At 43.5% G+C, this 71,123-nt stretch overlaps 2 protein-coding genes across 2 annotated transcripts; one reads left to right on the forward strand and one right to left on the reverse strand.

Moving 5' to 3' along the window:
• The first annotated feature begins 24,471 nt into the window (after positions 1-24,471).
• Positions 24,472-35,190, forward strand: TMPRSS2 (transmembrane serine protease 2). Its single transcript, XM_062514977.1, has 13 exons — positions 24,472-24,486; positions 25,306-25,504; positions 25,780-25,863; positions 27,065-27,184; positions 28,463-28,592; positions 28,973-29,083; positions 29,905-29,948; positions 30,577-30,751; positions 32,297-32,472; positions 33,407-33,502; positions 34,071-34,213; positions 34,838-34,990; positions 35,179-35,190. The coding sequence occupies exons 1-13, from the start codon at positions 24,472-24,474 to the stop codon at positions 35,188-35,190; spliced, it is 1,458 nt and encodes a 485-aa protein (XP_062370961.1).
• A 3,390-nt stretch (positions 35,191-38,580) lies between these two features.
• Positions 38,581-52,753, reverse strand: LOC134058121 (interferon-induced GTP-binding protein Mx-like). The gene is made up of 13 exons (XM_062515213.1): positions 52,526-52,753; positions 50,886-51,078; positions 49,938-50,075; positions 48,493-48,647; positions 47,210-47,348; positions 46,531-46,729; positions 45,715-45,793; positions 44,657-44,779; positions 43,790-43,931; positions 42,757-42,915; positions 42,191-42,267; positions 40,650-40,859; positions 38,581-38,814 (listed from the first exon to the last, which is right to left on the reverse strand). Exons 1-13 carry the CDS (start codon positions 52,751-52,753, stop codon positions 38,581-38,583), a joined length of 2,076 nt encoding a protein of 691 aa, XP_062371197.1.
• Between the last annotated feature and the right edge of the window lie 18,370 nt (positions 52,754-71,123).

Below are 71,123 nucleotides of genomic sequence, written 5' to 3' on the forward strand. Positions count from 1 at the left end.
GCTAAAAGAAGAAGGATCTGCTTAGGTCCTAAAAATATAATAAATAAAGGAAACATGGAGAAAGGGATTTGCTATTCTCCCTGAAACTCAGATTAGGTTTTCCTCCTATTACCTTCCACAGATATGTCCTTGCACCAAACTCTACAAAGAGCTCCTGTCCATACCTTTGGTACTCTATTCTCTTGTCTTCAAATTCATGCTCACTTGAATCCTTCAGTTCTTGGGTTGTTCTGTGCAGGGCCAGGAGTTGGACTGGATGAACCTTGTGGGTCCCTTCCAACTCAGAATATTTTGTGATTCTGTGAAAGGCAGGTCACTGAGTATTGCCCATGGGAGGGTCAGTCAGCCCTGGCTGCTCAGAGCTTGTACAACTGAGTTTTCAGAATCTCCACCCCAAAACCTCCCTGGGTCCAAGTCTGAGCAGACTCATGCTGATATTTCCTTTTTCTGATACCTACTCAGAGATTCCAATGTTTCAGCCTGTGTCCATTGCCTCTTGTCCTGTCACCCTGCCCTTCTGAGAAGAGCCTGGCTCCATCCTCTGCAGCCTCCTGTGAGTCAGGCAGCAGTAAATTCCCTTCTGCTGGAAATTTAAATCCTCTTCTGAAGTTTGAACAGTCCCAACTCACCCTGTATGTTCCTGTATAGCCCGTGCTCCAGCCCATTGACCGTTTTGGCAACCCTGTGCTGGACTTTCTCCTAAAAGTACATATCTTGACCTGGGAGCCCCAAACTGGACACATGGCCTCATTAGTGCTGCGCCATTTGCCATGGTCCTTCTAAACAGCAGCCCAGTCCATCAACTGCTTCCAGAGTGGGAATTTTATTGCTCTCTGTCCTTCTATCTTGGTCATTAATAAAGGCTTGAACCACTCCTGGTCCAGGTATTGATCCCCCAGGCACGCTGCTGGTAACTGGTCACCATTGGACTTTGGATCACTGATGGATTACAAACAATGCTCTGAGCCCAGCAGTGCAGCCAGTTTTCCACCCAGCTTATCATCCATTTATCCAGTCCATATCTCACTAGTTTGGCAATAAAGATATCAAAGGCAACACTGTGAAAGGCCTGGCTGGAGTTCAGGAATATGATATCCACTTCTCTCCCTTCGTACACAGAGCTTGTCATGCCATCACTGAAAGTGTTTGGGCTGAAAGGGCACAATTATCCCTGGGTACATCCATCTTAGCTCTTCCAAATCAACTGCTTGTCCTTCCTGTGACTGGGAATGGCTTCTTGAGAGGATTTGTTGTGTGACATCCCCAGGCACTGAGATGGGGCTGGCCATTCTCTAGCTCCCCAGGTTCTCCTTGTTCTCTCTCCAGGTTCTCTTCCTCAAGCTGGGTGTTTTATTTGGCTTTTCCCCATCACTGGGAACCTCACTTTGATGACTGACAGAGAATGGCCTTGCAGTGACAGAGGCCACTTCCCCAGCTCCACAGACGCCTCCCATGGGTTTGTCTGTAGCTAATTAGCCCAAGCACTCATTAACTCTCTTCTCTGGGTGTGGTTTTGCTCCCACAGGCTCTGCTAAGACATTCAGACTCCTGAAGGGCCAGAGAACCAACCTGAGCAGTGATAAACCAGGCAAAAAATGGCACCTCAGCCTGCTTTTTATTAGGCACGGGTTCCCCAGCCCTTGGCCAGCATCTTCCTTAGCCTTCATTACACTGCAAAATGTACTTAAAAGAAGAGCTTTTGTCCCTCACATCCTTTGCTAAATTCACCTCCATCTGAGCTTTGGTTTTGCCAACCATATCCCTGCAAGCTCTGCAATGCCTTGGGGCACCAACCAGGCAGCCTGTCCTTGTTTTCACCTTCTGTTTACTCACTGCTTTTTCTGGTATCTCTTTGAATTAAGATCACCATACTAAAAATTAGAGTTTTAGACTATTTCACACCAGCACTCCACTGCAAAATCACCCAGTCAATAGACCCTTTTCATCCCAAGTTCCAGTAGAAGTAAAGTTTTCTGATTTTTTTTCTCCCATTCCATTTCTGATTACCTCCCATCTTAATTTAATTCTATTATTTTTAGATGATGTCTTCATTTTCTCTAAGCCTCCTAATATCACCTCTACCCTCAATATTTTGCTCCAAATAAATCCTTGTATAATTAATTGCATTGCCTTTAATTGGTTACCCCTGGGGTTCATTTCATCTGGCTTCCAACAATATGAATTTACTACGTTTAACTGCATACATCAGTATTAAAAACCATGAATTTTTAAAAGCTTGTCGTGCTATCCAGTCTGATAAGCCTTTACCAGCTGCTTCCTTTGAATAATTACTAAGTAGTTATTATTCTTCAGCATAGTTACTTGTGTAACCTTTGCATTTTGGCCTGATAATTTTAGAGTTTCTGAACATGTTGCTGAATGCAGGTTTTGGGGGAAGCAGGAAGATAAAGTTTGATCTCCTCTTCCCAAAATCTCACTTCAGTGTTCTCTCACACACACCCATAAAATAAAGCAAAATCTCTCTTTCCACTATGGCCTACAGTTATTATTCTGACACTTGTGATTCATTCAGTTTACTCATGCAACAGCATGCACATGCATTTGAGATGTAAATGTATTAATCTTATAAAAACTATTGCTTGATAATTTAAGGACTTATGGCCAAACAAAGGATCTACAACAATAGGAGTGGTAATAAGCACTGTACCTTATGCATACGGCTTCATTTTCAAAGAACCATAAATACTGTATGTAGCAACGAAAGAAAAACTGAATAATGAATGAGAAAGTTCACACCTCTTGCTGTCATTTTGATAATTAATTTTTATTTTCTATCAGGAGTTAGGTGGAGGCAAACCCACATTCTTTCATCCTTTCTGTTTTCTTTCTGGTATTAAATATATTATGTATATTTATGCAGAAAAGCTCTTTCACTAAATTATATAGAGCAATTAGAATAGCAAAAGCTTCTACACTAAACCCATACATTTTTTTTCCTTCAGAAATCTGGATCTATGCATCTACTTCAGTATCTATCTAGGATTCAAAGGTGCAAGTATTTTGTCTTCTCCACAGCCCTGTTTCATATTTAGTAAAACAACTGACTTAACTTTTTTCTAAATAGCTTTCCTGTTTGAGTTTTTAAAACCTTTTGCACCTTAAATCTTAGGTACAATCTTAGTACTGGTAAGTCAAACAAACAAGAAATAAATTTTGGTAAGAAGAAATGGAGAAAATCCCACAGAGTTTATTTCAATATTTAGGAACGAACTAAACTATATCAAAAAGTGTACATTTCCCAATTATCTTATTGGGTTTTGAATTAAATTTTACTTTCTGAAATCCCTTTTCTGAGAGCTGAATCAATCTTAAGGATTTTGACCAGAAAACAAAGGGGAGAAGGGAAAAGATACATGAAGCTGAAGTTCTTTACTTTGTAAATGATGTGCCACCTTCCAGCACTTAAGACACTTTCCTGAGAGTACTTAAATCTTATAAGTAGCCTGAATTCTTTCATTATGGCTTTAATTAATCTATGTCTGCCCCAGCTCATTAGTCACAGAATCATCAAGGCTGGGAGACACCAGTGAGATTTTCCAGTCCCACTGCCAGCCCAGAGAGGTCTGGAAAAGTTTGGGAAGTGGGACCACAAGAACTTCATGAGGTTCTGTTGCAGTAATAAACAGATGGGACTCCATTTCTTCATGCAGAAAAAAGCCAATCTTTATTGTTACCGCCCAATTTTATAGTTTTCAACACCTCGTGTATAACTCCAGTTGGTTCACAACTTTCTTGCTGTTAGTAAATGGCATTTTACTTGTCCATCAAATCTTTCTGTTCCTGGATAATTTACGCATTTTGTTCACTGATTCCCATGGGACAGATTTCTTGTTTTTTACAGGTGCAAACACTTCTCTTGCCAGAACAGTTTGTTGTGCTAACTGCTTTTATTCTTTACAATTTTACACCTGGGAAGTTACAAGCTAATTGTTAGCTTAGCTAGAGTATCAGAGCCTAAAGCATGTTTTATAAGGCCTTTCTTTTATAATATCTTTACCTGTGTGCAACAAGGCCAAGTGCTGCACCTGGGATGGGGCATTTGGGAATCATGGAATCACAGGATCCTCGAGGTTGGAAGGCACTTTCAAGACCATCCAGTCCCACCACCAACCCCCTAATCACCCCTAAAACAGGTCCCAAAGTGCCACATCCTCATGCACATTTCAGCAGTGATTCTCTGTGCCTTTAACAGGGATTTTGTTCCAGCACTTTGGATTTTTGCCAACGTTCAGCATCGGAATTCAAAGCCCACCAGTTCCCGGTGCAGCACTGATCCCAAGCTCCACATCACCTGTGCCAGTAAGATCCCACCTCCCAGTTCCAGCCAGAGGAATGTCTGGGACCTTATCTATGCAGTGACAAAAGTTCCCCAGGCTGGAGCAGAGGTCTCTGCAGGTCCCTGCATCCCCCAGCAGGCACAGAAGGGCTGTCCCAGTGGAGCCCCTCGAGGGCAGCACCCCAGCAAGGAGCCAGTGTTGGCCCCCAGATATTTCAGTTCTCAAAACCAACAACCCAGGCCACACTGGAGGTATTAACTGTACTCCACCTGTGCTGCAATCCAGGGCAAAAATGCTCCTTTGCAATCCTAAACTTGTGCTTTTAGGCAAGATGTTCCACCAGATTAACTGCAGGAGGAAAGGGTCAGTTACAAACTATGCATGCTTGTCCTCACTGAGCTATGCAAGGTCAGCTTTTGCTGATAAGGATGAAGATACTCTGTATTCTTTTAAAAATGGGGTACTTTGTGAAGAAATAATCTGGATTTCGAAGGAACTGGCTGCTGCCACTTATTTTGCAATGCATTCGTTGCTGTCGTTTCAGCACAGTCTAAGAGAAGCCGAGTGCTCCCTGCAGTTATACAGCTGATCATATGAATAATCCCTAGGATTTAATATTAAAATGTTGTTATATAATGACAAAAATGGGCTTGGCAGAAGTTCACAACAAAATGCAAGTGAAGAGGGTTCTGAAACCCTCTCTCCTACGGACATCACACTCAAAGAGGAAATTCCTCTTTTGTTCATAGGTGGGGTTTTTTATGGAATTCCGTTTTTAAAGGGGCTGGAATGGAGCAATGATCTTCTAAATTTAAGGTCAGGAAAACATGTCAGGAAGAGAAAGAGGTGGGTCAAAAGAGGAGGAAACTGGACAGTTCTGTGCTGGTTCTGTTGGAAAAGCAAAAGCTGGATGTGGGTCACACAGAAACGAGGGAGGTGTTCAGGTCAGCACACAGCTCATGTCCACATCCAGGCAGCTCCTGCCAGCACCTCTCAACCTCTGTTAACATGACCAAAACAGCTCCATTCTAAGGGATGAATGACACTGAAAACCCCAAAGAACCAAAGTGATGCAGGCACCAGTTGTACCATGTTGTCCTGGCATCTCACACCTCGGACAAAATTGTCTGAGGAAAACCTATACAAGAGGGTGTCCTGCAACCTTACGTTTAGCAGAATGCACAAAAGAGCTCACACTGGCTTTACACTCACTTACACATATAAAAAACAAAAAAACCCACCAAAAACCAAGCAAAAAGCCCCAACCAAAACCAAGAAAGAAATCTCTCACAGGACACAAAATAACTGCTTTTCTGTTTGCTTCTCACATAGCTTTACTGAAACAAGTTTTTCAAGTAGTCTTGAGGCAGCCTGTTTTATGCAATACACCATTAAATGTTTTTTGTCTTGTTTTTTTCTCAGTTGCTGCACTGCCAGTGTGAAAAGCATGTTGCAACTGCCTGCTCCTTTGATGCTGAAAGAGCCAGGCTGCCTCCCCAGGAGGGTCTGTCCATCAGTCAGTCTCTGGAAAATGTGGAAGATTTTTTTGTAGCCACGTCCTTATGTCTTCCATCTCTCAAACCATCCTGTGGCAGCCTGTTCTCTAATTTCACTCTTGTGTATTGTTTTGAGGTCCTAATTTCACTGTTGTATGTTGTTTTGAGGTCAGATGCTCTGTGACAAAACTATACAGAGGGCACATTTGATGCAGGAAGTGTCAGAGTCAGCAGGGCTCTTGCCTGAAAAAAAAAAAGAATTCCCTCCAAAATCCTGAAAGCTGTATTTTTTTTTGCAATGGTATCCTCCATGGAGTCTGTCACTGCAGCTGGGAAAGGCAGCACGACATGAGATGGACCATCCATGAATGTCCATGGGGAAAAAAGAGGAATTTACCTGCCTCTTTATCCTGAGGAACTGGGCTTTAAACCAGTTTAAAACTCCTTGGGGAAAAAAAAAAACAAAAAACAAAAAACAAAGAAACAAAGAAAACAAGGCTGTGTTTGAGTGTTCCCTCCAGGAGATCTCAGATTTAGCTGTGGGTCTCTACACACTGAACAGCACCTGTGAAGAGAAGAACATCAGACAATCTCTTAATTAAAACAAGGATCATGATATACCTGAGTGTTCCCAGGCATTTCAGTAACTTCTTAAGTCAGTAAATGTCAAACTGGCACAAAGCATTGACATTTCTGAAGAACATGGAAAAGCAAGCCCAAGGATGAAGGAGGATGCCAGCTCCACTCTTGTTCTCAGACTGAACACAGCTCTTAATTTCTGGACATACTTCTTAAAAAGCTTCAGGGGCTTTACAGTCTGTGCCTCAGAGCTTTCCTGGGTGCAGCCATAAAAACATCAGGGAAGGTTTCACACAAGTACAGTGAGTGCTCTGTGTGCACCAGGAAGGAGAACCAGCTCTTTCTTGATTTGCCATGGATTTATAGTCCTGAATAGCTCGTCTGTTTTCTTTCTCCAGGCAAGGTTTCAATAGGACACATCAGATATTTGGCAGGGTTCCTTAATGCTCAGTCTTGGGAGGAACGGGTTAAGAAGTAGAAGACTGGAGGAGGGCTGTAACTCAGCCCAAGTGACCTTGCAGCTGGAATAACCCTTGATAAGCCTGTGCAAACAGCAGGGCCAGAGATTTCCCTGGCATGGGCATGAGTTTAACAACATCCGTGCTCTGTGTCTCCTCCTGTGTGCCTCTACTTCAGGGATCCCCTGGTTAGAGAGCTAATGGAAATCAATTTATTATTTGTGTTTTAGTCATGAATTCGTGGTTATTTGTGGTTGTTCTGGCTGCCTGCCTGTGCTGACTCACACACACACACTCTTGAGCTGACATAAGCCTGCCTGGACCATGCCAGCGTAGGGGAAAGCTCTTGATTTCAGGTTTAACATCCACCTGACTCTGAGCTCTTCCATAGCACTCCCATTGGCTAAACCAGGCTTTTTACACATCTGCCAGGCCTACCCACCAGCCTTTAAACATACCTGAATCCCCTTTGGTGCAGACTTCTATTACAGTCTGGTTTTGTTAATGACAAACACTCCTGGGGGAGGGAATCCCATGGAAGCCTGTGCCACTTCCTAGCATGATTTACAGCAGTAGTGCCATTGCTATACACTGTGCCCCTCAAACTCCTTTCAGCACATATTTTATAGTTCAATCCAAACACCCTACAGACCCAGAATTTGTGGGTGGCAGCCAATCACCCTGGGTGGCTCAGCCAGGAGGCTTTTGTGTGCTCTAAGTGGAACCCAGGAGGGAAAAATCAAGCTTCTGATCCATAACCCCACTAGACAATAGTCTCAATGGAAGGTAATTTGCAACTGCTCTGCTCCCAGGGGACAGAAACAGTGGCCAGGGAACACTATGTGCTGTGAGGACTGGAGTGTTATGCATAACTAAAAGTGCCTTTTGAGCCCTGGCTGAAACATTGCTCCTTCCAGGAACTTCAAGGGATGCCCACATTTAGGAGGCAGCTCTAGCCAGCCTGGAGAGTGTAACTTAAAAAAAAAAAAAAAATCGATGTTCTTGTGGACACTTGACCAGAGAGAGAGGAAAAAAAAAAAAAAAAAAAAGAGAACTTCAAAAACATCAGAGTGACATCAGGGTGCCTCAATGTATTTTCTTTTTGTCCCTAAAGACCTATGCCTTGCACAGCTGCTCCTTTGCTCTGCAGTTTCATGCTTTCTAACTGAGCCATTCCCTTCTTTATGTATCACAGCAATCCTTTTTCTGAAAGCCACACTAAAAAATTGCCTTCTTGCAGGTTTTAAACCAGTCTGTGTCCAAGCAAGTGTCAAAGCTCCTGCTGCTAAGTAAGGCTCAATCTTTCAGGCACCTCTGAGAGGGCTGCAGGTTTCCTTTTTAGCCTTTTATTATGTTCACTTTCCTTTTTTTCAGCCAATGGGATATCTCTCTGAAGAAGACAGCAGTGTTATAGGTGTAACCCCACTGCTTTCACTTTTTAGTTTTAGCTTTGGGTGCATTTTGTGTCCAACAGCATCCACAAGAACTGACACATAATTTCAGGGGTTTCACAGGACCGCTCACCTTCTGCATGGGGTCACTGGATGTCCCCAGGGCAAGAGGATTGTTCCTGTCTCACAAGACAAGCCGGCTAAACTCAGCTGGCTGAAATAATTTCTGCTCCCTTGCTTTCCTCCAGCAGAAGGGAGCACCTGAAGAAGCTGATAAGGGATTATTGCTGCCCCTCCAGGGAGCTCTCTGAGGATGGGAGTGATAAATCCATGCAGGAACACCGGCATTAGGCTTCCCTGTTCACATGCAAATAGGTGAAATCCCACCACAGTCAAAACCTGCTGTTCCTGCCCCATTCAGAGCCTGACAAACAGCCTGATCTCCCACCTAGGTTAAGAGTCAAGGCTGCAGCTTTTGTCCCCCGTCACGCGGCAATACAATTTTTGGATTAGTGCTGATTGGTTGCATTAGAATTACATAAAATTTGCCTGCCCTGGGTGCACGGGATGCAGGAGACCCAGTGGCCTCCTTTAGCTCCTTTCACTACATGACTTGCTCTGAGTGTTTGAAGGTCAAGCACTCTGTGCTGATGAAATGACTCACGGGCATCTGGGCTAATTTGTCACCTTCAGCACATCTAAGACAGAAATTCCAATTCTTCTCAGACTGGGATCTAGCAAGTACAGACACTCTCCGGAATTGTTAGCTCCAAGTCTGCCTTTCTGGGATGCAAAAATCTAGCTATTTTGTGAATTCTTTGCCTTAAGGTCTTCTGACCCTTCCCAACACTTAAAGGGTAACTTCCTCTCTGTGTCGCAGCTCTGATCTCTGCAAGGATACCCTGAAAATCGTATTTTTCTTGTGGAATCCCACAGTCCTTATTTTCAGTGTAGCTCACTATTAAAAGGCTATGTATTGACTAGGTTTTTCCAACAAATCTGACTGGTACCAAGATACACGAACTTGATAGGATGACTTTAAATAAGAGGGTTATTTTGTATTTAAAAGCTGTAGGAAAAAGTACATTAAAACCCACCCAAATGCTGCCAACATCTATGAAATGCACTGTGGTGAAGTGTCCACCTTGGCCATCCTTCTGCTCTTTGAGGGATTATCCAACCCACACCCTGGGAATGATAATTTTCCAAGGTCTGGACTTTGTGTGTTTACCAGCTGACTCTCCCAGCTTGGGCACTGGCACTCCTGATAAACCAGTCTCCCTTGGGAATGAGCCTGGAGAGCTCAGGAAGGGCGGGGGACACAAGCACCGAGCTCCTGCATCACTCCTGAGCAGGAATCAGAAGTTATAAAGTTATAAACTCTGAACAATAATAATCTGAACCAGAAGTTACAAACTCTCTCTGCCATTTCAGCCAGCTAAAGAAGAGGTGAACGCCTTGATTTTGTACAATACGCACCTTGCAGCTGTGTTCAAAAGTGTGGAAATCTTCTTTATCTAGCTGGAGTAGTTCAGTAGAACTAAATTCACAGGGAACAGGGGCAGAGTCTTGAAGATACAACAAGGGTAGATAAAAATAAAACACGGTAAAGATTTAATTACTGTATAGTTAATATTAACAGTTGCCACGTGTACATAGGCATGACCAGAAATTACAAAGCCAGAGCCATAAATAAATGGATAAAAGAAAGGAAAAATTAAAAAAGAAATCATAATGTGCCTTCCTCAAAATCAGATGGGGGAGGACGATCTTGAAGTAGACTTTAAAAAATAACACAGGGAATGGAAATACAACTGGCCCACAACAAAATATAACTTGTTATGTATTAGGCAGCATATATCAGCAAAAAAAAAAAAAAAAAAAAAAGTTCAAAATAAAATCCCTGACTACAGACACATGTTCATAAAATTAACTATCAGTTGGTCAGCTTCCAACTTCAGTTACCTGACTTCCATTTATGCCTTCCATTCTTCATTTTTTCCTTCAAAAACCTGCCCACACAGACAGCAAGACAATCAATATTTTGCAGTGTCCAACCTGACCAATTAGTAATAGTGGTAAAATGTTCAGATCTAAAGCACAGGCTTTGCCAGCTTTGGGTATTTGTGGAAATCCTCATTCCTTAAGGCCATTTTCCACAGTACCCATGCAATGTTGTCAAGTGGTTTTTATTGCACCTGCACTTTGAGCAGTTTCATGTACAGCAGCAGGGCAGATGCCAGCCCTGGCTGAGATTTATGAGATTGTTGTTGTTTTACACCCAGAAATATTTAAGAAAAAAGGCCCATCACCACCAGAAACTAGTATCAGCCAGTTTGTACTCCTTTCCTAGGATGGGTTCAAATTACCTTCTGAAAATTACTCACCTGGTGCTTGTACAGAAGTCTGATGACCAATGTCCAACCAATCCCAGAGAAAACAAACACTTCCAGCTAACTGCTTTTAGCTTCATAGGAAGCTTTGCTATTTTTCAGTTTGGTTGAGTTTTGATAACCAAAGAGATCTATGAACTAAAAATCTGATAATCAATTTGGTTGACCTAGCACAGGAATTTCCTCTTGGAAAATTTACTTGCCTAATTATAAAGTGTTGGCAATTAGGTAAGGGTTGAATTAAAGCATCAATCTTTCACCTCTTAGAGGAAAACTGTAATGCCACAGCTCTTGTTGTTGACCAGGATCTGTTTCCTTGTGCCACCTTCTCTAAAGATAAGTATTTTGGCTTTATTTGTGCCTTCAAACACAAGGCTTCTTTCCACAGGCAGCAGGCAAGCAAACAGATTCTTGCTTAATGAATTCAAGCAACCACTGAACCAGAATAAAGAGAGTCAGACCTAAATTAGGACTGATGAAGTAAGACATATTTTAGTCATTAACAAGGAAAATGCTGCAAGAGTGATGAGAATGCGATATCCTACTACAAGTTAATTATTTTTATACCAAGACATGGAAGAGTGCTAGCTGTGATTCAGAAATAATCCCAGAAATCATAATTTTTCCTCCAATTGAAATTATATTCATAGTGCAAATAGGGTTTCACTGAGCCATGCCAGTTAAAATTAAAAAGAAAGGTAAAGTAACATAATTGAACATATTGGAATGAAAGTGCAAAATCCTGCCTTAGTCACAAACAGAGTTGTCTTGTCAGAAGTTATGGACAGCACATTGGGCTGCTTCCATGGAAAGCACAGCTCCCTGAAAACTGCAAACAGCACTTTCTCATCATCACTATTACAGAAATTTGGTCCTAAGTGAGTTACTGGCTGGCTGAAGAATATAAACAGATGAAACTCAGCAGCATTTTTCCTCCCTTATTACCTGCCTGATCCAAGGAACTGGATTAGTGCTTTGTTGGTGACCAATCAGTGATTTACAGTTTTCTGACTTCATCTGCTCCGTTTATCAAGGAATTAAAACAATGTACAATGGTTGATGAAAATCAAGTACTTTTATACCTGATGCAGGAACAAGCCATTAAAGCTTGTCCAGCTGCAGGTAAACATAAAGAGGACACTTCATTGTTACCCTTTTATAACAGCTTAATCAACAAGTCTCCAAGCACTTTCACAAATATTTGGTTAAATGTGAATATAGCCATTCTCCTCCTGACATTGAATACCATTAATTCCCTTGTGCAGAGCAGGGAATGCAGGCAGATGGAAACAAATAAGTTATACAGCAAATCTAAAGCTGAACTAGTATGGAAAGTGGAAAAAAAAAAGCGCCCCTTCTCTTTATTATTCAGACAAACAAAAGGCAATTCTTTTCAGATGGGATTTATGTCTGGTTATCTCATGCAGGTATTCAGAAAATTCAGCTGTTCAAAAGGTCTTGTTAATTTTTTTAACCTCTCTAGGATAGAATTATTACCAATTAAATGAAAAACACTGGTCTTCATGGAGCTATAGAAAATAAGCTATGATTTTTTAAATATGAGATGGCATGGTCAACAGTCAACATTTTAAAAACTTATTATGATTAAATGATCAGTTGAGAAAATCTGGCTCCATTAAGTCAATGTTAATTTTGTCCAAGATTAGATCCAAAACATATTTTTTGGTTTCTAATTCAGAAAAAAAAAACAACTTAAGATTTATTGTGCTTTGTTTCTTTTAATTTTAATCCATAATTTTGTGTATGCATCAGGAAGACTAAATGTATTTTATTCTAATTTGTACTGAAACATGGTTCTTTGACTGGTTGTTTGAAGTCAATCACATAAGAACCGAGTAGTTTTTCTTTTGCAAATAAAAAAAATTAAATGATAAGTTAAAATCCATTTTTGTAATTTATTTTTATGAGAACAGTGAGATCATTCTGCACTGAAACTCAAATTTACTGATGCATTGTAGTTGCTCCAGGCTGGCATATAAGTAACTAAAACCCAGCTTAATTGGCTGAGCAGTTTGGATTTATTGCTGCTTTGTGCTACAAGTGCAAGACAAAGCTGAAGTATCAGATCAATGGAAAAAAAAGTCCCAAGTGTCAGGAAAAAAATAATACAATAAATGAAAGTTGTCATTCCACTTCTGTGTCACAAGTGTAGGATTATTTTAATGTGTATAGGTGGTCAAATTTGTAGGTTAAATTCTCTTCTGATATGGGAAAATGCAGTTGTATTTATATGATACACCCAGAAAAATTCAAGAAAGAGCAAGTATTTGAATTTTTATTCTCTCTTGTTATACAGTAACATTGAAACGACATGCACCTCAGCTATAGTGAAGGTCAATTATTATTCCTGTCTTCCCTCTGAGAGACAGCAAAAATTTAATTTTGAAACTCTGAAACTTTGCCTCTATACCAGAAAACTGAATTGGGAGGAAAAAGGGGAAAAAAAAAAAAGTAAATTGAGAACTAAAAAGAGTCTGGGCAATTTAATGGGTTTCCATCTGTGTGGGGCTTCAAACTCTTAAAATATTTTCTGAAAGGCTGGGAGAGAAGTGAGAATGTTCACAAGGACACACCTTTCTAATCTGCAGGCCCATGAGACCCTCTCCAGCTTCCCAGATAACAGGCTAATTGGTTAGAAGGAATTGTGTTTTTTCAGCATATTTAGTTAATGCCCTAACAAAGGACCACCTTCTGCTTAGCTCAACAGCTGGAATTAAAAAAAAGAAAAGAAAAAAGAAAGAAAAAAAAGCCACAAAAAATTATTATATTTGAAGCTGCCTGCCCATTTATCTTGATTTTCAACTATACCTGCAGCAGGTAATTTATGTATTCATGGTAATAGCAGTCAGATGCAAATGTACTTCCAAAGTCAACATACATTCAGTTTAAGCTTAGTTATTAAATTACTAATTATGTTTCCAGGTTTGCTGTAGTTTTATGGGTGAGTGGGTACCTGTAGTTTCTGTCAACCACAGAGATCTTTCAAGGTACCAAGAGAAGAAAAAAATCAGAGAGGACACCACCATTTGAACATTGGTGGTTTCTCCCCGCCCAGCTGTGAGGTTTAGCACGGAAATTCCCTGGAGATGGCTCTAATAGTAGTTCTGTTGGAATGGTGAAAGGAAATTTTGTGCTGTAATCCCAAAGTCAAGGGCAAGCTCACCCTGAGTGTTTGGAGTAAGTACTCGGATGTTTGGATTTAGGGAGACTTTATCTCCCATTGCCCTGGGGTTTTGATTAGACGCCTGAAACACAGGCAGAAATCGGAATACAAGGGAGCATATGCCAAGTTGGGCATTAACTGAGTGGGAAATGAACTGTGTTGACATAGTGCCCTCAGAAACAAAGAGAGCTGTGACAAATTATCTCATTGTGGTCTTGGGAAACAGAGGGACAGGTACCAATCTTTCCACTCTCGTGACCAGTGAGACATCACGGAGATGAGTCTGGAGGTTTAGGTTGGATTTTAGGGAAAGGTTCTTCCCCCAGAGGGTGCTGGGCTCTGCCCAGCTCCCCAGAGAATGGGCACAGCCCGGAGGCTGCCAGAGCTCCGGGAGTGTTTGGACAGCACTGCCAGGGACAGGATGGGATTTTTGGGGTGTATGGGCAGGGTCAGGAGCTGGACTCGATGATCCTGATGAGTCTCTTCCAACTCAGAATATTCTATGATTCTATAAACAGGTGGGCAGAATGTAGACTATATATAGTTTTACCTTACAGAACTGGGCTGAGGAGGTGCATAGGAAGCCAAGGGTACCCCGGGGAAGGGTGCACAATGTAAGTGCTGCCAGACACCTGAAAAGAGCAGTTTATTCATCAGTTTATTTATTTATTCAGATGCTTAGCACCAGTCTGTGGAAAGGTTAGCTTGCATTCCCGTGAAGAGCCAAAAGAACACATCCTAACACCATTTCGCTGCAGAAATATGGAGGAGGAAGTGATTTGCTAAACATTTAACTCACTAATAACTGTTATTATCAATACCATTGAACCTATTCATATTCAAGTGCGATAAAGGTGTTTGGAGCAATTGCTGGGTCATGCTGAAGGTCTCCACACCCTGAATTCTGGGCAATAACCTCTGGGCTGCCCACATCCCTCTCCAGCAGACACTGCCTGCCCCTCCCAAATCATGCAGCCACTCGGAAAAAAAGAGAGAGCCCTGCCCTGATCTCTCCTTTAGAGGTTGTTTATAATCCATTAATAAAATGAGTACTCCCAAAGCCAGCTCTGCACGACTTAAAGCGCAATTTCATGCTCAGGGAGCTCTTTTGGATGAGAGAGCAGGGCCAGAGCTCAGCCCTCGACCAGGGAGGACAAGCTGAACAGACCAGGCAGCTTCTGCTGCCAAGAGGAGGCAATGACCCCCTCCCCAGCACTGCGAGCTCTCCTGCTCCTCTGACCTTTGGCAGCAAGCTGAGTTAACCTCGGGGAATATTAACCCAGGCTGGGGAAAAAAAAAATAAAAAGAAAAAAAAGAAAAAAAAAGAAAAAAAGCTTTTACTACTCCAGAGCTCTGCAAGGCCCTTTAGATACCAGCCAGGAGGGAGGGAATAGCTGGGGGAAAGAGGGTGGGAATGCGCTGTTCTGTTCGCTGACCAGCTCAGCCCTCTCCGAGAAGAAAAGGTGTTAACAGGGGTAATCAGCGAGCTCCTGGCGAGCGCTCAGATCTTCGAGGCTGTAACTAAGCACAGCTCCATTCCTTTGAACCGAGCTGCCCTGGACCTCCCCCCCAAGCAGGTCTGGTGTTCTTTCCCAGCGCACAAACCGACACCAGGTCCTCCCAAAGGCTTTAAACTCCCCCAGCAGAGCAGCACAGAGTATTTTTTACCTCTTGCCCAGTTCTTCTTGTGACACCTGAATTGATGTCATACCTTAAAAGTGGCTTCATACAGACTGTCGGGAACCAACCAATATATTTTTCAAATCTCTCTCCTTATCCGTAGCCATCATGCAAGGCATTTGCACAAATTCAACGTGAGCTCCAGGATATTTTAAACTCAAAAAGAAATACAGTTTTGAGTTGTAAGTTATTAGGTTATGTCTTAAGAGAGGAACAAGACACCATCAGTACAGGAGCACATAACCTCCAAATGGCTTTCAAAGAAAAAAATACGTGATTTTCCAAAGAAAATAAGAGTATAACCTCTCTTGTAGAACTGAACAGATCTTGAGGGACTTTTTTTATTCTTTTTGTGGCCATGATGCCAAGTAACAATTTGCAGGGTTATTTCCACTTTGGTAAGGAAACTTAACAAGGAAATGTTATGACCAGGCACCCTGGTTCAAACCTAAAATATCCCTAAGGTCTGAAGGCCATCTATTGCTGTAAATTAAAGACATGTCACACAGGTGGGCATGTTACAGAACCACAGAAGGTGACACTGCAGTGGTCTGGTTGTGTCTGGGATGACTTTACCTTTTGCTTCAGATGAAATTTGAGATCAAATTCCTGCAACTGAATCCATACTGGAAAATAACTGAATCTCACGGACTCCTTTTAGGAGCTCAGGAGCAGAAGTAGCCCGCAAAATAACACAGCTTAAAAACAAAAGAAGAAGTTTAAAGAAGTTTTAGACAATAGTCCTTCTGTTTTTGTACCAAGGGGTCTGCAGATTCATAGTTCTGTCTGAACAAATACATGGACCTGGAAAAATACTGAAGGTACGATCTTGGCGTGCTTGATATAATTCCTTGATATGCATTAGGAAATATAAACAAACCCCAGACACTTGCATGCCAAACTTGTGTACCTTTCCTTATCTGCAAGTCCCCATACAGAGATGTTAAACGTACCACGCAGCAATACTGCAGCTAAATCAGAGCTTTTATTAACAGTGAGTGGAATTTCTTCATTTGAGAACTTACTTTTCCAGTAAGTACTATTCTCATTTGGGATGTGAGTGGATATTTTTTTTTCTCCTGTGGCGTTCAGCTTTGGCTGAGAAAAGCCCTCCCTTGCTGTCGGTCTGCCTTACAGGTGGCACAACTCATCACAGCATTGTAAGTAACACGATCACTGAAACGGCAGTAATTTTCCAGAGTGCCCCGTTATTAAATGACCCTAAAAATAAACCAACAACAACAAAAAAAAACCCAAAAAATTTTACTAGCAATCTTTATCAGGTGCTGACCTACCCTGTTCAGGGAAGTGTTGCGAGTCCTCATTTGCCTGCAACCCCCTGACACAGGGGCCAAAAGGGACCCATGGAAGAGTTCAAAAAGCAGGACACGGCTACAGCACGCTGGGCTGGAGCAGCGAAAGCCAAACCCGGGGTTTTTACACGGGGAGGGGGTGGACAGCCACCGGCTCCCCCTTCGCCTCCGTCCGGCTCCTTGGCTTCTGCAACACCCGCGGGAGGGAAGGGGAGGGAAGGGAAGTTTTGGGAAGGGCCGGCCGTGTCCCTCCGGGCCCGGGGGGCTGCGGTGCTCGGGGCTGGTCCCGCCCGCCGCGGGAGGAAGGGGCCGGGCGGTGCATCCACCTGCGGGCACCTGTCCCCGTCCCTGCCCTTGTCCCCGTCCCTGTCCTTGTCCCCGTGCCTGCCCTTGTCCCCGTCCCTGGCTCCTCCCCGGCCGCTCCGCCTGCTCCCGGCTCCCTCGGCCGCCTTCCATCCCCTCCCGAGCCCAGCCGCTCCCGCAGCCCCAGGTAAGCGCTGCTCTCCCCGCCCGCGGCCCCTTCGCCTCGGGAGCCGCCTGGGGCCGGGCAGGGAGGGAATCGCCACCCGAGCTGCGCCCGCTGGATTCGGCTTTTAACTAAGGAACTTCGGCTGGGCACTGGGGGGGGGGGGGGGGGGAGACGAGGAGCGACCGCGGCGGTCTCTGGGAACCTCCGTCCTGCGGGGGAGGAGGCGCTGGATGATGGAAAACCGAGAGGGGACACCGCTCGTTCCCCCCTGCTTCCCCCGGAGTCCCCTGCCCGCAGTCGCCTTGTCCAGAGGGAGATGCAGCGCCGTAAAGTTGCGCTTTTCCCGCGGGCCGGGATGTAAGGGAAGCCGGGAACCAAACGGAGGAAGTGGATGGGGAAACTGGGATAACCGAGAGCCAAAAGCACACGGAGGAAGGAAGGAAGGTGGATGGGTGCTGTGCATTCAGTGATAACGCGGTCCGACAAGGTGCGGAGGGCTCAGCCAGCGCCAGCCCGCACCGCTCCAGGTGGAGCTTGTCCATCTCTTCCATGGTAATGAAGGGTAAAATATTGGGCAACTTCCCCAAGGTCACCGAGCGAGCAGAGAGAGTAAACCAGAACAGCGTTTAGTTCTGGGGCCTCTTCGGTGTGTGTTCATGCATTGGGTTTTAGCAAAAGCGCTGATTTCGGGTGAAAGCTGATTTTTGGAAAAGTAACTTTTAAAAGAGCGGTACCGTTTAAACTTCCGAGCCAAAGCTTTGCGTGCTGAAGTCAATCTCGTCCACACCTCCTCGCAGATGGCTTTATATTCGTTGCTTACCTGGACTTCTCAACCTCAACTTCCTGGGTGGTTGGGTGTCTATGAATTTAAGGGAGCATTGTCACACTGGGCCTTTGTCTTCGGTGGCTCTGTTTGTTCTGTGTTAAGTGACGCTAATGCCTCCAGTGCTATAGAAAGAGCCAAAGGAAGCAGCTTGGATCATTTGCATCATCTAGGACAATATTAGGTAGGGAAAGAGGGGGATGTTGTTTGTAGCACAGATCAATGAACTGGGAAAATGGCAAGTTGTGGCTTTAACCTACAGGTGTAGATGTAAAGCCAAAAGACAGAGGAGCTAAGATAAATGTTGATGTCAAAGTAGGACTTCATCTGCCTTTTTGTCTTCCTTTCATTCTTAAACTGTTAATAGGAAAGTCAACCTAGAGCAAATCTGTCACAGTATCCTAGCCTGAAACTGGAAATAAGTTGGAACTAAGTTCCTAGATGTTGATGGAAAAACAAAGCAACACATTATTCTGGGATGCTGGTCAAAATATTTGTCTTGGAGTTGCCAGTCCTGTAGATATAGGCTTTTGCTCCTGTGTCAGTCCAGGGCTGGTCCACACTGAGTAGCTGCAGTGCCACGGTTTCTGGCAATACGAGCTTCCCCATGGAGTGAATTCAAACCTCCTGCCAGCAAGATTTTCTTTTCACTCTTACCTGCCATAGACCTCTTAGAAGTGGTTTGCAGCTCCTCAGGATCTGTAGGTCACAGGTTGAAAGTCACTGATCTGGACAGGTATCTAAACAAGTCTGGTTTGTTAACATGGCTGGGTTTTATTTTTCTGCAGTGTGGGTACCTAGTGCCACCTTATTCATGTCATGTTAATTTGCAGCTCAAATATGGTGAACAAGTGTTCTTGAGAAGTTTATTTCCTTGCCAGTGACTTTCAGTGACGTAGACAGACACTGGAATTTAGCCAGAAGGTAATAATCAAATATGAATAAGATTAGCAAACGTGCTTCTGTCATAAAGTTATTTACTTATGCCTTGGAAGAAGAGTAGGGGCAGAGCCTGGGATGTTGTGTAGGGGAGGTAAGAATCCAAAGCCAAGCTGGCTGTTGCTGCATCCTCCAGCTCCTCCTATGATCTGGACATGGGCGCTGTGGTTTGCAGTTGTTGCCTGAAAAATGGGTCTATCTCCTACCATGCCAGAGCCTCTGGGTCTTCTGGGCTCTTGGTCCTTTCTGTTTCAGAAATGGCTGTTTCTGTAGGGTCTTGTGCCAGTCACCATCCACTCAATGGAATGAGAATAAAGAAAAGAGCATTTCAGCCTCCTTCCTCACCCCACTGTTCCTAACAAAGCATACGGTGTACTTGTGACGAGGCTGAGTTTGAAGTCAATGTCTATTTTCAGACAGATAATAACAATAATCATCATTATAGACAATTATTTGTATTATGAGTATGGCATCCTATAACTTTTAAAAATGTGACTGCTACACTCAGAGATTTTTAATGCCTCCTTTTTTTAATTTTTTAAGAATTATTTTTTATTGCATGTGGAAGTAGAATTAATCTTGGTTTCCTGGCCTGGGCAATACTGCCGTGGACTTCATTAAGCCAATGCTGATAGTGCTCATCAAGAGGCACTGTTTTTTAACACCTCTTGATAAGTAGTTGTACAGAATAATGGCATTTTAGGAGCTAATCTAGAATAGCTTCAAAACTATTTCTTAGTGAGAAGGATGAAGTTTTATTTTTGGCAACCTTTCAAGTAAATATTTGCATAGTCTCACAAAGTTCTCTGAAATACTTGTGATGTTAATGCTCAAGCACATTGAGTAGAGCTCACCTCTGTTGAGAGGGTTTATTGAAAGGCCAGGACACTGTAGGACCCTGATTTTGATGACTTTGAGACATTCAGTCAATTTGTCTTTGATCTCTGCCAGAGGAAAATGAAATAAATTAAAATCACTTTTTGAAATCATCACAATAAAAATACTCAGTGCCTGTCCCCGAAGAAGTGTCAAGGAAATATTGAAATTAATGTTGAAGTTAATGAAATGGGATGAAAAATCTTATTTAGCTCCTTTCTTTTTTCATTCATAACTGGATTTTTTTTTTCAACCCTTCTATACTTTATTTGCAAGTCATTATAATTTTTAGTACTGATTGTTAAACAGGAATCTTGACCATGTTTATTCCCTCTTCAGTGACAAGGCAGGAACTGTCCTGTGAAATTACTCTGTGAAAAGATCATGAAAATAAATCTGGAATTACCTCTTTGCTTGTGTTCTCTCTCTCTATTTTTTTTTTTTTATTTTATTGCCCCACTAACCTTTCCTCCACGCCCTCATATCATGGTTACTTTGTATTCACGGTTGTGTTGCTGAATCTTCTAGGTGGTCATAAAATGGTTGGAAATGAAAAAAAAAATGAAATCGTATTTCCTTTCTAGCGTCATCAATGCCATAATGTGTTGGCTTACCCTTTAAGGTTGAGCTTTGCACTGAAATTACTCCTTTGCTATCTCAGTGAGTTCTGTTGGTTTGCTCGTTTGCTTGATACAGGGAAATTTTTAGAAGTCATGCAATGTGCTAGGTTCATATAGAATGTTTGGATGCTTTTATGCTTCCTCCTTTTAGAAGATGAACTTGGGCTTCATTCATTTGTTTTTTGACTGTTCTGTTCTCTTACATCTTTCTTGTTTACATGTGGTTGCTTTTATGTAGGTCTAACTGTGAAGAGCTAGTCTTCTTTTTCTGTTCCGGGGTTTCTTTTTCAGCTGTTGACAACTATCACAGAGCTTAGCACACAGCTGATATTTCTGTTTCAGGAAGTAGCACAAATCAGTTATTGGAGCAATATGTAAATGCAGGAAGCAAGCTGTTGCCAATATAACTCTGGCTGCTTTGGCCAGTTGAATTCCCAGTGTTGAATTAGGATATCTGGAGGTAGTTATTCCATCCTATTGACTTGGGCATGGAAACAGCCTATAGGGATCTCTGTGGAAAAGCTTGTGGAAACCAATTGGTAATTATAACATGGTGTGTGCTGAGGAAGTCCTGTTATTTCTTGCATGGAGAGCTGAGATAAAAAGCAGCAAGTCTGATTACAAAATCCTGCTTATACCTTTAGGGCTTCTCTGCCTTTCATTCTTTCCCTTGCCTTTTTTGGGATGTTGGCTCCTGGCCAGCAAAGAACACAGGAGGTGTGAGGGAGCCATGAGCTGATACTGCTGTAATGAGGCAAAAGCAAGGTCTCATTTTTGCCCAGAATTCACCAAAATTCATTGAGGTGTTTAGGAGCAGGTGGTGGTGAGGACCATGTACAGCTGAGCTGCACAACTGTGCTTGGTGTTTCCTGTCCAGGGCACAGAGGGACTGGCTCTGTGGTAGGGAGGAGGACAAGCCTTTGGAGGGTTGAGAGTCTGGAAAGTCCATTTTTGATTAAACAGGACATTGTCAAATGAAGCACAGACCAACTCTGCTGCAACTTTTACTTAAAGACCTGATTTGCTGAAATCTGTAGAAAAACTAAAAAAAAAAAAAATCAAAAAAACCCAAAAAACCCAAAAAGCTGTTGGATTGAATTTATTTTTAATTGATCTAATATTTTTAATTTTTGTATTGTTGCTTGTCTGTGTTACTTTCTTTTTTTATTTTTGACAAATTTACTGGAAATAGTGAAGCATCTCTTTAATCTTAATGAGCCATGACATAACACTCCTAAGGCATATATAAGAAGCTCAGATATTTCAAGTAACAGCTGCCAGTTACAAAAACACATTTTATTTTATTCATCAGTGAACTGTGTCAGTGGTGGCTTTTTACACTTTGTCTCTCCTGTCATTAGAAACAGTGGCTTTAATCCTGTACTTCGAGTTATGAAGGGAAAACACACTCAGTTTTGGACCTACTGTGTTGCTGCAGGTCTAAATGCTGGTTCTGCTCTATCCATACTGGAGTTTTGGAAATGTAGGGGCTTGACTCCATAGGACTGATGGGTCCCTTTCATTATTTGTGTGTACTTTCTGCAGAGCTGGAAGGTGTTAGCAAGCCAACCCTCCAGCCTCTGGTACACTGTGGAACTTTGAGGCCTGCTCTGGTGGGGAGCTCCATCCCAGTTCCCTTGCCTGGGATCTCCAGCTCCTTTTAAAGGACTCCTGAAATTTGTTTTTTTCAGATGCAGCCAGTAAAGTGCTATAATAACTCAGCAGACATCAGGAGGAATGAGGGCAGTGAGAGGGAAGGACAGTTGTACATTCCCACTGAACTCTTCTGCATCATCAGAGTGGGTTTATGACACTTTTAAATGGTCTATTTAAATTTGTCTGATGTGTGAGGTGAATTAGAGGCCAAAGTATTGGACTGAGATACAGCAGACCAGTCCCTTCCAGCTCTCTAGTTGTTGGGATGGGGAATGTTTGACAGGTCAGTTTGGTTCTCCATGACCCAGCATCTTTATCTGAGAAGTTGTTGCAGTTCCCTTGATGTGTTTGTAAAACAATTTGAAGTGTGGGAGTGATGTGTTCTTAGGAAAACCAGATTATATCATTATTGGATGCTACAGATTGATTTTTTTTTTTTTTTACCTTGAACATTTGCAAAAGTAACAGGAATTCAGTGATTGTGGTTTTATGCAGTTTTAAAATACTGTAAAATGTGTATAAGTAATACCATGGAAGTTTGTATTTACCTATGAGTTCCGGCATTTTATAACAGGGAAACTGTTATTAATCAGAATCTGGATAGGAAATAGATTAGCTGGAACTAAATTGGGAGTGATGGTGGAAAACCAGCATAACAAGAGAGAGATTTTTTTTCCTCAGTTCAGTTGAAAAAACAAACAAACAAACAAAACCAATAAACCAAAACCACTCCCAGAAACTCCCCAAAAAAGAGTGAGGAACACTCTTCCCTGTTAATTTGCAAAGCCTTTCAAATGGTACTGTAAATAAAGGAATTTGGGTTTTTTTTTTTTTTTTTGGTCATAGTCCCTGCTGGCTTACCTCAGAATCACCACTTCTCTCTGGTATCACTAAACTTCCTAACGTTATTCCTTCTCCTTTTCAGAGAACAGGGAGCAGAAGTAATCTCCTGTCATTTATTTGTTTCTAAGTCTGGGCAGAGCTTCACATCCCGACTGCTGTGAAGAGCTGGGCAAGGATGGATGGGACATAAAGCAAAGCAGAAGTCCTGGAGCCTTAGTCACCAGTCTGATGGACTTTCAGTAAGTAGGAGTAAGACTCGTTTCTCACCTGTCTGCCACACAAATAAGTTCAGTGGTGCATTATTTACACCTGTTTGCCAGCACTGATAAGCAAATACCAGCCTTGAAGTGTCACAAAGAATTGGTGTGCTTGAGGGGCCGAGCAGCTGTTGAAATCTGCTTCAGTGACATTTGCAGGTCAGTTTAGGGCAAGATGATGCCTTGATAGAGGCTCTAAAAAATAACCTGTTACTTTGGGCTGAATTATGTTGTGTCTTTGCACAGCTGTAATGTGCAGGGCTTTGCTCAGCAAGGTAGAGAAAGATATTTCTCAGTGCAGGACTGAGGAATTTTCTAGGCTTTTTTTTCCTTGTAGAGCAAGATGAGAGGACTCAGAAGATAGCAGTGTTTATTAGAATGATTGCTTGTGGAGGTGTACAACTGCCCATTTTAGATAATTTTTCGTATTTCTTGTGTGTGTGGCAATCAGTGGTTTTGCTCAACGTTAACGTTTAACTTTAAAATAAACTGCTGGATGCTCGAAACGTTCGATGCAGAACCTCTCTTTTACCCTGTTTGCAAAACTTCCATATTGTGGCACAATTCCCCCACCATGCTTCTCTCCCTGTTTTTGATGTGGTGACTACAACACACAGCCAAGAAAACAACTGCTTAGAACACGCAAGAGTAAAAAAAATGCGGCTGCAAGTTGTGCTGTTATCATGAATTGGTTGAATTTGTATTTCTTGATGCTTTGCTGGTTTCTGTGAGGTAAACCTCAGTGTGACACGTGAGTAAGTGCTGAGAGAGGCAGGAGGACCTGAACGTGGCACTGGCACCGTGTGGGTCGCTGCCAGGATATTCTGACTCTTGTTGTGCCAGCGAGAGCGAGCACTGACTTGACCTTCTCAGTTTGTGCTGCCCTCGTGCTAATGAATAGTTGCCACTGTATAATCCTCAGGCTTGTATTGAGAGGCTGCTGAGATCTGATTTCATGCTGCACCTTGATTTGTACCCTCTCTTCAAATACTTCCGCTTGTTGTTTTGTTTTTTTTTTTTTTTTTAATTTGTTTTATTCACCCCTCTGCAAATCTGGCCTTTTTCCAAAGGGAAAAGTGGCAAGAAAGCTGGACAAAGCCTCCAGTTTTGATTATTTCCCTTTTTGGTTTTTTTGTATAGGTTCACACTTTGCTCCCCAACCCTTGAATTGTTTCTGTACTGTTGACAAAGTAAAAATGACCTCTACTCTAGTAAGTAAACAAAATATTCACAATATTCCTCTCTGATTTTTTTTCTTTTAATACGGTTTTATTTCTTTACATGTAACAGCCCATTGAGTAACATCCTGATTAACAAGTCTTTAAAAACATGGACTATTTGTTGTGTTCCCTTTTTTAGCAAAAACAAGAAAAGATGCTGTGAGGCAGATGTAAGATTCTCGAATTAACCAACATTTCCAGTGCTCAGGCACTTTTAGGGGAGATTTATTCTTCTGAGCAAATGCTTTTGATTTATTTAAGCTTGTTTTGGTGGGATAGGTTAGAATGGCTTCTAACTAGTTCTTCCAGGATAAATACTCCACGACCTGTTGCAGGCCAGTTTGTGTCAGAAATAGCTTAGGTGTACCTGGTGTTGTCACAGCACTAAACGGGCAGTAAGCATTTACCCTGGACCTGGACAAAGGCTGTTAATTGTCAGCATTTCTTTCTGTGATGGTGCTGCCCACAGCTGTCCTTGCTGTTTATTTCTATCCTGTCACACCTCCCAGGGCAAGCGTTTGTGCAAAAACAGCTTGGGAAGGCTGGGCTCAAGAATCCTTCTTAGGCTGGGCTATGGATCAGGCAATTGCTCTTGTCAGAGGTTTTCCAGCCTCACTCTGTGCTATTTTTACTGCTCAAAGCGCGAGGTTTTAGGCATGTTCTGTGAATCTCTCAGTCTGTGTGACCTGCAGTCACTAGTAAGTGCTCTGCGTGCGGGGTGTATTTTACGGAGCGTGATGGAATTCTGTCCTGGTGGCAGCCTTGTTTCCCACCTTCTCCTGTTTCCCTCCTCCCCACGCCACCCCTCAGGGTCCACCACCGCCGTACTACGAGAACAGGGGCTTCCAGCCAGAGCCCCTCTACGCTGCCAGGCAGGCAGCAGGTGCTACTGCTTACCCTCAGCTCTTCTCCACAAACCCTCCCTCCGTGCCAAGCTACGTGCCCAGGGTTGCCACCCACCAGTCCAGCGGGCCAGCAGCTCCCCCGCCCAGGAGAACGTGTGCAGCCAGTAAGTTCTGGGGGGATTTCTCCCGGTTTTGGACCAGAGATCTGTCAAAAGTAAAATAACAAAGCAAAGGGAACTCCCCTTGCAAGTTGTGCGTTGAGGAAGTGGCAGCTTGCTGTGGTGCTGGCGTAGCTGGGTGCTGTGGGAGGAAGGATGGTGGGATGGAGAGTAGCCTGGCTAAAAATGAATGATTTTAATATCAAATAAATAGTGCTGGTGGGTGGAAATTATTCCGCTTGTGAACCTAATTTCTCTTTTCCTCCTTGCTTTCATTTCAGGTCTAAGGAAAACCGCAATAATAATATTATCTATATTAATAGTAATTTGTTGTGCGATTGCTGCTTTCTTCATCTGGTATTTTGGTAAGCTTTTTTTTTTTTTTTTCTAATTGTTTCCTTACAGAAAATATGTGTTAAGCTTTTCAGGTTAGAAATACCCATTCTCATTTTATGCTTTATGCTGAATTAAGGACAGAAATGTCTTTGTTCCTTTTTTCCTAAGAGATGAACTAATGTTGCGTCTTAATGGCTCAGTTTTGTTTGTGGGTTGAGGTGGTTTTTTTATTATATACTTGTTCCGTTTGGTTTTTTTCTTTTTTTTCCCTTTCTTTTTACTGCTGGTGTTACTTTCCAAATTTGAGCTTCACTTAATTTCAGGTGAAGGGAGGGGATTGCAGTTAAGTGTGTAAACTTTAACTGCAAGAGTGCAAAGAGTCAAGATGTGTTTTGTTTTGCTAGAATGGGATCTCTTGGAGCAGAAGTAATTTAAATCCATTTTTTTGTTTCTGTGGGGTTTTTGTGTAAGTGTTGCATGAGCCCAGCCTGTCTCAGCACTCTAAGCTGTACCTTGGATGTTTGCCTTGGAAATCATCTCCAGCTGAGGTGACTGAGCTCTGAAGCTGGGCTGGACTAATTCTGTTCCTCTGAGGTGAAGTTTGTCTTTTGCTGTCTTAATGTCCCTTTCAATGAAAGCTGCTTTGCTAAAAAAAAAAGCAGGAAACTAAAAATTTGCTGTTTTAAGGAGCCTCTTCTTTCTGTTCTGCTCAGGAAAAGAGGAAGAGAGATCTAGTGGAAGATGTCCCTGCTCGTTGCACTGGGGTTGGACTAAAATGATGTTTAAAGACCCCTTGCAAACTATTCTATGATTTTAAGGCAGCTCATTTAGAACTATTAGGATGACACTGTGTTCTTAGGGGTGTTTTTTTGAATCATTTTGGTTTAAGCAGGGTGAGTGTAATCTTGTTTAAATGAGGCAATCATTCTCTTCCTCCTTCTCTACCTGCTAACGCTTTGCCAGTGCAAAGCTGACTCCTTTCTGACAACTTAATGGTGCCTGATTATTCAGGGGAGGCCAGTGGCCAAAAATCCAATCAGCTGCATCAGAGACTCAATCTGACAAGCAATGCAAAGGACTGAGCAATCCATCTTCTGCTGTGGCAGGCTGGGTTCCCTCCCACCTCCAGGTTCAAGAGCCTCTTCCAGTGTTTTGCTCCATCAAAATGGGAAACTCCTTGGGCGCTGGGCTGACGAGCAGCCTCGTGGCTGTGCTTCTCTCTCCCTGCAGTAGAGAATCACTGTCTCAGCTCCCTGATGGAGTGTGGATCCTCAGGGGTGTGCATGTCCCCTTCCCAGTGGTGCGATGGAGTGAGCGACTGCCCCAACGGGGAGGACGAGACCCGCTGTGGTGAGTGGGCTGGGGGGAGAAACCTGCATCAGCTGCAGGAGCCTGGGAGCAGATTGCCTTGGCCAGAGCTTGCCTAAGTTGCAACAAAGCTGTTTTAGCCTAAGGTCTATCTTTAAAATGGTTTTAGGATGTGTGTTATATGTGGATACTCGGTTTGTTTCCAGCCCGATTGAAAAGCTGAAGTAAAATGCTTGGCTCAGGGGTTTGAGCTGTCTTGACTTTGAGTCGGTTTTTTATTTAAACATCACCTTTTAATTTGAGTGGGGTTTGTGCAGAACTGAATCTAGCTTTGCCTCTGGATGGAACAGCCAGTGGTGACTTCTCAGTAAGCTTCAGGTGATCACATAAACCTCTTGGCCTTCAACGTCTTTTTCCATGCATTTTGCATTCCTCGTTCTCCCCTTAGTTCTTCAACTACTTCATAACTCATTTGTTTAAGAAAGCCTGGTGAAATCATTGCTTTGAACTGAAAAGATGCCAAGGGAAGCTTTAGTGCAGAGCTGAAGGTAGAAACACTGATTTGTCCTTTCCAGAGGTTTGGCATCTTGTGTCATGCCAGTGCCACACTGGAAAACTCCAGCTGTGCTTTAAATTCCCTCTGTAAACTTTTATTCAGCGCATTCTTATGCAGGGTTAGCATTTGCTGGCAGCTCTTCTACTCCATTTGGTTGAATAATGGGTTCTTGGAGAAGCCAGTTTCAATCCATTCTTTTGCTTGAACTATTTTTTATTAAATTCTTGTGCAAGCAAATGCAGAATGGGATGTGGAATGTCAGATCTAAATGCTCCTGGTTACATTCTTGTTCTACTAAACACTTCTCTGAAGAAATTTGGTGCATTAACAGATAATATATTTTAAATATATTTTATTTATACATAGTATGTGATACATTTAGAAATATATTGTTGCATAGAGAAAAGATCAGAAAATTTTCATTATTGCAGTCTTTCTCAGTGGTCAAATATAAAAGAGAATGTTGAGCATAAAAGTGGAAATGAAAGGATGAACCTTATCTTGTACATTTGATTGTAAAACTGGTAGTTCTTCTAAATTGCCTTACATGAAAAGAAGTAAGTAATTGACATATTTCTGTCTAGTGGATATTTACTCAGAATTTGAGTAGAAGGGAGCATTAAATTAACATCAGTTATACATGAAGTGGATATTATGGGTAACTACTTCCAAGCAGAGAAAGCAGTAATAATAGCATGTGGTGTTCTTAGTTTCTTTTTTCTTTCTTTTTTCTTTTCCTTTTTCCCTTTCTCCTTTTCTGGCAGTTAGACTTTTTGGACCAAATTTTATCCTGGAAGTTTATTCACCTGTCAGCAAATCCTGGTATCCTGTTTGCCAAGACGACTGGAATGATGATTATGGGAAGACTGCCTGCAAAGACATGGGCTACAGTGTGTAAGTCCAGCCTCTGTCAGCTCAGACACAAAAAGGTTCAAATTTCCCCCTTGACATTTTTAATGAGTCTGAGATTTTGCTGTGCAAATGTACTGGCAAAGGCATCTCTTCATCTTGCCCTGTTACACGAGGTGCATGCACATCAGATAAAAATATTATTTTATCCTAGTGACTGGTGGGAAGTGGAACTTGACAGATGTTTAAAGAATCTGAGACTCTGGCCAGGCTGCACCACCGGTGTTCCACCTTCATGTAAAGACAAAAATAAGTATTTCTAGTGTTGTCATCTCAGAAGCTTCAGCTTGGCACAGCTCATTGTTATAACTTGTTTGAAAACTGGAACCACTACTGGGTTTCATAGTGGGCTTTCTGTTCTGCAGAGATACGTATTTCTACAGTCGTGGGTTAGCACCTGAAGCCAGCTTTAAGAGCTACATGAAGCTGAACACAAGTGCTGGGAATATAGACTTGTACAAAAAGCTGTACAACAGGTATCTTTGTTTAATAAAAGCCTCTCTCCTATCATCCAGGGTCTCTCCAGATGCTGTGAGAGGTGTAGCTTCTGCCTGCAGCATAATGCAAGCACATGTTTCAGTGGGGATTGTTGGATAGAAAGAGACTTTGTTTTTATTGCAGCAACTGTTCTTCCCACTTTTTAAGAGCGCAGATGTCATTTTTCCATCCTCCCTGTCCTCTTCTAAAAGAAAAAGTGTCCCATCCTCTGTGCTATCTAGAAGGTTGCCATGTCAAAGGTATTTTTTTAAGGCTCTCTGACCAGCAGCAGGAGTTTGTGTATGGTGACAAGAGCTACCAGCTACAGCACATTCACAGCAGCTGGCACAGCCTTTTTTTCAGTCACATGAACGCACAGCATGCAAAAATGGATCTTCACTGTGGGAAGCTTAATTTTTATTATCTTTAAGCAACTTTGAAGTGTCCAGTTTCAAAACCTGTAGACTGCTGTGCCTGCAAACTTCCTGCAGCTTCTTGTGTAGTTCTTCTGCAAAAACTTGGTAAATCAGCTCGACTTTCACTCAAGCTGCTCTTCATCTTGCCTCTCAATAGGCTTAGAAACCTTTTGTGCTTATGACTGTAGTCTCCCACAGGACACTTTTGGTGAATGCAAGGCATGGGGGAGGCCAGATGGTTGCTGGAGAAAGTGAAGAAAGGAGGGAACCTTCCACTGGAAGATGAGGCTGAAGGCAGGGCGTGTAGCTGGAATGGGTAGAAAACAGATGGAGGGTGGGCTTTGCCTGTCATTTCTTTCACTGGGTGCCTAAGATACTGTTTGGTTTTTTTATGTCTCCTGCAGCGATTCCTGTGCCTCAGGAAATGTGGTTTCTCTGCGCTGCATAGGTAACTCACTGGCTTTTTCAAACTTCTGCTTCATCATGCTTTGAAATGCTCTGGCTGGCAAGTCCTTTTGGACCCGTGGCATTAATTGCTGTTTTTGCATTCATGCAAATGATTCAACTCTGGTTCCCAAATAATGCAGTTTTAGGAGCAAGGTGGGAGAGGAGACAAGGAAGACAGTGGATCCCCAGTCTTTGCTGCCACTGGTTCTTTTAAATGACTTGTGGTGAAGCTCCATATCTGTTCCCCTGCAGCTGTGTTGGGATGTCTGTGGCACATTTGCTCTCAACATTCAGCAATTGGGTGGGCAGTGCCTTTTTGATGGTGATTCCTGTCCTGAGGAGTCTCCTGGCTGTTGGCTGCTTTGTTGCATAATCGACAGAGATTGCTGAAAGGTGTAAAGAGCTTATGGTGAACCAAGGGCAGCAGCTGCCAGGTGGGGTTTGCAATTTAATGGGGGTCTGGGCAATGGCAGAGTTGGGATTTGGTGCCAGGGCAGGGGTTTGAGCTGTGGTGTGTCCAACAGGTCAAACCTGGTGTGTGCACCACTCTGCCAGGGGAGCCTGAGGGAGGCAGAATCCATCTCCCAGCTCCCTCTTGGATTAACCTCTGTGTGTTACTGACCTTGCAGAGTGTGGCCTGTCCAGCAAGAGCGTGAGCATCATGAACAGGATCGTGGGTGGCAGTGGGGCTGTGCTGGGACAGTGGCCATGGCAGGTCAGCCTGCACGTGCAGGGCACCCACGTCTGCGGGGGCTCCATCATCACCCACCACTGGATTGTGACAGCAGCACACTGTGTAGAAGGGTGAGTCCCTCCCTCCATGGCTGTTTGCCTTTCTTCAAGCTGAAATTTATTCAATTCCCCCCATTTTCTCCTTTAAAACTGAATTCCTCCCCGCTGGCTGGCATGCAGGTGCTCGGTGCAGTATTTTGTCAGTCTGGTAAATTTGCAGTATGAAGGGAAGATTGGTTCTGGAGGAGGCTGGCTGCAGCTTATCTGTGCTTTCTACAGGAGGCCTTATTTTATGTTTTGTCTTATTTACAAAACGAAAGAGGTGATGCTGAGCACAGATACCCACCCAATTTAAGATGTAAACTCAAGGCACCAAATTTAATGCCAGCCAGTACAATGTTTTCATGAAGATGTTGAATTACACCGTGAGAAAACCCAAAGGAAACTCCCCTCCCCCCAAATTCTCAAATATCACACTGCTGTAGATATGATCAGTTTAAAGTTGCCTGTGCCATTTATTTCTTCATATCTTCTTGCCACAGGGTAGTAAAGTCCAAGTCAGTATTAAATACAGATTTATATCTATCCAAGGAGCACTTTATGTAGCCATCAACAAGAAAAATAGCTGGTGCTTTGTACATTTTTAACCTATAAAAGAGAGTTGAGGGTTTTGTGGTACCCTCAGAAAGGGCAGAATTTGTTTAAAAGGTGGCTGCTTCTGCTGGAGGGAAAACCCACAAAGCAAAAACATTTTTAATGGTTGGTTGGCTGGATTGCAGTTAGAGGCTAAGGCAAGGAAGAATATTTGTCCTTAACCTTGAGAAAGAAATGCAAGTGTTGATTTCTACCTGGAGATCTTATCCCTCCTTTGTTGTCTGGATTTGAGCTCTGTAGTGCACGAAATCTTTGGGAATGGCAATCAAGCTGCAGCTGGCACAAACCTGGTTTTCAGCCTGACCTGGTTTTTTTTTTGGAGGTGGGGTGACTTGCAGGCACTACTGCCTTGGCCAAGCTTCTCTTGGAGGGAGTTTTAACACTTGAGGCAAGTTATCTATTAAGCTTTTGTAAACTGTGCTGGAGCACAAGAGGCTGCTTAAATAACATCTAGCAAGCATGCTTAACATTAAATAGAGCCCACCAAAACCCAAAACCAGCCTAAAAAAAAAAAAAAACAAAAAAAAAAAACCAAAAAAACCCTGGCATTTTCAAGATAGTGAAATTCTTTCACTAGATCATGCTTTTACTAATTCTGGCTTCTGCTGATACCACTGACATGTGAGACTTCAGAAATACCTGCCTGATCACTCAGTCATGGAAATCAAAAGGCTTCAGTGTTGACTTAATTTGTTGTGCTGAGTGATTAAGGGGATGGACAGTGATACTTAACCCATTGCAAAGATTTTTTTGATATATTTTTGAAACTAGAGCCAAGCTTTCCTCGAGTTACACATCTGGCAATTTGTTTGTCTTATTCTTCAGAGATGGTAGTCAAAATGCATGTGCATTTTTGGTCACACAAACATTTGACTCCAGCTTCTGAAGACAGTTTTTTGAAGGTTCTAATCCCTGTCTTTTCACCACAGAAGAAAACCTTCAGACCTTTTCTCTGTTCTGTAGGCGACTTTCTGACCCACACAGCTGGAGGGTTTATGCTGGGATTCTGAACCAGGATGAGATGCTCTTTAGAAGTGGATACAGAGTGCGGCAGATAATTTCCCATCCAGAATATGACACAGACTCTAAAGACAATGATGTTGCCCTTATGAAGCTAGAGACACCACTGAGTTTTACTGGTAGGTATTCTGCTCTTCTTAAGGGAAAAATCCAGTGGCAGTGAGCACACTTTTTAAAACGTCTGAATATCATCAAGCCATCCTTATAGATAAATATTGGAAAAACACGAAATTACCCATAGAGACAGAGAGCACAGCCTCTGATTTCCTAAACAGGATTTATTTAAATCTATTACCCAGATAGGGGCTTTGGGCTCATCTCAGTAATTTGCTTTTACCTCAGAATGCTGCATGTGCAGACAGCTACAGGTGCAGTGGTGGAGCAGCTGATTAAATCCCAACTCAAGTCAGGTCAAATAATGGCAAAAAAACCCTTCAGAACTCACCATTACAAGAAGTTCCTTTCATGAAAGCAGATGTAGGTTGTTTGCAAGCAACACAAAATAGAGAACAAGCCATTATTTAAACTTGAAGTGCTTTTTGTGCACAGGTGCTTTGTGTTCCAGTGCACCAGTTTAAAGCTACCAGGAGTAATCTGAAAGGGATTCTCTGCTGCTGAGAACAGGGAGATTGTCTGTTTTCCAGGTTTTTGTGCTCCACACTTCTTGTATATATCAGTACTGAATCCTGCTTGTCTTGTGATTATTTTCAGCAGAATTTTGCAACGAGAATGTAGAGCTGTAGTTTTCAGAATTTTTTCTTCATCTTCTACTGCTCAGAAGAGCTGGGGTTAATTGTTCTGTTTAACCTGATGAGTTAAGGTAGAACCATTAACTTCTTGCTCCTCACTTTGAGGTGAAGATTAGGTAGATTTGAGGTGAAGACCAGGTACCCCTCAGGAAAAGGGGAGCTGATAAACTTTCTGCTGCTTCCTGCATGGTCTGCCTGCAAGGAATGCAAAGTACAGAGGGAATGCATTGTGTGTAATGGATGGTGGCAGTTGAAATTTATTCTGAATTCTGTCTGAACATCTGTTGTTCTGATTGTTTTGCAGAAACTGTGAGGCCAGTTTGTCTGCCCAATCCAGGAATGATGTTCCAGCCTAACCAGCAGTGCTGGATATCAGGATGGGGAGCAGAGTACCAAGGAGGTAAAAAGTGCTTCTGGAATATTTTGGTCTTTTACATAAACAAGTCCTCTTCATCCTATGAGTATTGTTGCTTGGGCTGGTGGGGAAGTTTGAATTCGATCTGTTCATGCACTACTTTTTCACCCATTTTACAGCCCCCAATATTTACCCAGGGCATTCAAAGCAAGCTGTGATGTGTTGCATTCAGCAGACGGCAGAGGACCCTCAGATCAGTTCTGGGGCCCAGAAATACCAGCCAGGAGAAAATTCTGTGTCCCTGCTGGCAGGGCCACCTCTCCTGCAGCAAGGGTTGATGTATGCCAAATGTGTCCTGAAGTAGAATGATGCAAGTAAATTTGCAAGACTGGAAAAAGGAAAGGGAGGAAAGTTTTGGGTTTTTTTGTATAAGAAAGGTACTGGGGGAGGTCCTCTTGACCTCTTGTAGACTTCTCACATCTTAAATTTCCATCCTGCTCCTTCTAGGAACTTTATTTCATCTTGGCTGCAGGGATTTTTTTTTGTAATAGCAAAGTAATGTGATGCTTATTCTGATTTTGTCTTTGCACGTTTGCGCATATTTCAATTCTAGGTAAAACATCAAATAACTTGAATTACGTTGCGGTGCCCTTAATAGAACGTTCGAGGTGTAATGCTGTTTATATCTACAATGGCATGATTCTGCCTACAATGATCTGTGCTGGAGACCTAGCAGGGGGAGTTGATTCCTGTCAGGTAATTAATCCTAAGTAATAGTTAATAATGATCTGATTACTTTTGTGGCCTTGCAAGTAGGCTTTTTGTTTTCTTTCCCTCTCCCCCTTCTTTCTTCTCTCTCTCTCTATTGCAAATTAATCCTATGCCCCCCAAAAATTAAAGGTTTGCATTATGTCTGATTTGGCTTCTGGCTCCTTTGGTGGTGCATCCCTTTAAAGAGAAGAGTTTTTGTTTCATCATCTGAATGGCTGCCAGTGCTGGGTTCTCCCTAAATTCCCAGGAAGGGTGAGGTTCCTTTTTAATGCTGCAAGGATGATTTGTTACCTGGTACTTGAAAGTGATCAAATGCTCCTCATAACCACAGCATTATTATCATTATTGTATTCTTAATCACATCATTGTGCTTGTGAACAAGAAAGTCAATAATGCTAATCTTACTTAGAGGGATCTGGGCAAAAATTGTTTTCATTCCAGCTGGAAGCAGACATCATTTAGCACCAAAATTGCCATGTTATCTTGTTTTAGTGGTTCCCTAAATGGCAGGTAGGTTTATATTGAAACTAAAGCTGTGTTCCTGGAGTGAAATGGGTTGTGTTTTTCCTGGTGGCTGTGTCACTAACAGGATGTTTGTGTCCCATGCAGGGTGACAGTGGAGGTCCTCTGGTGACTCTCCACCACTCTGTGTGGTGGCTGGTTGGAGATACCAGTTGGGGCACTGGCTGTGCCACTCCCAACAAACCTGGAGTGTATGGGAATATGACTGTGTTTACAGACTGGATTCATAGAAATATGCAGGTAAAATATTCAGAGTTTTTTTCATATGTTTTAAGCCCTCACATCCTCAAATGTGGTTTTACTTAAAATAAGTTAATAAATAAATGTGACTTGCATTATAACTAAGATGCTTGTTTGGGAAGCATCCAAGTTATTGTTAAGACAGAACCTGAACATTGTTTTTCTCTTTTGTTTTGTCTTTTAAACAGGCAAACAGATGACAATGCTCTCCTTGCTAATCGATGTTCCTGAAGACAAGAATAAATGAAGCCATGGGGGCCTGGGATATTTATTCACTTTGCAGTTGATTTTATTTTTTCACTTTGATTTTTCTTTTTAAAAGTAATATGAAGGATTGCATACTTGGTTCTGTGCTGGCTACAGTGATGGATCTTAATCAGTGAAGGATTATCATAATGAGCACCTTCCTTCTCCTTGTGGTGCCTGGCAGAGTCATTCTGTCAACTGCTTGCTGAAGTGTCTCTCTTTTGTTGAGTAACTTTTGCTTGATGATCAGGCTTATAATGACAATTTAAATCACAATTTAATTTCAGATTTTCATAGCAGGATGCTGAGACAGTTGTTTTAGTAGTTTTTAAATGAAATGTTAAGTAATATGAACGTTGAATCTCCAAGCTGCTGGTTGGCAATTTAAAAAAGAAATTAATGTTTTTTTTAATATAGAATTACGAAATAGTTTGGGTTGGAAGGGACCTTAAGGATCATCCAGTTCCAACCCCGCTGCCATGGGCAGGGACACCTTCCACTATCCCAGGTTGCTCAAAGCCTTATCCAGCCTGGCATTAAACACTTCCAGGGCTGGAGCATCCCCAACTTCCCTGGGCAACCTGTTCCAGTGCCTCACCACCCTTACAGGGAAGAATTTTCTTCCTAAAATCTAATGTAAATGTGCCCTCTTTCAGTCTGATGTCACTACCCCTTGACCTCTCACTCCATGTCCTTGTCCAAAGTCCCTCTCCAGCTCTCTTGTAGGCTCATTAGGGGCTGGAAAAGGTGCTGAGGTCTCCCTAGAGTCTTCTCCAGACTGAACAACCCCAGCTCTCTCAGCCTGTCTCCATAGCAGAGGTGCCCCAGCCCTTGGAACACCTTTGTGGCCTCCTCTGGACTTGCTCCAACAGGATCTCCATGTTGGAGATCCCAGACTGGATACTCAGGAGAGTAGAGAGTGAGGGATATACATGAAGGGAATTTTTCATGCACTACAGTATAGGCACAGAAAATAAAGAAATTCACCGTCTATTCAGGTAGTTAAAGATCCTCAGGATCTCCAAGTCAGATTGTTGCAGTCTGGCTGCCTCAGACCTTACAAAAAGTGCTGTTCTGCCTTAAGCTGCTCTGAACCCAAAGTGGGCACTTTGTCGATGTGGGATCTGGACAGGGATGCCCTGGACAGAGATGCCCCAGAGCTGCAGCAGGAAGAGTCCCAGTGCTGAGGTCCCTGGCTGAGCACACTGAAGGTGACTCTTGACCTCTCCCTGCTGTGAAAGACAAAGGGTAAAGGTTTCCAGCCAGGCTGTGCTGCAGACACACACGGAGACTGGATGTTTGGTACAAGGAAACTCAAAGCTGATGAACTACCTCATTTGTTAAATTTGGCTTCTGATTCCTTAGAGCTCTCCTTTATGTATTTGCCTGTATGTTTTTAGCAAAATATAATTTGTATCTGAGTGCCACCTGAATGAGGATTTCTAAAATAATTTATAATCGTGGTTGAGGATCAAAAAGCCATATCAAGTCACTTTGTTAAGAAGGATAAATCTTTATTGAATGAAATGACTCCACTAGTCTTGTTTTCTCTTTTGGTACTGAAATGCAATTGTCTTATGTGTAAACACCACACCAAATAAATTTGGTTTGTTTTTCTTTTATTTATTTATTTATTTTTTTACAAATAATTTTCCTTAGTTGTGCTTTATATCTCTTTACTTGGCTTTTTTTGTTGTTTGTTTCATTTTGCTTTTTGGAAGCAGTTGCTGGATTCAGTGTATGAAGTGCTTTGAGTGTCTGATTAAAAAAACCAAAACCAACAACAAGCAAACAAAAAAAAAAACAACTCAAGAGGGTGAGCCAAGAGATTATTTATTAATTTCAATATTTCAGGCCCTTAAACAAACCCAGGGAATGAGAGCAGAATGTCCAGGAATGCTGAGTATCTTTGGTGGTTGGGGCTGATGAAATCGCTCTGACTTAACTGAATTAAATAAGGAAGTTTAGCCTGCAGGCACTGGCTTGAGGCAGTCACACCCTATTTTGTCATTCCAACTCTTGCTGCCTGGAGCAATGTGTCCTCCCTCTCTTGGTGTGAGATGGGTGTTTCCAGTAGCACCTTGGGGGATCGAGAATACTGTGAAATAACCAATGAGTTTAAAGTACTTTCAATACAGAAAATAAAAAATTAGGTTGTTACAGGTAGGAGGCACACTTTCTTCTGACCTGCAGCACTGCAAGTCAATAATAGCAAAATAATGTACTGGAAGAAAGAGGAAACTGGCCGCAGCATTCAAGGTTAAGGAATGTGAATGCTGGGGGGAATGCTGTACCCAAAGTCAGGCGCCAGCTGCAGTTCCATGCCACAGGGACAAACACTTTGTTGTATCTAGCCTGAGGAGAAGGCTTCTCTTGTAAGAAACTTGGAAATTACTACATCACACACTGGTATAAGCTGGATGCATATATTACTTTTGGTGCTTTTGGTATTAAACCAAATCTTCCGTGTGAAAGGTGTCATGAACACAGTGTGTGATATATTTTGCAACACCTTTCAAGAAATGAAAGAGCTTTTAGAAAGGTTCTCCTTGCTCTGGGGAGGGAAAGCAGAAAGGCAGCAAAACACATGATGAGACACCCTTGTACTGTTTAACATCCTGGGAGGTTTCCTTCCTTTTGGACATCCAAATCCTGCCCTCTAGTGAGTTGCCCATCAGTCCCAAAATTTCAGATGCTGCTGCAGCCATCTGAGAGGAAGAGCCTCTTGGCCTTCTGCAAATCAGACAGCTGGGAAAGGTGACTGAACAGAGTCCACCAGTCACATAAAAGAATGTTTCTTTTTTTCTGCTTGTGTATGTTCCATGCCTGCTTGTTCCATGCATCTCTTCCTCCTGTGCTGAGACTTAGTGTCAGTCTCAAGTGTCTTTTAGGTGACAGCAGGAAAGAGAACAACCCCAGCAAGCCAAAAACACAAAGGGAAGTAGGAGATGATGAATGTCATGCACTAAGCTTCGTTAAAGAAAGGTAGATAATTTGATTTCTACAGTTTGTGAATTATACAGCTTCTACCATCAAGAAGAGAACAAAAAACTTCAACAAAACATATAATCCTTAGTGTTAGCTTTTTAATGTCTATTCCCATGGTTGCACAGAATTCATAAAGTAAATGTTTAAAAATGGGATAATGTTTATTTAATCACAATTCCCCCAGTGGAGCTCTTTATGCAAAGGCAGCTGTTTGCATATAACTGATTATGGAAAATAAAAACTGAACACTAGAAATTAGCATTAAAGGTCTGACATTACATTTTTATGGGATTATATGAAATTCTTCAGCAGTGCTACAAGATGAGGAGAAAAAAAACTTACAAAAAACAAAGAAATTACAACAAGCTGAAGTCTCTCAGGTACTGGCAGGCTTTGGTGAGACGATCAACTCTTTGGCTAAGGTAATTCCTGGTTTTAGCAGCTTCAGTGTCCTCCTCAAGGAGAAAGTTTAACTTCTCTTTATCTTGTAAAAGTTGCAGCATAGAGGTCTGCACGTTTTCTCCAAAGTCACGAAGGACAGAAGACAGGATGATCAGAGGTATCTGATTGGAGAGGCGTTTACTTGCTCCCTGCAAGATGGAGGAGGAGGGGGGGAAAGGCAAAATATTTAATTGCTAAAAAGAACTGAAAAATGAAGGGTCTATAGGTAACCTGGTAAAAAAAGTGGTTAAGGTTTTAAAATGTTGGACTGAGTTACTGTTCAAGAAGGGAGCAGTGTTACGAACTAAAAAATGTTTGCAACCAATGTCTTTTTTGCCTGAAATCTGAAAATTAAGAGTCGTGGGGATACCAGCTGTTGCTTTTCTTCCCTCAGCAAACTAAAGCTAAGGCAGGGTGCTCTCTGCTCAGCTCTATCAGCTGTCGCTGGAACAAGTTTTAGGAGGACGTTCTTGACAAACAGAACTTGTGCAGAGTTGCTGGTGTCCAACCTGTCTTCATTGAATGCTATCAATGTGTTTTGATGCAGGAAATCAGAGTGATTTTTCCTTAAGCTGGTAAATGTCTCTATTGGATGGTGGTATTTAGATGGTGTTTTTGATGTGATTGTCCTTTTAAGTTTAAGACAGCTTTGGAGGAAGTTTTAGCCTTAAGAGGAAATATCTTCAGCAGCAGTGAGACCAGACTGTGCCTACATTACATCTATTGATATTCCCATGAGAAAATCTCATGGGTGCAAACTGAAACAGACTGACCCAGAAGAGCTTGTGGGGCACTTTCCCCATGGACATCTACAGGGTTTGGGGGCCCACCTGGTGCTTTTGGGCAACATGAGGTTCCAAACCTCTCTCAGTTCTGGGAAGTGGCTGCCTCCAGCCCTCCTGCTGCTGGGTGAGCTCTTAGACCCAAGTGCCTGGCTGCAATTGAGAGGTTCTGTCTTTCTGTGGTACAACTTGAAAATAGCTTTTCTAGGTCCTATAGGGTATAGGCAGCCATGGACACTTAAGAGCTTCCATATCATTCAAACTGTATTTGGCCTTCCACAAGTCAGTCCCATGGAGTTGCCCTGGCACTTGGGGGTTTGTTGAAAATGGCTCTCAGGGCATTCACAAAAATATTTAACTACAGATAAGACATACAGCAGGGTGTGTAGCAAGGTGGGATGGAAGTGCTTATGCACTTCTGGCTTTGTTTCTTGTTCTATGAAAGCCAGTGGTTTTCTCTTCATCAGTCTGAGCAGCCTGACCATTTAATTGCAGGAATTTGTCACAAAGCCTGCTCTTGGAATTCAAAGTGAGCTGCTACCTACCTTCCTGAATTATTAATATTGAACTTGCTGCTTTCTGAGGGAGTTTTACAACAAAGCAGATCTTGATACTGCTTGTTCTCTTTTCTGTCTTTCTTTAACATGATCATTTGTTAAAACACCCCATTTGTTTTCAGAGACTTCACTTACAGGGTGCTATCTGCAATACAGCAGATGCACTCTGATCTCTACAGACAGCTGACAGATTTTAATGTAACATTTTATTATTGCTCCTCCTGCTGTAGTAGTTTAGGATCTGACTGCAAGCCACTGACACCACTCTCTGCTGGCTGCAGGAATGTCCAGAGTGGCTTGAGGCTGACCTGAGCCAGACTGGGATGTAGCTAACAAGTGTTTCAGGAGCCAGTTGTCACTTTGGCACCTTCAGGCTTTTCTAATCACCATATCCTGCATCCTGCAACGTGCTGATACAGCCCAGCTTTGCCCAGACACTCTCATCACCGGTCAGAAGCTCCAAGTAGTTTGTACACAAGCTGAGCTTGTACCTGAATGAGGCACTTGGGTACCCCCTGGCTATTCCCTGCACAGTGCTGCTGGGGCATACAAGGCTGTATTGACTCCAGCAAGACCTGGCTGAGGGGTATCTGCTGTAGCATTCAGGGGGCAGCAGATCTGCTGCATCACAGCCTGTGAACTCACAGAGAAATAGGCGCTGGTGTGAGAAACCATCTCCATGACAACAGGCGACTGCAGATCTTTCCCCAGGGCAACGTTTTCTGCCTTAAAAGTATTTAAATCACCAAGGTAAAGGTCATCCTGGCAGTACACAATTCTCTCCATTTTAAACTGTGCCCGGATATGTCTTTCAGCCTCTGCTGCTTGTTTCTCTCTAATGTCTTCAATTTTAACCTAGAAAAGAAACGAACAACAAGTTCTGAGACATTGGCTTCCTTTGGGAAGGTGCCAGTGCTTAGTGTCCCCAGGCGAGGTGGGCACAGTGCTCAGCTGCCCTCGTGCAGCACAGTCTAATCCCAGAACATGGGAACACGGAGTAGTGCTTTGGATTGTGTCTCTCTGTAGTGAAAGAGCATGAAAATGTGGCAGCTTTGTCCCCTCCTGACACGAGTGGGATCATACCTGGTGCTTGAAACCCAATGGAAAATTTCTGTTGTCAGCAAACCAACCCTGTCTAACCTCTCTCTGTCTGGTGCTTTTATTGCAGCCATCTGATGCTTTCTGACTTTTTTGATACTTCCACCTAAAAGTCTGTGGGGGTGGCAGAACTCCCTCAGTCATGCTCAAATTCCCTTAAAATGCTTTCCTAGCATCCCTAAGGAAAACCCCACTGTTTGCCAGAACTTCTTCCCTCTCCATTCTTCTTTGTGTTACACCTAAAGACCCCACCTGAACACCTGTGTTTGGATTAAATAATTTATTTGTTCACCGTCTGGTTGGCCTGGGAGCTCAGTAGGATATTGGTACAATTAAAATTTCAATGGTTTTATACCTTGTATGAAATTTTGAATTGAAACATGATCCATTATTTGTTTTACTCAAACTCTAGGTTTGACAATGCAAGTGAAATAGCAAACCACTTACTTCACTCACATTTGCCTCTGAGTTTCCTTTTCCAGCAGTGTCCTGTGAGTGGACTCTGTTTCCTGGCTGCCAGGGTTGTTTCTTGTCTTTTCCTCAACGCTGTTTCTGAGAAAAGGCCCTCAAGGACATCCATATCACTGAACTCCACCCCAAAACATGATGATGCCCAAACTGAACAGCCCTCTTCCAGTGTTTTCATGGCTGGATGATTTTTGGTTTGTCTGCTCCTGCTCCCTTTCATCAAAGAGAGATTCCTGCACTGGCTACAACCCTGGCTTGCTTTCAGAGAGGGAAAATCAGTTCAGCACTCTAACAAATCATTGCAAGACTTAAATCTGAAATTAATGATAAACTCTTCAGGGTAGCCACACCAGGTTTTCTTTGCATTGTATTACAAAGATCAAGAATGTGAGCAGAATGAATCAAGAATGTATATATTAGATCTTGTAAAAGTTGTACAAAATGCACTTTCATTAGTGCTGTTATAATCATGCCATCATTTTCAGGCTCTTTCTTATTTTCCTGCAAGAAATTGCACACTTGCACAAGGGTAATGCAGTGAGACAGGTACCATAAGCATGGATGTATTTACAAATGCCATTCTGTCTTTTGAGAATCTCAGGTTATAGGTAGTGCCTCACCTTGGCAACTCTGCTTAGATTGTGAAAATTAGCAAAATTCCTTTTAGCAATTTCCGTAAATTTCTCTTCAACCAGTTCTAAGGGAAGAACAGAGAGACAAAATAAAGTCAGGTAAGTAAATGAGGGTTTTAAGCTGTTGTAAATATGAGACTTGGGAGACTACTTATTTTCTGTATTCATCCAGAAGTTGCTGAGCTGCTGTACTGGTACACTCTGCCTTTATGATGCATACAAACAAGTAGAAAGTTAGATTTCCAGGCCCAAGAGTGTGACCACGTAACACCAGGTACTTCTACTGTACTGTTTCCTTGCTGTGTGACTTGTTATATAGCTATTCTCTAACTCCCTTCCAAGAGCCACTGGGAACAGTATTAACAAATGCTGGAGATCATGTGTAGAGATTGAAGGCTCTAGAGAAGGAGCAACCCCCAAGCTGAATCAGATTTACTTCCACACTCTGAAGGATCCTGAGAGCATCAGTGAGAACATCAGCTTCTCCTGGAAAGTAACCTTGTCAGGCCCAGCAGTGTCCCCCACACAAGAGCCTCCCACAGCCCGGGCCATACCTATCACTTTGTTCAGGATCTGAACTGCTGGCTCCTCCAGTTCTCTGATCTGCTCTTTTATAATGTCCTCAAACGTCCTGTAGTTGCTGAAGCCTGGGAACTCCCGCCCACGGAACTGATCTTCGTATTTCCACACTCTACTGGGGACGGTTTTCTTAGCTGCAATGGTGAAATAAATGGCTTTATTACTAAATAAACTAAATAAACTCAATGTATACGTTTCAGGTTTAAGAAGGAAGTCTATTTCTCCTCTTTGAGCTGTTCTTGAGAGGAAAAGCTACTGGGATGATATTTTTGTTACCGCAGAACAGAGCTAACGTGTTGTTGCTTTCTGAATGAGCCATCTCACACATTGCATCAAGCATCTGACTGACAGAAATTACGACGGGCCACAAAAATTCTGTTTCTTCTTGGTATTTTTACCCTTGCAGAAGTAGCTGGCCATTGCCACTCATTGCCAAGTTTAAAAAAAAAACCCTGAACAAAACAAACCCCCAAACTCACTAACCACTTTTTCCAGGGAATCTACTGTTGACTAGTTATTTTTATTTAAGATACCACAGTATTTCTTTGTTGATATCATGCAGATTTGCTAATTTTTTTTGGTATAAGGTATCACCTTAGCCCAGAGCTACAGTGGAACAAACCCCACCCAGATTCTAAAATACTCATAGCAATAATAAAAACATCAAGAGTAATAATAAAAATTATTATATAGATTGATATTATTTATTATTATTCATTGGTGTCACTGTTATTTAGAAGAACGGTTCAGAAAATCACCAACAAATTCTGTTCTCAGTTTCTTGATTTTATTGGTGTGCTGGCAGAAGAGAGACAAGTACTGACCTCTCTGTAATGACAGCATTTAACACAAACTGCATCTATGTCCCCAAGACACCACAACAGATGGATGCTCCTGCCTTCTTGCTCTTAATTTTCTTGAAAAGTATGGACTGAAGATGCTGTGTCTAGGTTTAAAAACAGGGGGATGGGCTCTCAGGTCAGCTGCCAGGATGGGTTCTGTGCTTACCCCTCGCAGCACACTCCAGGAGAATGACACCCCACGTGCAGAATTCCTTGCGGATCTTGGTGAACAGCCTGACTTCATCTCCAAACAGCTGCTCCTCTCCCCGTGTGCTCTGAGAGATGTCTTGGTTAAAGAGTTTGATCAACTGCAGTGAATCAAAGAACAGGCAAGCAACTGAGTGAAGTTTCATTCCTTCAGACTAGTTTGTGGATGTTAAGTAAATCTGCAGTTGTTTGATGTTAAAGCAGGGACATAAAAACCATCCCTTTCTTACATCTTTTATGCTCTTAGCTCCTGGTTTGTTTAGTTTCATGACTTTTTCCCCCAAACTGTCATAGCTAGAGGAGAATGAACTTGATTCTCTTTTGTTTTCCCCCCGTAGACTTTCAGAACCATTTAATAAATTCTAATAGGCCAGACTTGTATGAAGTCTGTTGAGCTTCCATAAACACCTCTAATGCCTACTGAAGGCCTACTCAGGGAGTAACTCCCTGAGATGAGGCACTTAGATGGACTTGTAAACCACATTTTGAAATCAGGAATACATTTGATCTTACGAGTCTGTAAACAATGGGAACCCTTCAAAGTGTTGAGCAGGCAGGAGTTCAAGTTTTCCCTTGCTGAGATAGCTTGATTTTGACCCAATTAACCAAGTTTAGTTTTCTTGTCCCATAATCACAGCAAAAAAATTGCTAGAAGGGGCCATGAGCTCCTGTGGTCCATTATTTCTGCAAGTGTGGTTTGCCTGTTAGCCTCACTGAAATGATGGATACCACAAACTTCCCAGTGGTCCATGCTGATGTTTTGATAATTTCTTTTTCTCCCACAGTTACCTCCTTGCTCTGCTCTGTGACCAGTAGTGATACTTACATCTGTGAGGAAAAACAGCTTCTCAGACTCTGTTTGGGGTGTGCCTCTATTGTACCTTTGCAGATCCTGCAAAGTTTCATGGAGGGTGTTACGAACTTGGCTCTCCAGTGCTGGCAGAGTTTTCTGGGGAGGAGACAGTGAAAAAGGACATTGAGATGGTTGAATCTGTCTGGTTGTGGAAGGAAAACAAAATCCTTCAAAGAGTGACCTCCACCTGCACGGGATCTTTGCTGTTTTCACAAGTCCAAGAGCTTGCTGTCAGTGTCCCATGCGTGATAGTGGGGTGACATAGAAGAACTAATATGGCCTTTATTGTGGGAATGCAGGAGCCAGGATCTCCCTGAGGGATCAGGCTGGACCTCACTGAGAGCTGGGCAGAATAGCTGCAGTCTAGGGCAAGATTTCACCCACAGTGAACCAAAAATCATATCCTCACATGCTGTGCCAGAAAAGGGGTGACTGCTCAATTCCTGACAAATACCTGATGGCACGTGGCTGTTTAGTTGCTTATTTTTTTGTAAATTTACATAAATAATTTTTTTTCTCCTTTGACATTGAATTTAGACGTTCCCTATATTTCAGCATCTTCTCTTAATGGAATAAGATATATCATGTGCAGATATATTTATACCAAATAAAAAACCCCAATATCCTTACATTAGTATATTAATGTGATAGAACATTTTGATATTTTGAAGACATTTGCAGTTGAATAGAAATCACTGTTTCTAAGCTGACAGCACTAACTTATCACCCAGGTAATCAACACTCATAACCTAAAAGAAATACCAGGGCTGCCATTGAAAAGGCAGGAATTGTGAGTCACAAATAGATGTGATAATTTGCTTATTGTTGATCTGCAGTTAAAAGGCAAATTTGAGGACAGAGCATGGGGTTTTACCTCTGCCTCTCAGTTCAGTTTGTTTCCAGATCACTGAGTTGAAGGATCATTAAGCATATAAAGATGAAATCCAACTTCAGTCCAAGGCTGAAGGGTTGAATTTGTTTTTAGGCAGTAACTGATACAAACAGCTCAGTATGGGACCTTTGTTACTTACAATAATGTGTTTCACAAGTTCATTTGTGAGCTTCTCTGCCAGACAGGGGACAGTAGCCTTTCCTTCTTTCATAACAGCCCTGTGAAGAAAAAAAGGAAAAGGTGGGTTTGGATAGCCAGGCTGTGCAGGGCAAGGAGGCAGCACTGATGCTCTGCTCTGTTTTCACTAACTGTATTACACAATTTGAAAGAAAGGGTCTCTGAGCCATGCTGGTGCAGATGTGGCAACAGCCCAGGACTCTCTGGGCACATTTATTCAAGAGTTGCTTGACAGCTACTGACTGAGCAAAGGGAAACAGAGAAAAATCTGAAAAAAGCAAATTCTTACAGCAGATGAATGTGCTGTTCTATTATTTCTTCATATGTGAAGTTCACTGATTCAAAACCCTTGTCAGCTGCCATTCTCTGGATTATCACTGATTTGCTGCTGAGTCATCTGGGCAGCCTGTACCCTCAGCACAGCCTTTTTCTCTCATGTTGCTCCCCCACGTTTTCCAGTGAACAGAAATACTTCAGTGCCTGACTTGAAGTGCTCAGATGCTTTAACTCGAATTCTTCGGGACTGTTCAAAACTACTGAAGTTCATAGCACTTCCCCCATGTATTTTGCATTCCAAAAAACCCAACAAAAACATTTTAAAGTGTTTATTAGGTGTGTAAAAATCTTCTGGGTTACTGAAACACAACCCTACATGGGCAATGAGAAATACTGAGTACAATACCTGATTGTAACCCCTGAGTTAAATCTCAGCAAATCAACAGGAAGCTTTGAGGTGACTTGAACGCGTTTTTGGTGAGAACTTTTCCGTGAGGAGTACCTGAAATGTTTGTGATTCTCAAAGAAGGCTCTCTCCTGTTGGATGGCAGCAGCCAATGTCAGTTTGTTGTGGATGTCCTGCTGCCCACGACACTTCACGATCATGTAGCCTTTTTTGAGGGGGATTACCCTGTTTTGCAGTATTTTAACTATAGCCTCTTCAGTCCCTCTGTCCACGAGGTCGGGTTTTGTGAGGATTCCTGTGAAATTAAAACAAAAAGTTAACCACCAAGCAGGAAACCTCTATACCATGTTTTATAAAGCAATTTCTTTTGTATTCTCTCTCCTAGAAAGCTCTCAGCTCCTGAGCTGTAAAACTCACTCTATAGTTGGCCTCCCCTCAGACCTTTTGCTTTGCAAATCGTTTTTTAACAGGCAAAAAGCAAATTTTTCTTACCATTAACTTGAAACCAACTACCATTAAATGAGATTTTCAGCTTCCATTTATTCCTAACAGGAGTGCCAGCAAGACATCAGACCAAGGGATTCTCAGAGCTACTCAAGAATTGTGACTAGAAATACTTGCAAACGTTTTCTTTAGGCTGTTATCTTTTTCCACCCCCTCTTCTTCAAGTAGCTAATTTCACAGATCTGGTGCAGATCTCAGAACATCAGACCTCATGGGAGGCAGGAGGAAGATTTGGCCTCCTTTTCAGCTCATACCTTAAAAATTATCTCACCTATTGTCCTTTCTCCAGCGGGGTCCACCTCTTGAGCCATTTTCAATGCTTCTGTTGTTGCAATATCCACATTACATGGCACCACTACCAAATTGACTGTCTCTTTGCAGCCAATGATTCTTTTAAGTAGCGTTTTGATCTGCAATTCAACACAGCAGTGAGTAGGTTCAGTGAGATCAGACACTTGCTTGTAGGATGTGACAATTTCTAGCAATACGAGCCACTGCCTGATGACATTAAATGCCACATATGCTGAGGATAGTCTTGTGTTACATGCTAGAGGATGGCATGGAAAGGGGTCAGCAGCCTCTTTTCTTCTACCAGAATTAATCCAAACATCTAGCATGAATGAGAGCAGACTAATGTTGTTCAGCCTGTCTTGACAGCTATGTGGAGTTTAACCTCTTGTGCATATATAATCTTTCATTATGGAAATATTAAAGGTATTTGATATCTAATCACATGTAAGAAAATCAGGTTCTGATGTGTAGGTACACACTTATGGAAAGAAAGCAAGCTCAATTATGCTGATAAATCTCAAATTTCTATCTCTTAAAGGAGCACAAATGTCTTTGGCTTATTTTTCAGTGGAATATTTGTAGAAAAATTTTAAAAAGCACCAAAACTGAAGCTGCACATGACATCTAGTTGGCGATTTTCTATGTTTCAATGCCAAACTAAACGAGCTTTTCATAATTTGTGTTGTTTTGTAGAAGCTTCACAGAGCACTATTGTGTTTACTCCGCAGTAAATCAATTATTTTTTCCCCTCTCCTAGATTTTGGTAAAGATGCCTCTCTTTTCTACCACCCACCCATCCCAGTTTCTGACAGGCTGCAATGCTACAAACTCCATCCTTGGAGCATGCAGCCAGCTGAGGACAATGGAAATGTCTGGATTTTAACACATCTGCTGCTTTCTTCTCAATACAATAGAAAGAATGCTATCTAACTGTGAAATTAAATTACTCTCCTCCCAGAAAGTAAAGCCCGACAATCCAATCTTTTCTCATTTCTATTTGGTATATCTAGTTTAGTTTGGGCTCCCCTTATTCCAAGTTCCCATTTAAAGGTATTTTAGGAGAAACAACATACCCAGCTCCTGCACATCACCCTGACAGCGAGGGGTGAGTTTCATTTGCATTCCCCAGCATTTCTTCTAAAAGCAGCCAGAGGAAGAGCAGAGATGCCCTCCACTTATTCTGTTCACTTCACAAAAAGTCTGCTGGGAGCCCTCAAGGGATGAGACCCTGGGCACAGATTGGCATATGAGGCTGAGTTTTACCTGGTCCCCGATGTCTTTTGGCTGGTCCCCCACGGCCACCCTGGCAATTCCAGGAAGATCAATGAGTGTCAGATCTGGGACATCAGGGGACTGAACTTCCAGGGAAATTAACTGCCCGCTAATGGCACCTCTAGGACCGGCCACAACATCCTGGGCTGTGAAAAGAGCAAGGCAATGAATGAAAACTTCGAATGATGCATCAAACCAAGGCTGAACACAATGACTTCAAAAAGCGCCAACTACCACCTAAGGTTCTTTCAGGCTTGTCTTTTTCTTTTAGGTCCAGCCACACACTCAGATCCATTTATGCAAAAATCTAAAGAAATTATAATGCAGAACAAGTTGATGTGAAGTTCTGTTGGAATATGAGCTGTAATATTTTGCAGAGCATATATTTATGGACTCTGATGTATGCAGACAAAATACACGTAAATAAACCACAATGAAAGGGATCAGGTAAAATACTGGTCAGTTGTAGAAATGCTTCCTCAACAACAAGAGACTTTGTAAACATTAATTAATTCTGGGATGCCATGAAAGAAAAATAGGTGTTGCTCTATATTCTTCACATTTTGATAGACAGATTGACAGAAAATTGTCCCAGATACTACAAGACAATAATGCTTGAACTCTGAACACAGAGAAGCAAGGAAACCCCACAGTCAATTTCAAGAGAGATTTTCAGCTCTTTAATTACCTTAATTCATACCAATTGGCTGGCCAGTTTTGAGAGTATCCAAATAATGTATTGAAAAAGCTAATTAAAAAAAAAAACAGAAAGAATAACAGTGTGCAGAGCTGGGCTAGTCAAGGCGGAGGTAAGGACAATCCAACTTTCACAGTCAGGGCAAGTGCTTACTGCCCTTTGGGTAAGAACACTGATTTCTTACCCAGCATGAACTGCTGTAACAAATAAAACTGAGACATGTGAAGGGCACTGACTGAGCCCGTGGTCACAGTACCTGGCAGAACCTCTCTGTCCTCCCCTCTGCCTTCTTGCAATTTCCTCCAGAACAATAAGATTTCTGGCCACGGAAACCTCAAGCGCTCTCTGATGACAGGAACCGTTTAGGTTCCATGTTTACAATTTGACAGACAACCTCCCCAAACCAGGAAGACACCACCCAGGTAAGGACACAGCCTGAGCCTTTATCATGGATCAGGATGAAAGGATTTTGGACCTAGTGGGTGGCATCCCTGGATTGGATGGTAGTGTTGGAACTAGAAGACCTTTAAGGTCTCTTCCAATCCAGGCCATTCTGGGACCATCATCATAGATCATCTTCACCACTGAAGCACTGGTACCACTCTTTTCAGAGAACTGAGTTTTGCTGACCCAGCTTCTGCTCTGAATCCAGCTCTTGGTGCTACTCCACCATCACCGTGGATGCTGCTCTGTCTAAGAGGAGGATTCAGAGGAGAAGGAGCCAGCCAAATCCACTCACCTTGCCTTATTGCTCTGTCCACCTCAGAGGGGTCCTGGAGCTCCTGCGTTACATTTCGGTAGGAGATCTTCCCTTGCCATGCCTGGCCTTCAGGCAACCTCTTGAGTTTAAGTTCCAAGGGACACCGAGTGACAATACCTGCAGCAGTTCCAAAGGCAGAAGTTGTACATGAAGCACAGCCTTGAAGTGTGTGCTGTACACAAGGTTGCCTAATGTTTCACACAAAAACGTGGAAATGTTCCAAGAGATGCTTCCAGAGGGGACTTGTCCAACTTCCTGCTCAGAGCAGGATTGTCACCAGTGCTAGATGAGGTCAGCCATGGCTCTCCCCAGACATGTCTGGCACTGCAAACCTCCACAGATGGAGTTCTGCTCCTCTCTGGATGATCTGTTTCAGTGCTGCAACTAAATCCTACGAAAAACTTTTCCACAACTGCAGCCTGAAAGACTAGATTATATTGTAAACTCACATGGAACTTGCAGAATTTATGTGTGCAAAAATACACACACAGAGCTGGAAAGTGCATCTTCTTGAGCTGTAAAGTCTTCCAACAATCATCTCTGACTTAGATAATGCTTTAAGTAAAGGTCTTTGTACACTTTTTGCACATAATAATAATAATTTAAAAAGATATCTGTAAGAAAACATTGTTGAAAAAAAATCCAAAACAACCCCAAAATCAAATTTAAAAATTGGTTTTCCATGTGAAATTAATATTCTGCTGCACTGCTGTTTTCTGGGAAGAGAGTCAGCTGGGGCAATTACACTTCTTACTCCTGGTCTCTTGCCCACCTGGAACATGGGCACTGGATTTACCATGTGGTGCCTCATTTGCACCTCCATCCCTCAGTCATGGAGTTGTCTAATTTTAAAAAAAGAAAAAAAAAAAAAGAAAAAAAATCTCTTTCACTTCATCAAAGGGAAAATGTGAAAAAGCAAATTCTTACCATTGCCCCTGGGAAGGGCAACACCAGAGAGGGCTTCAAGGACAGAACTTTTCCCAGAGCTCTGGTCTCCAATCACTGCAATCGCAGGCAAGGACAGATCCTTTTCTACTCCAAGAGATCTCAGGCTGTCAACAAGATCAATGCAGGGTCGGATCTTTTCCTCATATTGGTTGTACAAGGTTCGTTCTGTAGCCTGAGAGAGTTAAACTTACAATCAATTTTCCATAATAAAAAAAAAATGCATTTTCTATTCATCATTCTTTAGCAAAAGTTATTTACTGGCATCCAGCTCTACTTCATATCAACATGCACCCTTGCATCTCCATGTAATAAACAGTGTCTGTAAATATGAAAGAAACACCTGAGGTTGGCTCACAGACCACCCTTAGTAAAAATACCAAATTTTGGAAACCATCCCTGGGATGTTAAAGAACACATTACTAAGTGTGCTTTGTTAATTATTTTAATAACAGTATTTTTAATAACTGCCATTTTCTTCCACTCATCCACAGATGTACTGAAACATGTGTATGCAAATGAAGACTGATCCCAGAAATCACTGAATTTGGTAAAAAGTAGTTTATTAGATCTTTGATCTGGAGTTTGAAGATTTAGTTTGTGCACAGACACCAAAAGAGTTCTGCTGTAATGTTCTTTAACAGGTGGCTGAAATCTTTTAGATCATCGTGGCTCTTCTTTCTTTGCCTCATATTAAGCTCACATAAGGCATGAGTTGTTTTAAATAACTGATTATTGTCATTTTCTGGGTTTGATACAGGTCCAGATATTAACACAGGCTCTTCATTTACGTGAAAAGAAAATAATTTCCAGTCTCTGGCAAAACTGGTCCATCTGCTGTTAAATATGCTCAGCTAAAGTATATAAAGACCAGCTTGGTCTCTCCTCCCTGTTCCTCTCTCCATGTTCCAGTCTGACTGCTGCATTTAGAGATGCAATTTTGGGAACACCAATATGTTTCAAACATATTGGGCCAGACACATTTAAACCTGATTTTTGGAAAGAAAAGTAGAAGTTTTTCTCCATCACTTTTATCCAAGACAAATACCTCCAAAAAGTATCTTTATGGATCAGATGCACTCAAACAAAGCAGATTTTTTGGTTCAAGATGAGGAAGGCAGCACACATTACTGGAAGCAGGCATTTTAAACCCTTTTTGGTAACCCCTGCCCACTCTCTTCACTACAACATTTAACAGCTAGTAGATTCTCAAAAAACTTCAACAAATGTGTCACAGACTTAAAACCAACCTGTGTTCAGTTAAAATATCCAAGCAGGCTATTATTAACCTTTCTGTGCATTTCTGTTGAGGGCTAAAGAGCCTTAAGAAAAAAAGAAACCTCAGCTTTTATGATTTCTGTTCAACATTTGTTGCTAGGATCAAAACAGACATGTCACACATTAAACTGGCTTCCAGGCTGCAGGCATCTCTCTTTTTTAGACCTGAATTATTAATGTCTGCAGATTAATTGCAGGTACCTCTGCTCCTACTTACACGCCATAAGTTCTCCTTATATCCAACAAGTGCAGATTGCCCAAAGGGACAAAGGAATTCATTTTGGGGCACAAAGGGAAACAACAGAGTAAGGGTGAGGAGGATCTGTGCCTTCTCCTTGCCTTACCTTGTCATCTTCTCTGAAAAACTCTTTCTCTAAGTCCTTCTGGTCACAGTTAGGCCTTTTCTCAAACATGTTCTCTGACATCACAGCAGCATCTTCTGGGTCTGGTGGGAGAGGCACTGTAATGGCTTCTGGAAGTGGTTTTACAAAAGAAAATACAAAGCCCTCTTTCTTTGGGAGATTTTTGTTGTTTTCAGAAGGTTGTTTGAATGCTGCTTTCTTTTTACCCATGGACTGGTGAAATATTGGGCTTCCACGTAGGTTGTCCATAAGTGCTTCACTAAACAGTGGTCACTGCCTGGTCCAACCAGTCTGGGGTGCAGTCTCTGAAATGAAACATGGGGCAGTGAGTGACTCCACCTTGCAACAATGATCAGAGCAGACAAAATCAAGCACCACTTTTATTTCCTGATCCAAACCCTTGGCAGGTGCCTTGGTAGCTACCAAGTGCCACAGCTCTTTTCAAATCACTAAAATTGGTCTCCAGAGGATAGAGTTGAAACACTTCTCTTCTACCTCTCTTAAGTTTTCTTTTTGATATTTAAAAAAAACAAAACTGTCATGGGAAAAAACAATATTTGTTTTTTTTGGGGAAAAAACCCACACCAGTTTCTGCAAAAAGCTGATTCTCCTTGATGAAATATATTGCTGAAAGGTGTTTGGAGCAGCTCAGTCAGTATCAGGGCAGGATTGGAGGGTGTGTGAATCCTTAATTTCCTGGGCTCAGAAGGCTAGGGCTGTGGGCTGGCTCCAAGCCACAGTCTACTAAGTGGCCATCTCACCTCTTTTGTGGAAGAAAGACTTGTTTGAGGCAAGTCTGACACCTGATTTAGAAGCTCTGTATCCTGTTCCCCCTTCCTATAGCTTAAAACCCTCTGCCAAAAGTGGACTTTGCTTCACATGATGTTAGAGAAGGGAGGATGAGGAGGCTTTTATTTCCTTGTTCAGCATTTCCTTATGGAGAAGTTTTGTTTTCTTTGGGTGACTGGGGAAATTAGTGGCTTTTGGTGTGACATTATCCAGGGAAGTTGATTTTCAGAGAGTGATTTAAGGAAAAAAAACCCCCAAGAGTCCTTTTTCAAAGCTAGATTTTTTTAGTCTCCCTCTGCCAAAACCAAGATCTGTTAAACACTTCAGAAAACAAATTAGGAGAACCACATATTTGCTTGAAATAACTTCCTGTTCTGTTAATATTTTTTGGTTGAATGAAGTTTACAGGTTTTCTAATTTTAAAAAGATGCCAAAATAGGATGATCAGACACAATGTAGGTTATACTTTCAATCTGTAAAACAAGTTTATAAAGAACACCACCCATTGTAGCAGAGCAGTTGAGAGAAGGTTATGGGCCAGGCACGAGAAGCTGAACACAGTGACTGTGTGGGCATTTATAATTAGATTTATTGCTAATACAGTATGTAAATACTGCCGGTGCAATATCAAAATAACAACTTCATCATGTATTACAATGGATGGTAATCAGGTAATGGTCTTTCCACTGAGTCACAAGTGAGACCCCCTTGCTTCCAAAACTTCTCAGAGCAGTCTAGGTGCACCTGCTCCACTCAGTCCCAGACCTGGTCAGCAGTCCATGATGAAGGGTTACAATATGAGCAAGTTCAGGTGGAAATGTACAGATTTAAAGTCTTTGGACTTGCAGAATTCACCACTGCAAAGCAACAAAGCACCTCTGGAACTACTTTAGGATTTTATGTCTGTATTTGGGTAGACCTTGGGTATTTTAACACCTGTCCAAAAATGCTGGAGCTGGAGGTACCTTGTGGACATCCCTGGTGGGGGTGGGGAGAGAAGGGGATGGGGAGGGGGGAAAATCAACCCAGAAACTTCTGCGATTTTGTGACACCAATTTGTCCTGTTGGCCTAGTCTGCAGCAGCATTTTATATCCTTTTTGTGGCCAGTGTGCACCAAAGTCAATCACACACATCTCAGTTCCCGATCTCTAGAATGAATTAATTATGCAAACGTCCAGACATCCTGCAATACCCACCTGGTGTATTTACTTAGGACAAACCCCATGGCCATCACAGAGGTGGAAGGGATGTGGGGAGGGCTGAGGATGCATGAGGAGACCCGACTATCTTTAGTGACCCTTTCCAAACATGGAGAGGGGGTGCAGACCACAGGGTGCACACACCACACAACACCCCGGCTCAAAGACACCTGCAGTCAGCCCCACAATAAACCATCGTGTGGACTCCTGAGGCTCTTCTCCGCTGGACCCGGAGAGGGTGAGAGGGCTCTGTAACCCTTCCCTGTGCCACACATAGTGATGTCTTTGTTCACTGAGCTGTGACAATATCGGATGGAGGAAAGGAGGAAAAAACCAAAAAAAAAGCTGCAATTGTAAAGAGCAGTTCTACAATGGGGCGGAATCCACCTGCGAAACTTGACACGTGGATGACGTGATGATACTGAGAGTCTGCCAACAAATTCCTCTTGCCAGAGCTGCCCCTGCCTCCAGTGTCCGGCCACTATGGATTTCCTTGAGCTTCACCTTTGGAATTTGCCTGCCTGTGTGTGGGAAGCCTCTCCCAGCACAACACCAAGTGTTCTGCTGCACACCCAGATTTGCACAAGCACCAACCTGCCCATGGTTCTGAAGAGGAGTTAGTTGCTTTGTTTTTCTCTAACTTCCCTTTGGCTTTGCATCTGTAGAAGATGAAAATCTTCTTCTAAAAAAATCCCCTCTCAAACCCAAGGTGCAGAGCCGCAGTGCTGAACCCACACAGCTCTCAGATTTGGTCACTCTCTGTCCAGCCACAGGAGCACATGAACTTCTGGCTGACTTCAGGGTATTTGGGTAAACTTCAGGGTTTTCATGTTGTATGTTTATTAACTCTAGCTGTCTTCTCCTAAAGAAAACGAAGCGATGCAAAGCTTATGATTCTACTCATAAATAGTTCTGGCTAGATCATCTCCCTGAATAATGGCTTTAAAAAAAAGTTAAATGCCATCTAACAGCTGTCTCCCTTTAAAGAGGAAATAATACTAACATATTTTCTTTTTTTTTCCCCACCCCAGAAAGCAAAAAAATCCTGCTCCTAGAAACCCTGTTTAATCACACTTACTTTAGACACTTCATGCAGCCTTGCCACTTTATAAGGAATGAAGGAAACAATAAAAAATTGCGTTACTCTTTTTAGAAGAAGGGAAGGAGAAACTTACCCTTGTAAGTGTCCTGTAGAAAGGAGAAGCAGTGACTTGCTGAAACTTCGTGAGATGGCTTTTTATTTACAGGCTCCACCTTCCCATTATGATAAAAAACAGCAGAAACGAAACTAATTCTCACAGAAGTATTTGGCTTGTGTGGAAATGACCACGCTGTTTCAAAAGACAGAGTTGCCACCAGTGGGCACCACTTTCTTACCTTGCAAGTCCAGAGTGAAGGGGAGACCTCACAGGCAGAAGTTTGGAGAGACAGAAAATCCTAGAATGTTTTGGGTTGGAAGGACATAAAGATGATCTTGTTCCACCCCTCTGCCAGGGACAGGGACTTTCCACTGTTCCAGGCTGCTCCAAGCCCCATTCAGCCTGGCCTTGGACACTTCCACAGATCCAGGGGCAGCCACAGCTTCTCTGGGCACCCTGTGCCAGGGCCTCACCAGCCTCACAGGGAAGAATTTATTCCCAGTATCCAATCCAAAGCTACTTTCTTTCCATTTAAGGCCATTCCTCCTCGTCCTATTACTACCTGCCCTTGTAAAAATCTCTGTCTTCTTTTCACCGAAGCCTCTCAGAAGAGCAGCCACATCTCTGTACTGCTATTCAGCAGATGATACCCAGGTGAAGCTAAGCTTAATTACTGCTGAACTTCTAGTGAATTGTAAATTATTAATTAATCACTGTGTAGCCTTAGGATATTAAGCACTAATGCAGCAAATGCATTCATCAAAGGCAATTCTGAATCTGTTACAGCCCTCACCTCAAAACACAGTTTTTGACTTGTCCAAACTGTGTCCATGAAAGTCCTTGGAAGGGCTCTGTCAGGCAAATGTGAAATTCATACTGTTAAGGTGACAGCTTTGTGATAGCTCTGGAAATAATGCAATGTGTTGGGTTGTTTCCTTTCATTTCCCTGAAAACTCCTCACAACACAGCTGAGCTCCTCCTTCCTTGGCTGTACTGTATAATAGGGTACCAATAATTGAGCAACATTTTGCCTTTCCTCCCCCACCAAATGGCATCTCAGTGAGTCAGTTCACTCACAGCAGGGGCAGAACCTGCTGGTTTAAGCTGCTGTGCCCCACTCCCACCAGTGCTGCCTGCTGGGGATTCTGGTCCTGTGCCTTCCAGGGGACCCTTTCAGCCTCCTCATCCTTCTGTGCAGAAAGAGAGTGGGTGAGGGTCCCCTCCACAGGAGGAGTATTTTTTCCATCTCCTAGTGATACTTTCCGTCCCAGCCAGGGTGGCAAACCATGCCACCACTCACCTGAGGCTGTGCCTTGGCTGCCAGAGGCTGCAGGGTATGGCTGAGGTCGTTGGATGTGGATGACAAGACAGCAAAGTGATGCACAGTGTGATTTAATCTCTCTTATGCGCTGCTTTAGGACAGTTCCCAGTTATTTCTCATGACCTTGTGGCATTTTCCCAACATGCTTCCTCTTCTGCTCTCTTTGCTCTCCTGCCCTCATTTTTTCGTGTTTTTGGTTTTTTTTCCTTTGGTGTTAGTATGCTCTAAGCCATTAAGCAACATCATCACACTTTGTTCAGTCAGGGGCTTTGCAAGCTGGGTGCAGGATCCCCCTTTGCTTCTCACTCCCTCTAGTTTTGCCCACTGCCTCTGATCCGGCATTGACTGATCAGCTGTTCTCAATTCCTGGCTGTTCTGGTGGGTTTCAAACTGCCTTACTCAGGTCCATGGGTCTGACTGCACAGCAGTCACATTCCTCACCTGGCAGTGACTCAGAGCACTTGTTCCCAAGCTCTGGCTGTGGGTGGCAGGATGTGACACACAGCAGAGCTGGGCATGGGCTGCAGCAGGATAGCACAGCTCTAAGCTCTCCTGGCTTCTTTCACCACCCCTATCCTTGCACTTAATCATACAGGAGATCAATCTGAAGGAGATTCTAAGTAATACTCTTGTCCAAAAATGGCTTTTTTTCACCTTGTGTGCAAGAGGCTGATCCTCACACAGAGGTATTTGGTTTATTTATAGTTGTGCACAGAAAGAGGTGCTGTGTAGCAAATCCACAAGGCCAGCCCAGGGACTATCAAAACTTGTCACTATACACAAACAGAGGCATTCATGTTCACTGGCTATAAGTCACAGAGTTCTCTTACTAACTAATATTTTATCTTCTATTGATTAAATTATTATTTTCTTTTGCTAATTAGTCCTCATGCTCAGTTTTTCTTTTCTTTTGAGTCAGTGAACTTATTGGGTTGATGGGGGGTGGGTCAGTGGCTGTGATCTCCCCTTGTCACCTAGTTTATTCACCAAGTGTCCTTGGGTTGTTGGTTCAGCAGTGTTATGCCTGGCTGCAGTTGATACATTATCTCAAGTTTCTTCTATTCTTTTTTCTACAGCTGCTGCAATTACTGAGACACATTAAACATAATTTATTTTCTAGGGAGTTGTTCATCATTTCCTCTGGTTGAGTCTGTGAAGCCACAACAGCACTCAACAGCCTCACTTTTTATGAACATCACACATTTTCCTGAAATTAATCACAGGGATGACTGGCAAGTCAATTGCTTCATGATTTTTCAAATGCAAATATTCAGTGCTCTAATTAAGACAAAGAATAACAGGGTTAGCAGTAAGAGAACGACAACAGGGTGAAGTAGCTTACTGAAAATCCCCGTAAGCTCTGGTGACCGTCTGAAAAGTGTCCCACCATCAATGCTCTAACAGGAATAGCTGCACCTTTCTCCCTGTTGTTGGATTTCCCCACCTGAATGCTGAGACAGTTTGGCTCTGCTCATCCTCCAGAAAGCAAAAGAAAGCATCTTTTAAATCCAAGATAAAGCAGTCAAAGAATTATTTGTCCATGATTATTTGTGGTATTGCTCTTAAATCCTGTACCAGCCTATACTGCTCAGAGTGAGGCTTTTTTGCTGGTGTCTGATTCACACTGACCCTCTCCAAGCAGCATTCAGGATGTCATTCTCATGCTCTTATGAGCTCTGGTTCATTATTAAACCGCCTTCCATGCCTTTTCTTGTGAGATACAGAGAGCTTTCTGAAAAATGCTTTCAAGCATTTAACTGGCAGAATACATCCTGTCCAAACAGTTGAAGGGGACATCCTAGCATACACAAAACTCGTGAGTTAATTTCGTGTCTCCACCTGTGCATTCTGTGGGTTGTAAGAATGGCTGTGAAGCTCATTTTCCCTCTAGCCCAACAATCAGAACTGTAACTTTACTCATCAGACCCTTGCAGTGAGTTATTACTGAATGTCTGGATCTGCTATCCAGTAGAAATGCCTGGTTTCAGTTGATGTATTATCTTAAATTTCTGTCTTCTATTCACTGTTTTCTATAGCTGCTGCAATTACTGAGCCATGTTAAACATAATTGATCTATCTGGGAGCCATACATCAATACTAGTGATTAGTGAATGAATTTTCAGCAGTGCCTTTGTTACATAGTCAGTTCAGTTATGTTTCACCACAGGACTATGTTGAAAAAAAAAGAGGAATTCGGAGCAGCATCGCTTGCTGTGAACAGTGAAATCAGGGTACTCCTTTCTCTACACGTCAAGAGTTTGATTTTCCTATTTTCTCCTGAAACAGCAAAATAAAATCTTGACCCCCTTAGTAGGAAATATTATATCAATGTAAGGCACTGAAAACAGTTTTCATGTTTATACAATGATTTATAACAGCTTGTTTCACTGGCAATACAGTTCTACAGATTAACACAACAGAGATGTTTAAAACAGACTAAGCAGAATTTCATCCAAATCTGAGAGCACAGAGTATGTTTTGAAATAATTTTAATGAACAGAAAAATGGGGCATGATGCAAAAGATGAATGACCAAACATTTGTCAAAGCCATTTCACATTATAATTTAAAAATAAATCAAAATACAGTGTTAATGCACTAGTTGGCAGGATCATTCCGTGACATAAACCACTAGGAAAAATCCTTAATCATAAAATTATTCAGTTATTATACTGGATGTTGTCTAGCCAAACCTTATAAATCAAAGTGATTCAGACTGTGTTGTCTTGGGCTTTATCCCAGTGAGTCTTGAAAACCCTCAGGTACAGAGTTTCCACAGAATAAAATTAATTCAAATGATTGACTAATGACTTTTTTTTCCTTCTTCATATCTGGTTGGACGCACCCTCCATGTTTCAGTTCCTACCCAGTGTCTCTTCTTCCCCCTCTGTGCAGGGAGCTCAGTGCCACCCCATCAGCCAGAGGTGCTGGGGGGCTGCTACGACCCCACCTCAGAACCACCCCCTCCCCAGTGTCCTGGGACAGAGTTAATTTTTGTCCTGATATCTGGTGCAGAGCTGTTGTTATTACACAGATGATTTGCTGTTGCTAACTACAGTTTCCCCCCGGTCAAGGACACTTTGGTTTCTTGTGCTCTGCCAGTGAGGAGGAGCACAAAAATCCAGGAGGGAGCAGAGCTGGAATTCCAAAGGGATATTCCATCCCATGGAATGCCATACTCAGGGTTTAAGTGGGTACAGTTAGCCAGAGGGGTCCTATTGCTGACTGGGGACAGGATGGGCATCAACCAACGGGTGCTGAGCAACTGTACTGAGCGTCACTTGGGCTTTATTTTAAAAATTTAAAATTTATTTTGAAAATTTAAAAATTTAAATTTATCAATTAATAATTATTCTGATAATATTTTACTTGTTCCAATTATTCAACTGTTCTGATCCCAACCCAGAAGTCTTTTTGTGATTGTCCTCCCCATGCCACCGTGGGGGTGATAGATGGGCGAGTTACTGCCTGGAGGAGCTTTGCAGATCCAGTGCAAAGTTGCTCCAGCACAAGCTGGTGGAGGCAAAAAACAGTGTGTCCCATGTCGGGGGAAGGACCGGGTGGTGATTTGAAAGGCTTTAAAGCAAACAGAGGAATGGAAAGGTCAGAGATAAAATGTAACTGGGCGAGTGTGCTTTCTTGGGGGGGGGGGGGGGGGGGAAGTATGCATGAAAGGGTCTTAAAAACACAACATCAGTGGGTAGAACGCTCTCCATGGCTCAGAGCAGAGACACTTAAACCAGAGCTATTCTCTTTAGTTCCTGAGCCTTGTTCTTCTCTAGTAAGGGATGAGCTATAGGGAATTGTGTGATTTGCTGTGAGTTCTCAGGTGTATTTGTCTGCTGTTTGACTTAGCTGAAGTTTGGGTCACAGTGTTTGACGTGCAGGTTTCATCCTTACAATGAGAGGGGCAGTCCTGAAGAGTGGGATGAAACCAGACCTTGTTCATGTGAGTAGCCATCACTGTGTGGCTTCCTGTCAGTCAGAGAGGGAGCCAAGAGTGCAGTTTGTCTGCATGTGGTTTGGTGAGGCCTGGCTGCCTTACGTAAACTGGATATTGTCATTTAGGGGGTCATTTTCCAGTACAAAAATACCTGAAATTTGAGAGATCTGGGTTACTTGAAGCAGTGGGAGCTGCTGACATCCCTAATACCAGGGTAATCCCATGTGCATTGGACTATCCAGAAAATGGGTTTTCTGCAGTCTCAGGTCCTTCCTACCCCTGCCTAGTGACCTCTTCAGCTGTGTGCAGATTTGCAGTTCCTGTTACCTACTCACTGTCTAGGGGCTTTCCCTTCTTCTAGCTTTCCTGTACAGTTGTTAGGGACCAAGATTTCTGGGCAGAGGGGTGATTCAGAATTCAGGGCAGACAGGGCAGGTTCAGGTTAGGCACCACAAAGAATTTCTTCATTGAAAGGGCTGTGAAACATTGGAAGGGGCTGCCCAGGGAGGAGATGGAAGTGTTGAAGAAATAACTGCATGTGGCACTCAGTGCCATGGTTCAGTTGATATTGTGGTGCGTGGTCAAAAGTTGGACTCAGTCTTGGAGGTCTTTTCCAGCCTAATAGATTCTGTGATTTGTAAGACTTCAAGTTTTGTGGGCGGGGGGGTGGTTCGGACTGCAAGGGCAGACAGTATCTCTCCTGTTTTTGCTGCATTTATCCTTCCTTCCATCTGTCTGCCCTCCTTTCTGCCCCCACCCTTCCCTCTTCCTTGTGTGTTCCTTGCGCAGTTCCACCCACTTGGAAATGTCCACCCCACCTTGGAACTGGGCACGTGGAGCTCATCATCCCAGAGGTCCTGACCCCTGATCACCAGAGGGAATCTGCTGGAAGCAAAGGAGCAGACCCAGCTGTCACCCCCAAGGTGGGTGTGTGAGGACTCTATTTGCTTCTCTGGTGGACAGAAGTGTTTCCTGCATTTGAGTGTTGAGTGGTGATTATTCCATAGGAACAGCATAGTTTGGGGAACATGTGGATCTTCTTGGGCTCCTTCACTGCGAATTTTGTGGTCATCAGAAGTGATTGTGGTAGTGGGTAAAGCAAAGTGAAATTCAGATGTTCTGCTTGAGAGGTGTGGAAGAGACTGCGGTTTCACTTGGTGCTATTTCAGAGTTTTTAGCAAATATACAAATCTAATGAGGTAGAAACTTGGCTTTAACTTTTAAACATAGAGATTTATGTTTCCTTTCTGCTTTAAACAAAATATCTTCTTATTCCTCATAAATATTTATGGTGAGTCCTGTAGTTAGTCCCAATCTCATGTGAATTCCCAGGCTGGTTACTTTTGGCCAGAGCTGGACTCATCAACCAGAGCAATGATGTTCATCTGAAAATGCTGTAACTGTTGGCTCTGTTCACAAATTGTCTGTGCTGGTGTGTTTACCAAAACCATTTTGCCTGTCTGGACACTGAATCTTGACCTAGGATTTTTCTTTTTTACGCTATGAAAAGTCCACTGCTGGCCCAGGAGTAGCTTAAAAAGAGTGTCTAAAGCAAGGCAGTCTGAAGTCAGTCCAGGAAATGACATCTGAACTCCCTCCTTGTTGTTTTCCATGCTCCTCAGTTTGTTATCAATTACATGTTGCATTTTTTTATCTCTTTAGACAATGATGAAATTTCACTGAATAAAGGAGTAAAGATTTTCTCTGAAGAGAAGAAACAAAGAGCCTAACGCACCAACAGATGACAAGGTGAAGTATTTTTGTTTCCAAATCTCAAGGTAATCAGAAGCAAAAACTGAAGCAATGTATCAAAAGAGAAAGAAGAGCTTTAACTGTGCAATGGATTGAACACTTCCCCAAAGCAAACTCCACACAACAAGATTCCCAAAATTAATTAAATAACCCAAATGGGCAGAAGCTATCAAAAAAGGGGAAGAGGAAAAAAATGAAGAAAAATATCCCCCTCAAAGACAGGGACCATTTCTTCAATTTCTATAGGACAGTGTGACTAAGAATTGAAACCTTGTTATCTAGAATATTAAACCCATTTGTTCAAGGGGTATTGAAATCTGTTAATGGTCATTATCACAATGCTATTTAAACAATTGCCATTGGGACATTTACACGTAGTGATATTTTTCTCTAACCCTTTTCTACTTCCTTAGTTTCTGATAACGAAATAGAAGAGGGCTGTCTGTTACAGATAACAAAAAAAAAAAAAAGAAGGCAGTTTCTCACAGCTATTTAGCACTAAAATATTACAGTTTAGGTGGGGCAGAAAGAGTCTGAAACCTAAAACATAGCATGTAGTGTGTTTGATTGTCCATGAGCTGCTCAGGTAGAACTGACTTTGTATGACCTTCCTCCTGTCTGTCTCTTCAATCTTGTTACATTAAAAATAACAGGGGCAAGTTCCTCAATTCATGTAAGTTACTACCATCAACAGGAAATTAAATGGTAGCAAAGGATGTGGCAGAACAGTGGTAGGGGATTTTTGTATCCCTCAAGGTGAATTAAGCACAATTCATGTGCCTAAATGAGAAGAGGCTTAATGAACAATATCCAGAGCAGAGTCATAGTGCCATAAGTGGTTCTACAAGGACACTGCAAAGATGTGGCATGGGCTGATTCCTTACATTTGCCCTGGTATCCATTGTGTGAGTGTTGGCATAGGACACCTCGTCCCTGTGGTCCAGCCCCCAGCACAATCCCTGCTGCCCCAAGGTGGGCCCTAAGTGCTCCCATTGCACCACTGCCCCCAAAATACTGCAGCATTCCTTATCTCCTCAGCCAGTGGAACCTCACTCCCTCACAGGGAGCAGCCCTGGCTCTGGCATCCCTGCCTCCAGCCAGGGTAACCCTTTCTTGTTCTCATTCCCTTCATGCCAGATCATTCCTTGGTCTGGAATGGCCATTGCTAAGCAGTTACAATTTGAATTATCCCTCCTATGCCATACTAGAAAACGGGTTATGGACTTAATTAATGCTTGCTCTTTGCTATGAAATACATCAGTATCTCACTGACACATTCACTTCACTGCAGCAAAACACGAATAGAGGTGCAGACACCAAGCAGTGGACTGTGAGAGAAAATGCTTTCCCCACGGCATGGAGTTGAGCAATACAATCAGTGCAGGTGGCTCAGGATGCAGGTTGAGCTCTGGAGAGTGGAAGCCCCAGGCAAGAACTGGCACTCACCCTTTGCCCCTCAAAAGTCACAGGCACGAGTGGCACCAGCCCAGGAAATAAATTGCTTTAAGGATCCAGGTGCCTGAGACTCTGCTATGGGAAACTTGAGGTTAAGCTGCCAAGTCCACAAGCAAGCCATGTCATCTTGGGAATAAATGTGGGATAACAGCATCATGAAATTTTGCAGGGCCACATCTGAATTGCATCAGGTGTGCCTTATAAACATTCAAGAACTCCAGAAGCAGTCTTTCACCAAGGAACAACTAATCCCTGGCTGATCACAGGTATGTTAAACTGCTATTTTCTGGCTAAATTACATATATATAAAACAAACCTTGTAAAACCCTACAAATTCCTCTGTGGGAAATTCCTGGGATATTAGACATCAGTATCAGCAGTATTAGAAAATGATGGTTGTAGTGATATATCCATAAGCAAGGAGTATTTATCCTCTGCTGAGCAGGGTGAGAAAGCCTTCCTTTCCCTAGTTTTACTGCATCCCTAATGGAGTTACAGCCTGCCCAGATAGATAAGAGATGTGTTGCATTCCTGCTGAGGTGCCCTGCAATAAAAACTGTGGGCAACTATCTCTCAGTTAACTCTTGAGCCCTCATTTTTAGTATAGTGCTCTGAAAGTTTTAAGATAACAACAACAAAATAAAATCTCCTTTTTTTTTTTTTTTTTTGGTCAGTGACGTTGTTAAGCAAGGGATCAGAGGAGTGTACTACTGGATTGGGGTCCTATCTGATGGGAATGATACATAATCCAGAAGGGGAGAACTGGGGAATTTTCATTGTTGAAGTTCCCTGGGTATTTAGGGAAGTCCTGTCTCCCAGAACAAGGTTATTCTGCATCAAAGTCTGACCATCCCTCAGCCCCTCCACTGCAGGGGATTCTCAGCTGCCATCAGCTGGAGCTGTACATAAGACGTGGGTTTTGTGACAAGGGAAGCCATAAACTTTCTGTGATCCTGGCCCATTCCCTGAAATGACACAAAGAAAGACCTCACAGTTCATCTGTATGAACTGTCAGAAGTGGGACTCAGTGAAGAAGGAGAGATTGCTCTAAATCAGTTGCTGGTTATGTGCAGAGCTGCTCTCAGGCAGTGTTGTAGACAAAGTGAACAGGGATTCGGGGAACTCTGGTGAACCCTGCGCTCGACATTTTACACATCACTAATAATCACCAGTTGTTTATTTGTGCAGGAGCTGTAGCTGTGCCACCCAATCCTGTCTCTCATATTGAACAACCGGTTCCTAAACCAGGTGTAACTATAATATACTTGCATATGCATATATATGGATGAGTTGTAAGTGAAGGAAATTAAGAGCTTAATCAGGAAATCCTCCATATCAGGAGAAAGCAATAAATGTCATATTCCCTGATGTTTAGTATTGAACAACTGCAGAACACAGGGTGTGTCTTAAAAAGATCAAAGACACACTCCATGAGTCACACAGCAGTGACCTGTGAAGGGCAAATGAACATTTGCTTTTCATTCATCTGTGACAGGGGATTGCTTTCATTTTGCTTTTAACTCATCAGCTCCTGCAGCACAGTGAAGGAGAATTGATTTTCTGCTCTGATTAATTTTTTTTTAGCTCATCTGAATAAATACTCCTGTGATACAGTGAATATTTGGCCTCCTGTGTCTAGACCAGGATTTAATGGCTGCTAGTGGAAGGGCCTTAAAGATCATCTAGTTCCAACCGATGCTTTGTATCTGACACATCTTTCCTATTTCCTTCTATCTCTCTATCTTCCCTTTCTTGTTAAATAAAATCCATGGTAAATAAAATCCATGTACTGTTCTCATATGGTCTCCTCCACACCTTCATTCATTCAGAGGCATCTCTTGTGGGCTCAGAACACCTGTGGAGGTCCCTTCCAGCCACAAGCATTCCGGGATTCTGTCAGCTCCTCGTTTCCCCTTTCTTCTTGCCTCTGCTTCGAGCCGGGAATGTGCTTGAGGATGTCCAGCAAAGAAGCCTTTGCTGTCTGCTCTGGGAGCCCACACGGCTTTGGGACCTTGTCACCTGAATGTGTCTCTGTCACCCCAAAACGCCTTCCCTGTCCCACTCTCCCTAAGGAAAATCCCCCTCTTTGCCCATCCTTGGCAGCACTCTTCTTGTCCCATTCTGCCCCTTCTGGCTGGTGGGGCAGAGCATGCCCTCAGCGAGTTCGCTGGTGACACAAAACTGGGAGGAGCTGCTGGCACGCCAGAGGGTTGTGCTGCCATCCCAAGGAACATGGATGGGGCTGGAGAAATGGGCTGACAGGAATCTGGCAAAGCTCTGCACAACAAAATGCGAAGTCCTGCACCCAGGCAGGAACAACTGCAGGCACTTGCACATGCTGGGAGCAGCTGGCTGCAAAGGAGTTTTGTGGAAAGGACCTGGGGGTCTTGGTACACAGCAAATTTCATACAAGTCAGCAACATCTCCCTCCAGCAGAGAAGGCTAAGGGCAGCCTGGACTGTATTAGCGGGAGCGTGGCTGGCAGGCTGAGGGAAGGAATCCTTGTCCTCTCCTCAGCAATGGTGAGGCCACTCCTGGAGTGCTGTGTCTCCGCTGGAGAGGGGCCACTGAAAGGCCATGAAAACAATTCACAGGCTGGAGCATCCCTCAGAAGTAAAAGGGCTGAGGGAGCTGGGGGGGAGAGCCTACAAAAGTCTGTAGCAGAATTGGATGAGTGTATAGAAATGTCTGAAGGGAGGGGGCCAAGAGGACAGAGCCAGACTCTTGGCGCTGGTGCCCAAGAGACAGAACAAGACCCAAGGATACACAAGAGGCTCTCTCTGAGCAGGAAGAAATACAAGTTTTCATTTGGAGGGTGAGCAAGCACTGGAACGGATTGCTCAGAGAGGTTGTTGGGCCCAAGGAGATGTTCAAAAGCACGGACATGATCCTCCACAACCGGCTCTGGGCGGTGTTATAGATGACTTAATATTCGGGGGCAGAGCTGCGGGTTGTTGATTAATATAATGAAGTTATGAATTGCTGATCAATTGTCACGAAGTTATGGATGGTTATAAGCAAGTTAGGACTGTCAAGTTAGCGGCACTGCAGTGTGGGTGTGTGTGGCCACTGGGGGAGGGCTGACGGACGCTCCGTTGGTTGGGTACAAGGAACTTTCTGGAACATTACATCACGTGGTGAGGACAGAGATGTGAACTGTGATTGGACGACGAGCCAGCCTATAAGACCGAAGAACTCCGAAATGATTGGTCGAGATTGCAACCCTGTATGGACCAACCAGCAACCCGGAAAGGAACCAATCGGAGCGAGGATTAACAATGCACCAATCTGGGAGGGGCCAAGATTATAAAGGCTGCCCAAGTGCTCAGTAGCGGGTCCTCTGGCAGAAACTTGGGTCAGAGGGCCGCCGGGAAGAAAACATCTCTCTGGAGTTTGGTTTACCTCTAGCAAGGACACCAACCTTTAATATGCTTTAAAAATGTTTGCTTTTTCCTTTTAGAAAAACCTACCTCCCACTCATCCCAGTGATGAACCTTATCCAATACTGCCATATTCTGAATCAGAATGAAACCGATGCCTTTCTCATAACTTATTAAACAAAAAAGGGGGAGACATTGTAATGCACATTTATGGTTTTGTGTTGCACTGAGGATGATTTGTTCTGTTTCCTCTCTCGGTTTGTAGCATGGTTCTCCCCTTCCCTTAACCCCTCTCTTTCCCCTGGCCAGCCCTGAGTGGCTGTGACCCGGGGTTCCTCCACCCCTGAGCTGGGATTGAAAATACCCCGCGTTTCCCATGCTCTCTCTCTCTTCTCCCTGGAACTCTTCAGGACAATAAACTTGGATCATCCCGGGAAGGAGAGCCTCCTCTAATCTTTTACCTTTGTCCATGTCGGATAAAAAATCCCCTATCTCTCTGACCCCGAGCTAGCCGAGGCAGGTCAGAGAGACCAAGGGGAGATCCGACATGACATATTGCTGCTGATTTCATTTCTGGTTTGTCGCGTGGGGCTCGGACTTACCTCGAGTCCCTGCTCTCAGTTGTTAATTAATAAACGAGTTAACCTGCAAGAGGTCGCTGGCCTCATTTATTACAGTCGGTCCTGCTCGAGGTGGGGCCGGGCCAAGGGGGCCAGAGCGGGCAGTGGCTGCCCCTCAGTCCCGGGCTCGGCCGCGGGAGGCGAGGAGCCCTCGGCAGCGGCCTGGTGGCAGTGGGGACCGAGACCTGTCCTGGCTCTGCAGTGGGAGAGCCGCGCAAGCGACACGACACAGCGGGAGGGGCCTCGGCACCATCGCCCTCAGTTCCGAGCCCCATCTTGCACACTGCGCGGGGCTCGCCCCCGCTGCCACAAGCGAGTGCCGGGCTCCAGCTGTTGCTCCGCCCTGAACAAGCAGTGTCTGCAGGGCAGAGACTCTCCGGCTCTGGGCTTTCTCCGGCATTTGAGACTGCAAGGACATTGCCCAGCGTGCCAGCGCCCGGCGGCCGTACAGCCTGTCCAGAGAGGGTGCGGGCGCTCCCCCCGGGCCAGCCTTGCTGGAAGTGGGTAAGGGCAGGGCAGAGTGCCAAGGCCCAAACAAGTGCTGCGTTTGGAGGTGCCGGGAGCGGCCGGGGAGGCAGCGCTAATTTAAAGGGCTCTTCCGACCTTGGTAAATCTGAAACTTAAGAATTTCCCCGGGCCAGGTGCAGCACCTGGGCCTTGTGCTTGTGGGACCTCGTGAGGTTCTCGTGGTTCCACTTGTGAAGCTTGTCCAGGTCTCTGTGCATGGCCCAATCCTTCTGTGGTGCCCCTGGCCTGCTCTGCTTCTTGTTCCCTGTAAATGTGCTGAGGGGTAGCTGGATCCACAGTCTGTCACTGGGGAAGCCATGGCAGAGCCCCGGGACCAAGGCAGAGCCCTGGGGACACCCTTCATCCCTGTCCTGCAGCTGCACATGGAGCCACTGCCCACAGCTCCTTGGCTGTGTCCATCCAGCCAGTGGCTCATGCCCCGAATAGCCCAGCCTCCAAAGGCAGGGCTTTGCAGGGTAAGGCTGGGGCTGTCGTGTGGGAGCGTGGCCAAAGCCTCACAGGGGCCTGGGCACAGCAGGGTCTAAAAGTGCCTAAGTCTGGGGCTGCTCTGTGTCAGTTCCAGTGGGATTGGCTGTTGAAATGGTGCTGGGGGTAGCCCTTGGTGACGCAGGTGCTTGGGGTGCCCAGTCCACCTGGGGTGCCCAGTCCCAGAAGAGCTGCTCTCTGAGGAGGAAGCAGCTTCCAGATGAACCCAAATTCCCGGCCACCCTGCCCTTTGCCCAGCTGGCTGAACATTAGGCCCTCAGCGGGAACTTGGTGGGGGCAGTGGGTGCCTCAGTCCTGCCCCTGTCAGAGGCTGAGGAAGAGGGAGCCTTTGTCAATGAGGAGGAAGAGTGGGAATCTCACCTGGATCCTGAGCTTAACCAGTGGGGAGATGTTAGGAGGTCTCTGACTGGGAAGAGTCTTTTGTGCAAGAGCTTTCCCAAGGAGGTGTCAGTAGCTGTGGAGAACCATCTGACTGGGATGAGGAGAGCAGGAGCTGCCCCAGGGAGAAGCCCTTTGCTACCAAGAGTTTTCCAGCTGGGAAGAATGCATGGAGCAAGGGCTGTCCCAAGGAACAGTCAGTAGCTCCCAGAACCGTCTGACTGGGAGGACTCTGTGGGCCAAGAGCTTTCTGAAGAGGAAGACTCCGTTGGCCAGGAGTTGTCCCAAGACAATGGCAGCAGAGTCTCCTTGCAGTCCAGCTGGGAAGATGACAGTGACCAAGAGCTTGCTCAGCACAACTGGGAACATGTGAGCGTTCACAGCAATGGGGTCAAGCCCTTGCTGCGGGAGAAGGACGTGGGACAAACCGAGCTGCTTTGAGCTGAGTGAAGAAGAAGACAGGGAGCAAAGACTGGGAGTTTTTGCAGAAGACGAAGTGCCTGTTCCAGTGCCTGTCCCTCAGGAGGCCTGGGTTGAGCACAGGGCAGCTGAACCGTGCTGCCAAGGGCTGCTCTGGGCCTCGCCTCCCCACCTGGCAGCCCAGGGCCTCCTCAGAGCACCGCGGCTCCTCCCGCCTTCGAGGAGTGGGTGCCAGAGGCAGGGACAGAGAGCCCTGAGCCTGCCCTGCTCAGCTGCTCTTTGTGCTTTTCCCAGCTGGGAGCTCAGGCCCTCAGGCAGCAGCTGGCTCCCCCCAAGGGACACCCATCCCGGAGCCTGCCCGGTGGCTGCCTCGGATGTCCGGGTGTCAGGGACAGCAGCTCCTTGTCGGGAGAACGGCCTGGATGAGGCTTAGGGCTCCAGAGGCACCGGGGATGTCAGAGCTAAGGGCAGGTGCACAAAGCCTGGGCAGAAGGAGCTCCTGCTCAGAGGGGACAGCGAGGATGCGGAAGTGACAGCCACGGGGACGTTTGGCAGAACTTCCCAGATGAGGAACAAACTCACAAAGCCAACTCCACAACTGTGCTGAAATCGGTTCCAGCTGGGGAAAAGGTACTTGTGGCACAGGGATATGGCGACCATTGACTCCTGGCCCAGTGACCCCAGAAACACAGAGAAAAGAGACAGAGTGAGCACCGAGAATGACTAGTTAGTATAAGAAATGGGGAAACTTTCTACCTGTTGCATCCCAGGAGTTGGTAGGGGATGCTGTGGCCCAGATACTTTGGGAAGAAATACTCCTTTAAAGGATTAGAGGAATGTTATCCCACAATTCTTTGTAGTTATATGTTAATGTACCCTGTTTATGTCATCCGTTTTCTCCTCCCCAGTTCTAGAATGTTCCCCGCTACTGACTTCCCTATTGGTCCCTGATCCTTGCCACTCTGTCCCTAGATCCCAGTTGGCTGTTACCCCTTAGTCCCATCTCCACACCACCCCTATTCCCTTAACCCATTGGCCCTCAGATCTTATGCTCCACCTTCCATTGTTCAGTATATAATCCTGGACTCTCCTTTGTTCTTCGTTCTTTGTCCCTGGTTCTCTTCTGTGTGAGGCCAATAAACTCCACAGGAATACTACATGAAGAACCCC

The sequence above is a fragment of the Cinclus cinclus genome, chromosome 2 (assembly GCF_963662255.1).
Source record: "Cinclus cinclus chromosome 2, bCinCin1.1, whole genome shotgun sequence".
NCBI lineage: Eukaryota > Metazoa > Chordata > Aves > Passeriformes > Cinclidae > Cinclus > Cinclus cinclus.

Coding starts and splice junctions, on each gene's coding strand:
- LOC134058121 (XM_062515213.1), bottom strand. CDS start 52,753: ATGGGTAAAAAGAAAGCAGCATTCAAACAACCTTCTGAAAACAACAAA. Junction 46,730..47,209: donor CGCTGGAGAAAGGACAATAG/GTGAGATAATTT, acceptor TTAATTTCACAG/GAATCCTCACAAAACCCGAC. Junction 45,794..46,530: donor GAGAATCACAAACATTTCAG/GTACTCCTCACG, acceptor TTTTCTTCACAG/GGCTGTTATGAAAGAAGGAA.
- TMPRSS2 (XM_062514977.1), top strand. Junction 25,864..27,064: donor TTTCTTCATCTGGTATTTTG/GTAAGCTTTTTT, acceptor CTCTCCCTGCAG/TAGAGAATCACTGTCTCAGC. Junction 28,593..28,972: donor AAAGACATGGGCTACAGTGT/GTAAGTCCAGCC, acceptor TCTGTTCTGCAG/AGATACGTATTTCTACAGTC.